Here is a 72,089-nt window from a genome sequence, read left to right on the forward strand (position 1 = left end):
AGAAGGAAAGAAAAGGAAGGAAGGGAGGGAGGGGGAAGGCAGGAAGGAAGGAAGGAAAGAAGGAAGGAAGGAAGGAAGAAAGAAAGGAAGAAAGGAAGAAAAAGGCTGGCAGAGCTACAGAAGGGAGACCAGAAGTAGCTTCCATTTACTGAGAGACTGATTTGTGCAAGGGACTTCCTTCTCACTATTTCAGACACTTTGGGTTCCCACTAAGCACCACGTTCTCCTTCATTTTACTGACAAAAGTCCTGCAACTCAGTCTTCAGGATTTGATTAAGGTCTCCAGGCTCATGAACGACACTTAGAAAAACATGATGACTCCCACCCATTTCCCAGCTCCAAATGGAATTGATTTATTCTCTACTCAACAAGGAATCCAGTATGCAGAAGCCACCTCAGCTTTTGCTTATCTCAGTGTGGCATCTGAAGGTTCCAGCAGATCTGGCCAGGTGTGATACACAACTGGGCTGACTGTGCGTGGCAGCTTCAAAGAGTCTGGGATCCGATCCACACAGGGTTCAGAAGATGTCAGTTGGTCTGGGGTTGTTGAAAATCGTACCTTTCCACTCTCTAATTTGCATGCTGGGTATCTACTGAAAGTTGCTATGGTGATCCATTTCACCAGAAGTTTCCGCTGAATCATCCCAACAGTGATACCAAAGCCCAAGTGTGGTTGGAGGATTCAAAGCCTCAGAGCTGGAGGAGGCAGCTCCATCGTTCACTTGTGACTCACTCATGGCTATGTGTGGGCCCAGCTGGGAGGAAGAGGAAATCACTGTGGCAGGTGCACTCTCAGCTGGAGAAGTTTACCCCAAAAAGCTGCACTCAACTGACCCCAGGAGAACCTAAAGACCCAAGCATACCAATGCTATGTAACCAGTGTCCTGCTGGCCAAGCCTTCCTAGCCATCAGTCTTCTAAGGGAATGTCACTGTTCTGAGAGCAAAAGAAGAGCTTGTGATAAGCACTTGTGTTTAGATACATTACTTAATATCTGAATGAGGACCCAAAGGGAAGTGAAGGCCAAGGGCAGGGCTACAGTGGCAGGGCACTGCTTTGGGGTGGGTCTCTCCTGGGAACACGTTAGTGACCTGAACCTGGAATACAGGTCAGGCAGTGCTGAAACTTTCTCATGGCAGTGCTGGCTGTAGGTTGTGTCAAATCTTAACCTTAGTGTTGACTTCCCTAGGCCTAGAATTGGAGAATCCTGTGAGTGAAAGGGGAAGGACATGATGTGGAGCCCAGTATAGAGCCTGGCACATGGCATAGACTCAATTACTCTTGGCTTCTTTCCACTCAACAGACAGCTAAATGCTGCTGGTCTTGGTTGTGAATTGTATGTTAGAGATCAAGACCAAGTTGTTCATTTGCACTACTAAAGATTTAAAATGAGTTGTCCAAAGAGTCCTTTTACTGAGTCTTTTAAAGTCAGCTTTATATCGGGCATCTTTGTATGTCTCCACTGGACATGCTATAGTGAACATGCATACAGTTGCCTCTAGAAACACAAGTACACATTATACTGAGTGGCCTAGAAGGTACCTTGTTTGCCTCTTGGAGATTTTTAGGGGATGTCAATGGATTTGGGGATGCAAATGAATAGCTTGGAACAAAAACGGGAGGTTGCAAAGGGAATAAAGCCAGGACAGACTGTTAATTTGTTGTTTAAAATTGACAGTGAACTTTAAAAACTGCATAACATTACCAAGAGTGTAGACAGATGCTATTTTTCTAGAAAATTCTTTGTTATAGTAAAGCTTTCAAATATTTGCAACTTTTTACCCAGAAAGGGTGTTTTGTTTTTTTTGTAGTGCTACGGGTTGAACCCAGACCTTTAGGCCTGTTGTACACTGCACTGTGATTCTTAGTTCCAATATATATCACTGGGAAATTACCAGGTCTTCAGCAACTATATACAAGGATATTTATAGGCATATTTATAAAAAGCCTGGAGGGGCACTTATTATTTTCAAATAAGTAAAATAATCAAATAAATTACCTCATAACAACAGTTAAATTTTATACAATCAATGAGAACATACTTTCAGAAATACTCAGTGACCTGGGGAAATATATATTAAGAAGCAAAACCAGAAAGTATTAAGGTCTTTTAAGCCTGACATCAATTATTACAGTTATTAATTATACATTTGCATTTATGTATATGTTTATAAATTCACTCCAGTAAACATCTTGAAGAAAAACACTATTAACCACCAGTGTTTACAAAGCAGCATCTTTATTCTTTCTTTTTCATATTTTCTAAATTTCATGTATTGAGATAAAATTTAAAGAATAAATATGACATACAAAATTCTAGAGAGGCCAAACTTTAGAGTCCCAGTAATCCTTCCTTAGCACCACCTTTCCTTTAAATGAACATTGATCTTCCCTGGAAAGATCTTCAAACACCGTAATTAGTTCAGAAAAATGACTTGATGCCTGCCACTTGCTCCTAAAGAGGAGCTATTGAAAGGTGGCCCAATGAATGTGTCCTGAGGGGATTTGTGACTGCTATCTGATTATCATCTGTCAGAAGACAACACAAATCATTGGTTAGTCTCCTGAGGACTTCTGCTGTTATGTCTGTTGCCACTACTTTCAACCTTGAGGGGCACATCTTTGATCATAAAGAGAAGCTGAACAGTTGAATCCCCAATGTCTGTAACTTCTGTCAACTGTCCTCCTTAAGCGGAGTGGTGTCTCCACACTCGTGGGTTCTCCTTCCCCAACCTGGGACCTTTGTCGGGGACTCTAGCCCAGTGCTCCCAACTAAGCTCCCATCTTCACTATAAGACAGCTTTACAGCAGGAGGGTTCTATCCATTTCCCAGCTGCAGTTAACTTTCTTCCCCTGGTTTCCAACAGTGGTTCTGGAGTTTTCTTGGGCTATAGATGACTTGGAGATTCCACGAGTTTCTGTATGCATGGATATGTGCATAATTCCAATTGCTTCTCAGTCTCTGCAGCACCAGAAAGGGCCTTGATATGGCAAGGAAAGCATCCTGCCTTTGATCATCATCATAAAGTCTAGATCATGCCATTGAGTATTTTCTGCTAAGTCTGGTGTGCTTATTCTCAAAAGAGAGATGACCATCACAATGGGAAGGAAATCCTGGAGTTCAGACTAGGTCCTAGCTCTGGTTATAAGCTACCTGACCTGGCTGCTGTTCAGAGGCAGCCATTGAAGGCTAGTTCTGCAGTTATGGATATGACGAAAGATTAGCCTGGATTTTTTCCAGCCCTTGAACAGGAGGGGGGCAATATTTGATTTTAGTTTTTGAAAATAAGGATAGCATTAAGTTCTTCGGAAGCTTGATAGACTTTGGATGACTCAGTATTCCAGATGTAAACATCTGCCATGGTCCTAGATAGCTCAATCATCCCCCTGAAAATCCCTAGGCTCTAGAGTCAAGTGACATCCAAAAGACAGAGGGGTTGTGAGGTAACCAGGCTTTGCAAAGCTGTCATCAGAGGGGAACAAATATTTTATAGCCTTTACATAAATAACTACTAAGGAGTGGACACACAAACCCCAGCCAAGCCCAGGATTCACAAATCAAGACACAACCATCTCTAAGTATAACTTGTCCCAACCTTAGAAGCAGAAAACGTCCTAGGAATCAAGTCTATCATCTGTTTTCTTTCCCCACTAGAAAGATAAACTGAACTCTAACTATGGAGCTGTGCTGTTCTTTAGGGGAGCTAACTGTAAACCTTAATGCAGGAGGCATCTGCAGAGGGGCACATGGCCAGAGCTGACTAGGGCTGGAGTTCCTCTTGACTCGGCTCACAGCTGCTTCCAGTCATGCCAAGGTTCTAGATGAGAGGAATGTGTGCTATTCCTTAGAAACTCTCATTCTCAGTATCAGAAGTTTCCAGAGAAAGTGAATACAAGAGCCATACCAACCCTCAGGGAGGCTACTGAGGCACATTACACTGTAGCATGTTACCTGGCTAAATACACACACACACACACACACACACACACACACACACACACACACAGTCAGACAACACAGACTGGGTGCTGGGTGGACTGCTCAGTTGATAAAGTGCTTGTCTTATAAACAGGAAGTTCTGAGTTTGAACCCTAGAACTATGACTGGGGTGGGGAAGGTGGAGACAGGAGGGAACCAGAGCTCAGTGGTCAGCCAGCCTAGCCTAGTGAACTCCAGGCCAATGAGAGACCCTGATTCCAAATAAATAAATAAATAAATAAATAAATGAAGTTTGACAGATCCTGAGGAATGACAGATGACAGCAGAGATGGTCTTCTGTAGCCTGCACACTTACACCAAACACACACACACACACACACACACACACACACACACACACACAAATATACATACACAAAGACCCAGATCAGAGTATCTACCTGTACCTCCTTACAAGCTGTGTGGGCTTGAATAGGAATCTTAGCCCTCCTAGTTTCAGTTTCCATACTTACAACTGAAAGAGAAAAACAAATATCCAATGTGGTGCTTTGCAGTGGGGATGAAATGAGTGTCTACAGCAATAACGAAAGCTGCAATAGATTTCTATTGCTGACATAGAGTTTAAAATGACACCCACCAGTTATGTCACTGTTCTAGAGATTAGAAATCCAGGTGGGCTTAATAGAGTTCTCCAGGTAGGGCCTTCCAAGGCCAAGATTAAGGTGTCTGCCAAGCTAAGCTCTTAACTGAAGGCCATGAGAGAGAATCTACCTTCAGGCTCGGACTATTGGCACACTTAATTTCACTGTATTTTTGGAAGATTGGGGTCCCATTTCCTTGCCATCTGCCAAATAGTCCCTCTTTTCCTTCTAATAAACACCTATGTCTCCCATTGGTCATTGGAAGGGTATTCTACATATATATGTATGGTATGTGAGTGTGGTATATGTGTGGCATATGTCTATGCATAAGGGTGGGATGCTTGCACTAAGACAAGCATAGGGGATATTGAGTGCCCTGATCTGCCACTCTACTCCTTATTCCCTTGAAACAGGGTCTCTCGTTGAACCTGGAGCTAGACTGGAAACTAGTAAGCCCTAGGTATCCTCCTGTCTCTGCCATCCACAATGCTGAAGTTATAGATACACATGACTACACACTGCTTTTAACATGGATCCTGAGTATTTAATCTTGGGTCCTTCTAAATACACAGCAATTGTCCTTGTCCACTGAAGCCAGCTCTCCTAACCCACCCATATCTTTATCTAAAATCTATTCATACATCTCTCTAACTCCCCTTTCTGTCACTATGTAGTGAAACCTCTGTCTTCAAATGGCTCATGGGTTCTATTAGACCCTCTTACAAATTTTTCATAAGGTAAACTGATTTGTAACCTTACAAAGTCCCTTTGACATAGAATGTAACCTCATCACAGAAATAGCATTCCTGAATAGCAGTCATGCAGAGACAAGGGTTGGAAATCCTGGTAGTCTTAGAATTCTACCTAATTTAGTAGTTTAAACAAACTTAATGTTTGCTATATGGTAGGCTATTCTCAGTATAGCAGGCACATTATGCATCAAATGTGTTTTAGATATAGTGTTCAAGGTCTTGGGAAGAAAGAAATGTCTATTCAGAATAACAGTATGTTTCCAATAGACTGAGTTTGAACTGGCATCTAACTCTGACCCACAACTTGTAATCATCTTGTTCTGGAACATACCTGAGGCAGACCCTGCTCTCCAGTGGTCCTCTACCACAGGTGTCCATAATAAAGTGCTCAAAAATGTCTACTGCCAAATTTCCAGACAATGGCTTGAAAAAAAATAATCAACTTGACCAACCAATTTCCAATCCAGAAATACAAAAGGAAACACTTCTGATTGAGCAATCTTAGATACATTCTTTGGCCAAACAGTGCTGGAATAATAGATCCAGAAATTAAAATAGAATCATAAATGAGTCAAGAGGAGCTGGTGCTTATATTACCCTGAATGGAATAAATTGGTGAGAGATTCCAGTCTCTGGTCCCTATGTCTTTGCCGAAAACTTTAAAATCTCAGTCAGTGTGGTTTCCATCCATGGTCCCCATTGTGCTTTGGAATGAGTCAGAAGAAGTCTGAGGACCTCTAGAAGCCACCTCTGTGGCTGTTACCTGAGTGTCTGCTCCTACCTCCCAAACATCATCACCTCCAGTGGAAATCAAGGGAGCTTTATTATGAAACATGCCTTCCCTGAACTGGAGCAAGGGAATGGAGAGATGGCTCTACTATTGAGGGCCGTCACTGCTCTGCCAGAGGACCCAGATTCAGGCTCTACCACCCATATCAGGCTACTCATAACCACTTGTAATCCAGTTTCAGGGGATCTATCATCCTCTTCTGGCCTTCACAGCCAACACACACACACACACACACACACACACACACACACACACACACGCACACACTCACACACACACTTTTAAAAAAATCTTCAAACTAGCAGTGGGTCATAGAGAAGGCTTCCAACAATGCCATGATATTGGGGGGACAAAAAAAAGTTTCAGGCATTTTTTTTAAAGTAAACTTATGTGACTGTTACTACTTATTGTTAGCAGGAAATGAGTTTGATCACTCTTCATTCATCCATCAAATCTGTTCTTCCACAAAAATTTATGAACCCTTGATAGAGCTTATAGGGCATCAAGGTACAAGAGTACAAGACAGATCTAGGCATTGTGTCTGACTTCAGACTCCAAAACGAGTAATTACAAGATAGGATTGTCAACATTTACATGAAAATAGTCCAAAGAGGTGGAAGGACAAGAAGAAAGAATATCCAAGGTGGCCTGGATGAGACAGGAGGGTCAGAAAAATTCCTCAAGGACATGAGAATTGATCAGTTTTGAGATCCAATGAGATTTAGCTAAAGGACAAAGAGGAAGAACACATGTGAATATCCAGATGTTTGGCAAAGTAGAGTGCATTCTAGAATCTGCAAGCATGGGTAGGTGGGCCTGGGAATCACTGACAGTAGAAATGAAGTATGCAGAGATCACAAAGTCATTGGTGTGACCTAAGTTGACCAGTGAACCTCTCCCGCTCATGCACATGAGTGAGCCTTTACACTAAGGATGACGAACAGCTGCAGGCTTTAAGAGAGATTGAAGTACATTTGTATTTCCATCTTGTAGGTTGTTATATATTGATTTACTTTATACTGTGTGTGATGTGAGGAGGACACACACGTGCAGTGTCATGCATATAGATGTCAGAGGACAACTCTGTGGAGTTGGTTCTCTCCCTCCACCTTTACTGGGATTCTGGAGGTAAAACTCCAGTTGCCAGGCATGCACAGTGAGTGCTTTACCAGCTGAGTTGAATATATATATATATATATATATATATATATATATATATATATGACCAGATATGAACAAAGGCAAGATCACTGCATCAGATTTAGTGGAGGTGGATTACATTTTAGAAAAGATCTCAAAAAAAGAGCATCAGAAGACTCCAAGGTGGGCTGATAAGGACACTTCCCCCAGCATTTCATTCTCTGCCTGAACAAGGTATGAAGTACTTGCTATGCTGCTAAATATTGTGCCAGGCACTTTGGAAGGCAAGATCTGGTGAAGAAGAAGTGTCCCTTCTGTGGAGAACCAACTCTCTGCTGCTAGCCTGCTATTTCCTTCTTTCCTTCCTTTTTGCCCATCTTTTATTTCTACTAAAACATCAAACAAACAAAGAAAAGTGACACGTAGCCTACAGTCTATAAACAAACACGGAGTTGACTGGGCAAGTAGGATATGAAATAATATGCTGGGAAAGAGCAGCAAACACACACAGCCCTGGGGTGGGGAAGAGCATGAAGAGGTACCAAAGGGGACAAAGAGAAAGTGAAGCTGTGGCTAGAGGACAGGCAGCCACAAACTATGTTAAATCAAGTCAGCGTTAGGGAGCAGGTTTGCAATGTAAGGGGAGATTCCAGAATGTTCAGTCACAATATATACATACATGGAATTGCCAAAAGACAAATATAATCAAATTTAAAAAACTAAATAATATTTATAGGGGCCAGTGAGATGGCTCAGCTAATAAAGATGCCTGTTGCAAGCCTGTGGATCTTAGCTCCATCCTCCAGACCAACAGGGTAGAGGAGAAAATAAACTCCTACAAATGGTACTCTGAACTCCATACTCACAAGGTGGTGCATGCTCACACATGCACCATTAAATAAAATGTAATGCAAACTATATCATATATAATATCCACCCTGTTAAAACAAGTTCTGATAATGATAATGGGAAGGGAAGGGAAGGGAAAGGAAGCAGAAGGAGAAATAAGCTAGGATCACAGGAGAAAAAGAAGACAGAAATCCTGCCATCCTAACTTATTTGGCAGCTGTTGTAGGAAAGCACATTGAACTGCCTTTGTCAAAGTGCAGAGGTCACTCAGTTAAGGTCAATCTGCAGCATACATTTGCAGATGAATTTAAGGAACTGTGGGACAAAGGGAGTGCTTGTAAATGCAATAAGAAAAGGAGGGAGGGAGGAAAGAAATGAAGGAAGAGAAATAGGAAGGAAGGAAAGAAAGAAAGGGAAGGAGGAAAGAAGGAAATAGGCATAGCAGGAAATCCTCCTGGTCTGGCAGACACAGGAAATCACCCAGGAGCATTTCTAACACCATGAAGACATTCTGCTATGAATCCCCTCCAGCCCCACAGTGTGAAGTTTTAATTAATACAGCTATTAAATAAGGTTTTGTCCCACAGTGTGAGAGCGCCTAGCGTGAGCCTGGCTGTTCCACTCTGGAAGACAGCCAAAGCCAAGACCCTAGGAAGTCTTATTGGAAACAAGAACCAAAGTTGTCCAAGAATCTCTGTCTCTGAACATTTTCACCTGAAAACTTCAGCTTGCTCTTGGGATCTTTATGTTTCCCTCAGGCAGGCCTCCTCTGGCAAAGCCCTTAGCTCCTAATCCCCAGTGAGAGGACTCTGGTTTATGGTGGCAGGCAGAGGGATGCTGGCCAGTGGCTCCACTTTTTAAGTGCCACTGTGTTTATAGTCTTAGGCTTTACCTGCACACCATCCAACTGTTAAAACATCAGCCTTGTAACCTGTGGTGTAACCCAGGAAGTTGGTCTGATGGATGGAGAAAGGGATAGCTGAATCACAGATGCCCTGCCTCTAAAGGGTCTTGGTACGTTTCTGAATATACTATGTCATTGGATTTTAATTAAAATTTTAATATTCATGGTGGAAATTTATTGACTATGGTGGTAGGGGTCTTGTATTTTGGATGCGTTTGCTAACTGTATTTTCATGGGAGTTCATGATGGTAGTTCCAATCTTACCTCCCAAGGGGGAATAATAGCTCTACAGGAGCCCAATAGCATCCCAGATCAGGAGGGGTGGGAGCTGCCTTGGAGCAACTGGGATTATTTCTACATCTCAGAATTGGCCCTAAGGTTGACCACTGAGGAAGATACAAAATGTTGAAATGTTCACAAAATTCTTAAAACTAGACACCATTTGTCATGTATCTCTCTGTATGAAAATTGCTTTTCTTTGTTTGTTACCATAGCTTCCTGGGGATCTAATCCTAAGGAAGGATGTGCTAAACAACTCAGAAGTTACTGTTAGGACAAATCTCCTATGTGGGCTGAGATTACATAACTGAATTGAGATACTGAAAATCCCATTAGGTTGGTACTTATGGAAGAACTTTCCAGAAAAATGAATTCCATTCAATTAAATACTTTTGTTAACTTTGTCAGTCATAAAATCTATTGGATTTCAAATTTTTGGTTAAGATTCCACCAAAAAATATATCAGTCATTTCTTGGCCTGTTAAAGGGGAATTGAAGGACAATCTTTCCCTGGTGAACAGGAGCTAGAGAATGCCTTTGGCTATTCTGAGCACTATTGTCCATTGAACAAGACAATAGCTACAGAGTTGTAGTTCTCTACTGAACAATTTTGTTCCCCTGGGGACATCTGGCCATGTCTGGACACATTTTGTTATAACCTTGGAGTGATGGAGGTTGCTACTGACATCCAATGATGGGGGAGGAGTGGCAGGGATGTTGCTCAGTGCCCTTCAGTGCACAAATGGTTATTCAACCTAAACACCAACACTGCTGCATCTGGGAACCCAGAGATGAAAGTGGTCTTCAGTAAAGGGTTGGATATTAGAGCACCAGTTGTATCAATTGCTGTCCTCAATTGGAGCAAAATGTCCTATAAAAATCAACTTAAGTAAGGGAGAGTTTGTTAGAACTGATGGCAGTTAAGGGGACACAGTCCACCATGGTGCAGAGGGAATGGGGGTGGGAGAATGAGGCAGCTGGACACATTGCATCCATGGTTGGGGATCAGAGAGTTATGAATATTTATCCAATGGGATGGTGCTACCCACATTCCCAGTGGGTAATTTTCTCCTCAATTAGGCCTCTCCAGAAACATCCTCAGACACACTGTAAGATACCCCTGTCAAGCTGAGATCACAATGAACTGTCACACTAACTGAAAGAAAGGAGTGAAACAGGAAATTCTCTCTGCTGTGGGAATCTGGTGAGGACTCTGCCATCACCAGAAGGTTGTGTGACCTTCAGACACGATTTCTTGCAGTGATGCAATGATTTTGGTTTATTTATTCATTCATGCACCCAGAGTTTTGAGAAATGGCACACTCTAGCCTTGGTAGAGTAAAAACAGAAGGCTTGTATGAAGGCTTGTATGAAGGCTTGGACCAGGAAAGAGACAGTATTTCAGGGATTAGAAGATTACCCACAAGAAGGGGGCTTCTGGATCTTCACAAAGAGCTGACCTTTTATTCCAGTGAGTTAATAGCTGCACACAGTGAAAAGTGTGGACTACTTAATGTTTCAACTCCATCTTCCTAAATAGATCTTCATTCTTCTCATGTACAACATAGGCTCTCAACTTATTTGTTGGATGAGAGACTACTTTTTTCATCAAGATTAGAAGACCTAGCCATAAGAACAAAAATGAAGAGGCGAACCATTATGTGGTTCCAGGAGAATACGGGGACCCTATTTTATCCATTCAATGGCTAAATTATGCCATATGATGTGACCCAGTGATTCTACTGTAGCTACATATTCAAGAGAAAGGAAAATACAGCCACCCAAAAGATTGTGCATGAATGTGCTCAGTAGCATTGCTCACAGCAGTCAAAATGTAGGTGTAACTTGTAAGGCTATCAAGAAACAACAGATAGGTTGGTGGTATGTCTCAGTGGTACAGTATGTGCAAGGTTTATGTGAGACCCGGAGAGCAATCTCCAGTACCCCAAAAGTGAGAGGGATAAACAAGCTGAGGTATGTGTTAGTTACTTTCCTGCTTGTATGCTAAAACACCAAGGCTGAAGCAACTTGGATAATAAGTCATTTATTTTGGCTTATGGTTTCAGAGTCTGTAATGACAAGAACATCATGGCAGAAAGCAATAGGTATGGTGGATGGCTGGAACATGTTGTGGAGAGCTCATATCTTCAACTGTAAACACAAAGCAGAGAATTAAATGGAAGTTGTTTGAGGGTTAAAACTCTTAAAGCTCACCCCCAGTGACACAATTCCTCCAGCAAGGCCATATTTCCTAAAACTCCCCAAACAGTGTCACCATCTGGGGACTAAGGGTCCAATGTCCAAGGGGGGACATTTCTCATCCAGATTGCCACAGGGTGCACATCGAGAGGAGAATACTATTAGCCATAAGAAAGAATAAAGGCCTAGCACTTACAACAGGAGTAGGTCTCAAAGATGTTACACTGCAGAGAGGCCAGTCACAGAGGGATGTGTGCTATGGGATTGAGTTCCTTGAAATATCCCAAACCTGTGCATCTACAGAGAAAAAGAAATTGATGGGTGATTGCCACAGAAGTAACCCATAATAGATAAGGAGATTTTTGTCAGAAAAATGAGAATGCTCCAGATTGGCACAAAGGTCATGGTTCTCAACCTTATGAATGTATTAATGGACCACAGAATTCTATGCTTCAAATGGGTGTGTCCTATGGTATCTGACCTACATGCCAATAAGGATGTCTTTTTTGTGTGATCTGTGTATGTATGTGGTGTGTGTGTGTGTGTGTGTGTGTGTGTGTGTGTGTGTGTGTGGGCGCGCGCACACACACGCGTGATAAGTGCCTATGCACTCCTTCATGTACTTGTACAAAATCTAGGAAACATCAGGTATTTGCTGTATCACTCTTCACCATAACCCCATAAGATGGGCTCTCTCACTGACAGCCAGCAAGCCCTAGTGAACCCTGTATCTAACCCCAAGTGGTCTGCACACTCAGTTTGTCATGCGAATGCTGGGGATTTGAACTCAGGTCCTCCTACTTGTGCAGCAAGCACTCTTAGCCACTATGCCATCTCCTAGCCTCAAAGCTATCTTTTAAAGAAAAGTAGAATAAATAAATGATAAAGGTACCTGACTTAACTTCATCTTGACAATTCTGTTCTTGTACCATTATCCTCCAAGACAGTTCGCTTGCAATTGAATGAGAAATAAAACTTGGGAGATGATGTTGCTTTGTAAAGCAAATTTAAACCTGTTTCTTTCTTGTCATCATTTCCAGTCCCCTTGGCCAGAAAACGGTTACTTTTAGCCCCAAGGACACCAACAAAACAGTTAGGCTCAGGTCCATAAAGTCTTAAAAATTCAGTTTCTTGTGGAAAGGGTGTGGTGTGTATTGTGGCAGCTGGCTTCCCCAGTCAATCTCCAATGTACAGAGAGAAGTGCCCTGTTTCCTTTACTGAGAAACTTATCTGACCTCTTCATCCACACAAGTATGACTTCTGGTAAAATCAAAAATGAAAAGAGCATTCTTTTGTGCTGATGAAAAATGAAAATAGAATAAAAAAAAGATGAAGAAAGACGCAGAGACACATAATTCATCATAAGGAGATGTCAAGTTTTCCTTGTGTCATCTTTTGGGGGAGGAGAGAGTTTAATCTGTTTTAAATTATAATGAAGAGTGAACATGTTTTGGTCCTCATAAGAGACTTCAAGGTTGGAGCAGGAATTGATCTTGAGATGAGGAAGTTTCCCTGAAACCCAAAAGCTAACCAGGGTCTATTCCTCCTTACAGCCTCTGAAGTATTTAGTTTTCCAAATTATTGACCTCATTCATTCATCCATTTTCTCATTCAGGTATTCATCCATCCACCCATTCATTTATCTACCCATTCTTCCATTCATTCATTTATTCATCAATCCATCTGCTCATTCATTAACTCATTCATGTAGTCATCCATCCATTCATTCAGTACACTCTTTGCTACTGTACCCTTTGGGGAATGTGATATTAAGACACCACTCATGTCCTAAAAGAACACCTAGTTATATGGAGAAACAGATAACAATTATTAATTAACTCTGTAAAGGAACTATGAAAAGTAGGTTAGGAGGCAACGACTGAAGGATTTTGAAGGAACCTTGTGAATTAGAATGTTCTTGGCTTCTAGTAAGATAGCATATGGAACTCACACAATGAAGTTTTTATCTCGTTCAGTGGACATCTGTAGTTGAGGATGAGCAGATGGCTCCAGATTTGATGTCCTAAGTAGGTTCTGTCTTCAGTAACCAGTTGATTCCATTACTCCAATGTTTTTATTTTTACATTTGTGTGTCGGGACAGGAATCAGAAGACAAACTTTAGATTTGGTTCACTCCTTTGGCCATATGGAGCCTAAAAATTGAACTCTGGTTTTCTGTTTGGCAACAAGCACCTTTCCCAGCTGAGCCACCTCACCAGACCCAATTCTTCATTCTTCAATCCCCTTGAATTATCTTCCCCATCTTGATTCATATATGAAGGTTGCAAGGTGGGTGTGTAATAGTGATGCATGCTGCTAACTGCATTTACCAGGCTACAGTGCCAGCATAAACCAGGCATGGGAGGTGAGTGTGTGGAAGTAAAGTAAGTGATATAGATTAGGCTTTCCTTCACCTTCCAACATCACCAGGTCTGCACAAGTCAGGTGTGGTGGTGTTCACCTTTAATCCCAGCACTTAGGAGGCAGAAAAGTTAGAGACCAGCGGGATCTATAGAATACATTCCAGGCTAAGGATACATAGGGAGACCCTGTCTCAATAACAACACCAAGTCTGCACAAGAGTTAACTGACCTGGAGTTAATCTCCTTGGATTTTGCAGAGTTGAGGTTAGCCCTCAAATCCCACCATGTAAAAACCAAGTGGTTTGGGGCAGAACTGAGCTTGCAACCAGACATAGTCACTGACCTTGGTTTCCCAGCAAGCATGTCACCACCGAGGAGGCAGGCAGGCTTTGTTTTCGAAACCTGTACTGCCGCCCTCACACAGTGCAGTCATCTTGACTCCTTGGTGTGGGTGGATGCTCACCACAAGCTGATCTGAGCCCCAGGTCCTTTGCCGCACAGCACTCCCTTGCACATATATCTCTTAGAGACACAGTGTGTGTACCCTTCCACAGAACCTTTGTGTTTTCTACCTTAGCAGGTGGCCTGTCGGGGTTCCCAGTAAAGGCTATTAGGAATTTTGTCTTCCAGTTCAGGAAAATACACAGTGGGTGCAACCAGAGAAGAACTCAGAACCTTGGTGCCCCTCATCATCCCAGACCAACACCCAACTTCCTGGCTCCTGGCTTGAGACCACAGAAGGAGCTGGCTGCCAAGCCATTCCATGTGAAAGCTGAACAAATATAATACAGAAGTCACTGAGAGCAAATAGAGGACCCTGTAAAGTCTACAGGGTAGACTGTCATATCCCCACTGAGTAACTTTCCCCTTTAAACTCCAACTTCAACCCAATTAGGGCCTGGCTAATTAGTTTTCTGTGTGTTTTAGTTAGGGGGAAAGGTCATTTGGGTATATAATTTTCTCTCCCTTTCTAAACCGCAAAACTTCCTCTGTGGAGCAGGCTTCAACTTCCGGTTCTCTGAAGCAAAACAAGCTGAGTCACGTGTTTCTATGAATCCCACCTAAAAGTTCAGGATTAATAACAACAGCAGTAGCTGTGTCTGTCCAGAGAGCATACAGGTGTTGGGCTCTGCCTGGATCTTACCTGTCAAAGAGCCTCCCAAAGATGTTGGCAGCCCATGCCATACACAAGTAAGCCAAGTCTCACAGTAGCTTAGAATGAGGCTATGCAGACAGTGGAAGAAAATATAGGAGGCCATGCAGATAGTGGGAGAGCATAGGTCCCAAATTAGGAGATGTTAGACCTTGACCTCAACCACAGCTTGGGTAAGAGATTTTATTTTCTAGAAGACATTTTAAAGAAATTAGACAGGAGTCAGTATCTGCAATAACTAACTACAGATAAATATGTGACTACACTAAATGAACAGCTTCTGCTGTAAAGATAATATTCCTACAGGTATATTGGAATTTCTCAGGATAGAAATCAGAAGAGAGCCAGTATTTCTGGCTATCCTGTGCTAGAAGTTATGGGAGACATTAGCATACTTTGTGGTAAAGAGTTTTGAAAAAAAAATATGAATGGATGGACAGATGGTAGGCTTCTAGTAGAGAAAATTTAGTGACCCTTCAACAAAATATTGACATTGTTCTGATGAGTAAGAAAAGCCTGGAGAGCTGAAAAGATTCTTTCTGAAGGACCCTTGGATTTTGTTTTTTTTTTTTTTTTTTTTTTTTTTTTTTTTTTTTGGTTTGGAATGGTTTTCTGAGTCCCTGGCTAACCTCAAACTCACTGTATAGCCAAGGCTGGCCTTGAACTGCTAATCTTCCTGCCCTCGCCTCTGAAGTGTTAGGATTGAATGCCTGTAGCATCATACCTGGCCTGTCTGAGCAATGAATCCATTACAAAGATCTGTGAAGAAATCTATAGTATCGGAGGATCGGTTAAGGCAAGATGAAAACCTTACTTCTCCCAAGCTGTGTGAAGCCTGAGTGCTGAATGTGTGTTGAAACTATTTGACTCTACAACTTACATAGGGATACGTGCCCTAAGCCCCAGCCTTCCCTGGCTAGTCCATATAAATTGTGAAACGCAATGCAGCACACAGACCCAGCTGTGTCAGTGCCTCATGTATTCATCCCAGTCTTTGTCTCAAGAGAACACCCACTTGAGCACAGGGTTAATCCCTGGCTTCACTCTTCCCTGGCTCTGTATCCCTGCTTTCCTCTTCCTAGAATCCTGTCCTGTAATTTAAGGAAGTTGTGTTCAAGATCTACAGGCAAGTACTCAGCAACGAAGGCATTTGCAGTTAGAACAGGTCACAGAATTGGAAGGAGTCAAGTGATTAGCAGGTGGGATTTCATCCCTAGAAGCTTCAGGAGATCAGAACAGTGAAAATGATAGAGGTGTCCATCAACAGCTCATATGGCAATTGTTTCAGGGGCTCACACTACTCTTTGGACTGGGCTCAAACATATCTTTACACCTTTACAAAAATGCTAGAGCCCACTTTCTCATGGAAAGACAGGAGCTCATGGAAAATGAGTCACTGACATGACCTTCCATCAGTGTTATGTGGGCATCACAGTCAAGCCTTAGGAATGCTCAGAAAGGTTCCCAGGAGAGTGTATTATTCCATAGGTGAGATGGGGTAATGATAGTACATTCAATATTTGGACAATCTGAGTAGGCATCAGGAAAATGATACACATGTGTGCTACCTACAAATATATATGTATATCATGTAAATACCTCTACATAGATACATACATACTTAAATTATTACATGAGGGTTTCATTTTTGAAAAACATCACTATAAAATACACCTGACCTTGTGCATGGGGAACATATCCACAAGAGCTTAGCTTTCTGTTCAAATTTTCAAGATACAATATTATTTAACAAAGGAAGAAATTAACACTATTTGGGGGAAGCTGTCACTAAGAACCCACCCCACATATACTCTGAAGTGTTAGTTCTTTTAATATTAAAAGGTGTGTCTGGAAGATATTTCAAAGAAATTCAAAAGCTACTCTTGTCATAATGTCATTTTCATATTCCTGTGGGACTATTTAAAATGTTGCTATATTCTGCACATAATAATTATTGGCTAGGTGGATGGACAGATAGATAAGGGGACATAAAGGCAGACAAAGGACCTGTGGGATAGGTGAGTGGATGTATGGGTGGAGGAATAATTAGATGGACAGGTAGGCAGGCTGGTGGGTAGGCAAGTGGGCAGATGGACAGGTGGATGGATAGTTGGGTGACTGTATGAGTGGATGGATATATATATATATATATATATATATATATATATATATATATATGAACAAACGCATAAACAGAAAGACAAAAGACCAATTGGGTGGGTGGATAGATGAACAGATGGAATGATACAGAGAGGAAAACCTTTTGAACCCTTTTCCTTGAGACTGCCACAAAGCCTTACATACAACAAGTTGCCAGTTAGTGGAGCTGTGACCTGTGATCTCAACAACACACCCACAGGTCACTCCTTTGCCAATCTGAGACTTGGGATGAACTCAGCATTATCTGACATACTTGACTATTGTCTGATCTTTGTAGTGTCGATATTCCAGAGTCTCCTGGGTGGCTTTGTATGTAGGGCAAGCACATGAAAATACAGAAGAGGAACAATGCAACTCTAGAAAGTCTCTGAAACACTGCAGTTGGAACCCAAGAGATGCCAGGGAACTGTGCAGGGGAATTTCTTTCAAGGTTCATCATGAAATAGTCTAGTGAAGAGAAAACCTGAGTCTTACAATGAGTGTCCACAATCCCTAGCTCATCTACATCATCATTTCTGGCTTGGTATGTAGTATGAGTCTACTATGGGTGGAATTATTACTAGTTTCAAGGGCAGGTAACTTCTGTGAGAGATGCCTGGTAGCAAGGAAGCCTGTGACGAGTCCATGATGAATGCCTTACCTCAAAGGCCCATCATTGTAGACAAACAATGCAGGAGTCAGACAGATCCAGACACCTTGGTGCTCCTTTCTGTCTTCACACAGAAATCGATGCCTTCCTTGAAGCAGGCAAACAGGCTTGGATCACTGAAGAAGTGGTTTTACAAGATAATTCGAAGGCATCATTATCCTCAGGGTCTTCACAATCCTCTGTGGTGGGGAAGGCACTACATTCTGCATCCTTGGTGCTTAGTGTTTTGGATGCTTTTCTTCCCTTTGCAGAAAAAAAAAAAAAAAAAAAAAAAAAAACTTCGTATAAAGAGTTCTGGATTTCCAATTCCCTTGCTTCAAGAGAATTCCAACCTATTCATATTCATGCTGGAACCTGGGGCCTGGGATCTGATTCAACTGGAACCAGGACTTAGATATCCTGCTCCAGTCACTCACAGAGTGAGGAGATGGAGTAAAGGGACAGCTGTGGAGAGAGTTAGCTGTAACAAAGTCTTTACTAGGATAGACACAATTTGGTAAAATCACAAGAAATGAAACACACAAATACACATATGGGCAACACACACAGAAAGAAGGAGAGGAAGGAGAGAGAGAGAGGGAGAGAGAGAGAGAGAGAGAGAGAGAGAGAGAGAGAGAGAGAGAGAGAGAGAGAGAATGAAATTCACATAAGATGGATGGGTTGAAACAATGCCACACTCCCGGCTTGTACTATTTTACAATTGCTGTGTAATATGTGAGGCCTGGGAGAGGCTGGTAAAGGATCCCCCAGATATGTCTAGGCTATTACTTACACTACATGGGAACCTTCATGCAACATTTTAAATATTGAAATGCATCTTTAGTTACACTGTATGTCAGTCACAAATGCCAAACCAGAGGGTCCACTGAACAGAGCAGAGGTGTGTCAGCCACTTGGTTTAGCAATGAACAAAAATCTTCCAAGAAGGGACTTCTCTCAGAAGTAAATATGAGTCTGTTAGTCTGACAAGGAGGAGGATGGGCTAAGATGCACCTGCCAGAGAGCATGTGGGAGCTGTAAGCATCACTGTTAGAGTAACTACACTACCTTGACCACAGATGAGAAGCAGAGTACAGCAGACTCTGATGCTCCCACATCAATATCTACAGGGAAAGACATTCCAGCCCCCCAGTGTGTACCTGAATGCAAATACTAAGATCATCCATTAGGTAACCAATGGCAACTAAGTGAATAATGGGTGGGTAGTACATACACTGCAGACACACTGAAAGCAGAGATGATTCATATTCTAGATGGGATGAAGTGTGATGTGGCGAGATTTCATTATGCTATTCAGAATGGTGTTCAGTTGCAAACTCATTGACTTTTTATTTCTAGTTTTTCCCAGCTAGCATTTCTAGATCTGGGATGCCTATGAATTACTGAAACTGAAGAAAGTAGAACCAAAGACAAGGGAAGACTGATTTCTGCCCCTCATCTCTCTCAAGGAGCCACGTTCAAACCACTGCTGCAACCCCTCTGTGTTAAAGATCCTTCTCTTGGACCTAAAAGAGTGTCTGCTTTAGTCTGTGGCTGCTCCCCTGTTACCCATCACCCCCTCTTCTTCTCTAGTGCATTTATTTGTTGTTGGAACAAGAACATACATTTTAGACTGTTTTCCAGATTCTTAGTTTGTATTATTATGGACTCACTTCTCCATTTTCTTCTTTTCTTAATAGAGGATTCACTATTGCTTAGTGGCCACATCCTCCTCACTACCAAATCATCAAGATGTTACTGGACAGACACAGAATAACTTTATCTGGAACCCCTCTTCCCTGAGACATATAAAATGGATAATAAAACACATGCTGGTGCACACGTTTGCGATGTAATTCCAAAGCAAACAAAATGCATGGACTTGTGCAATAGCCAAGAAGGACCGGCACTGTAGCTACTTGCAGCTCAGTTTTGGGGAACAGACCTCTCTGACGGTAAATACCAATAAAGTTGGTGGGTGTTGCATAATGACTCTACTCTGAGTCACTTATAGGGACCTGAAATCACACAAGGATTAAGGATTACACACCAGGATGGTGGAGGGAGAGAGATGTCGGCCATTCTGATTCCAATGGGAGCCTGATTTCAGAAGCAATTCTATAATGACTCTGATGCTTTGGGTAAGGGCCTCACAACAATGCTCAATTCCAAGATGACAGCCAGGAGGGAAGTGAAGAAATAAAGGGTTATTTATTACCTTGATATTACCTTAAGATAGTGGAAGAGACTACCAACTCCATCAATAAGAAAAAACAAAGTGTGTGTGTGTGTGTGTGTGTGTGTGTGTGTGTGTGTGTGTGTGTGTGTCTATATTCAGGTTGGTATATCATTAGGTATGTGTGCAATCTGTGTGTATCTTCTTATGGAGGCCAGAGGTCAGAACTGGGTATTGCTCTCAGGCATATTTCATCTTGTTTGATTGAGACAGGGTCTCACACTAACTTAGAGTTCACTAAGCAGGCTAGCCTAGCTGCCCATCAAGCTGCAGACATCCACCTGGCTCTGCCTTTCCAGTCCTGGGATTCCACAAAGAACCAGGCCCAGCTTTCTGCACAGGTTCTGTGGACTAAACTCAGGTCCTCACTCTTGTACAGCTAATGCATTACTGACTAAACTCCCTGCCCCCTTTGCACCTCCCCGCTCAGCCAAACCCAACAGGCAGAACAAAACATGTTTGTGTGGCACTGATATCAACTTGGGGATAGTTCTGCAAATTCCCAAAAAAGATGAACATTTTTACAAAGAGGGCAAGGAACTACAATTTCTTGTGTTTCTGCCACTCCTTTTCTTCCTGCCTATAAAGCAGATTTCTCCAGAACTTTTCCACCAAGAACATCCAGAAAGACAGTGGCAATGACACAGGGCCAGCCTGGCATCCTTACACATGCGCCACCAGTGAAAGAAACGGCAGGGCATTCTTCCATGGCTGTTCTTCCATCATACTCGAGTCCTTTGCTTTTCTTTGAAGGCAGAAGGGAACATAAAAATGTTACAATAATGTGTTGTAGTGGCAGGAACAAGGGCCACAGATCAAAGGACTCATGCTGTGCACATAAAACCAGTCATTTGGTCTGCTGGCTAACACTCACTGGGCACCTCTCTGAGCCCCATACTGAGATGGACCGCTTACCACTGCCTGTCATGGTAAGACCATGGCCTCTTACTGTGTCATCTCATAAACTATTTACATGAGTCTATACTGCAAACTGTCATGTCAGGTCATGTTTGACTCCAATTTACTATCTGTTTTCTTGACTGTCTCCTTATGATAGATTATAAAGGATTTTGAGGGTGAACTTTGAAGCCATGTCTGGAAGCATAACTGTTGCCATCCGCTCACCACATGCTGTAAGAACAGCCCTCTGAGGGAGTACCTGCAGGGAAGCCAGGGAGTGTCTCAGCTTTGTCCTTGGTTAGGTGGTTAGAGGGAGTGTTATTAACATAAACCTTACAGGGCTACTATGATGCCCCAATGAGTTCAAACTGAGGTCAGGGCCTGGTGAGTATCAGATACTTGTTGGCTGTTAGTAATGTTTTAATTTGGTGGTTGGCTCCATTGGGTCACTTAGGATAGAATTCCTCTAGCTCCCTAAGAAAAGTTCAGATTGTTCCCTAGGTCCCTGTCCCTCCCACTTTCTGGGTCCAAGTCTGATCCAATCTGACATGTTATCACTTTGCTACAGGGTTGGTCTCAGAGATGTGCATATGACCCAACCAATGAGCCAGCCTGTTGCCACCCAAACCATGGCTTTGATGACCCTCATTGAGGCCTCTACTTACTCTCTGGATCCAGCCATGGAGTACTTAGGGCTAGAGTGGCCCTTGCCACTCTGGTCACATGAAGTTCTGTTCTGGAGCGCACACAGATGGCAAGAAGGGGGCTCCAATGAGAGCACATGATGCCTGTCCCCAGTCAGGTTCCAGCCCAGCTCTGACCATGGAGCTTTGCATCCTATGAATCTTTGAGTTCCCCTTTTGTTTGAGCCCATGAAGTTTGATGTCTGCATGGCATTGCTTTATGCATAGCGAGACTTGAGACTGGGAAGACACACACACAACACCTCCAAGATCACACACCAAAAACCACAGTCCTGCCTGATTATGAGCTGCTTCCTAAAGCTGTGCTGTGTGGCTTCTGCCCTTTGGGATCTGAACTGGTGCTAGACTGTTCACCTTTATCAAATGCATGCCAGATGCTAAGAGCTTTGGGTGCAACACTGCCTGTGAGCCATGCCTGGAGGGATGGGCAGGATCTGGGTGTGTTGAAATAGGGACAGGCCTGGTATTACTAAAGAGGGATTACAAAAGTGTCTGTGCCTCGAAGCCCCAGGGAAGCAGCTATGGTGCAAAGCTGGAGCAGGGCCATAGCAGCAACACATATCTGACTTACACCCAGATGCATCTGTGCATCCCTGCTTGCATCCTGTTATGCATCCCAGCAAGATAGATTGCATTTTGTCTTGGCTCCTGGACCCGTGCATCTCCATCATACCTTTCAGCTCATTCCACCCTGGAAAGATGTAGGTTATGCCAGTAAGGTACCCTGGTATCGAGGCATGGTAGCAGAAGGTAAATGTGAAAGCCTTCTTGTAGCAGAGTGGCTAGCCACCCTGTACTTACCAAAGTTGTCTTTCTATAACTTTCTGGCTAGAATTATTTTTTATGCAAGATCAGACATGTCTTGGCAAGCATGTCTTGTATGCTTACTATATACCAAGCATTTATGGTGGGTTTATGGGAAGAAGAGACAAGAGATGTTCTGTTAGTTAGGATCCCAGGTGCTCGTGGAGGTAAGAAGCTAACAAGACACCATGAGGACTCAAGGCCAAGGTCTTCCCTATGTGCCTGGCCTGTGCTGGGAGGTATTATTTAAGAAGATCTGGTATGGTGTCTTTCTTACAGAAACCTTAAGTTCCAAGGAGAGATTTATATGAGCCAGAAATTAGGACAGCAGGCAGGAAAGGTAGAGTGCATGAAATTCCAGGTAAGTGAGATCCTCCTGAGAGGGGAGAGGAAGGGGAGGAGAGAAAGGGAGGAGTAAGACGAGAACAAGGAAGAGAGAGAGAGAGAGAGAGAGAGAGAGAGAGAGAGACTTTTTCCAAGTGCTAGTGGGAGCTGGTGTAGACAGAGAAGCATATTCAGTCCCTGGCACACACAGAGAGTGAGTTCTTCTGCACATACCCCACACGGGAGGCACAATGCCAAGTATCTGGTTCCTATGTATGCCGTTCTCATGAAGCCCCTGTCTACTTCTGGTTGAGGAAAAAAAGACTGAGGTTCAGGTAGGACACTTGCCCTAGGATTATCGGGATTCTTAGGTAGGGTTCTCAGCCCTAGAAAAAGCAGGATTCACACCAGGTCTGAGAAGTAGCTGGCTGGTGGTGACCCTTAGTAATCCATGAGGTTGTTGGTTGCCATGGTATCACCCAATGTTCAGAATATCTGCTTAAACCAGCTGCTTCTCAGCTTGGAGATGCATGAGGTGTGGCCCTGCCCTTTGGACCCCACCTAGCTGGTGATCTCAAAGAGAGTCTGTCTGACTTGGCCATTGTCACCTATGAAAGTTCCACAGTGGTTCATCCTGTCTATGGGTGACCACTCTGGTTATCTGCCTTACATTGAGCTTTGTAGGGCTGGAGTGGGGGCATGCCCATAGTATCACCTAGCCAGATTCTTAGCCAACCTAGTCCTTTTGCACCCTGAAAGAGGAGCTGGAGGAAGACAACCAGGAGCCCTGCTGTGGGGAAGCATGCAGCTTGAGCACTGTCCTTGAGACAATGCCCTCATTCCCACCCCCTTCAGCAGCCTAGCCTGCTAGAGTATTGTCTCATGACCAGAGCAACCGATGGGCATACCTTTCCCCTTTTTCCCAGCACCTGGGGTCAAAGGCACAGGTACTTCTCTGAAGAGTTCCCTCTATTCTTCTGGGCCCCAAGGATCCAGGGCCAGGTCTGCTGACCAGCTTGTGCCAGCCTCTCTTGGGCACAAATCAGACATAGGTCATAAATAACTCACAGGCTGTTTGCTGCTGCTTTCTCAGAAAGGAAGGGAGGTATGAGCCTCAGAGGGGAGGTTTTGCAAAAGCTGCACATTTAGGTTCCTTTAAGAGACCAGTAGAGAGACAAGCTGCATTCAAAGGTAGACGTGGCACCCAGAGCTCTTCTGTTTCAGAAAATGCCTTGGAGCCTCCTGACCTCAAAATTGGCATCAGGAAAAGGCAGGAAAGTTGGTGATCTAAGCAAAAGCAAAACCAGAGAGGAAAGAAAGGATCCCCGTAAGCTGTGTTACCCACACAGAGTTCTTTCAGAGATTAATTATTTGTTATTACTCTTTGGGGGGGTTCCCAATCTAGGACAAGTGCTGTGGATTTTGACTATGAAGACAGGCTGATGTGAAACATCCAGGTTACCTAGTGATCTATACTCTCATGGAGAGCTTTATCCACACTATCCAAAACAGAAGTTGTTTTAGAATCTATCAACAAGACACATGTCTGACACCCAGATGGAGCAATTGACTAAAGTCAGCACAATAGGGCTGGGGTGATAGCTCAGTTGGTAAAGTGTCTACCCTGCAAGCATGAGAACCTGAGTTTGATTTTCCCCAAACCCACACTTTAAAACAACCCATGCAGAATAGCACATGCTTGTTGGGAGACAAGTGGGTTTCTGGGCCTCACTGGCCTGTCAGTCTAGCCCACATGGCAAGTTCCAGGCCAATAAACCCTACAGGCAATTAATGGAGCCGAGAAAAGGAGAATGGGTCTTCTCCACGGATTGAGCCCCTGTTTGGTTATCAAGTCCCATGTCCCATGCAGTGAGTCCTAAATACATGTACATATGAACAGTAGTAAATTATCTCAGAAAGTGGTTTGTGTGTGCATGTGTGTTTGTGTTTAAAAGAGCAACAATTAAAGAATAACAACAGCCCATGCACTTAAGAAGAGGGGGCATGGGAAGAGTTGGAAGGGGGAAAAGAAAGGAGAAAATAATATAAAGAAAGTTTGTATATAAAATTATCCAAAAAAATTTTAATTAAAAAGAAAATCTGCCTCAAACAGTGAAGAAAAGAGGCTCATGACACCTGTGGAATAATAGAGAAGGTTGTATTATAGTCTCATATGCATATTTGTACACCCACACACAGGAATCTGGACAGAGGCATATGTATACACACACACACACATACACACACACACACACACACACACACACACACACACACACACACACACCATAATTTTTGAACAAGCTGTGTCGGTTTAAAATCTCTACTATGGAATTTGAATGACCCAGTGGATCAACTTTTGAAGTTACTGAGGGATTAGGGAGGGACAGCCTCTCCTGGGAAGCCCAGGACTTTGGCCCTTCAGTGTTGGCACTTCAGCAGAGTTAGAAAAACTCAGAGAACCAGCCATTTGTGCAGCTCTCCAGTGGCCCAGGTTGCACCAGACATTTCCTAGGTACAGTCCCCAGAGTAAACCAATCTGGTTCAGACAGGCAAAGTCATTTAAAAAACCAAGCAAACCTTGAATTTCATTTGCAGCTGAGTCAAAGCTGGGAAGCAAATTAAAACTAGTCAACAACACATTCTTATCCAAAGAGACTCAGGCAAGCAAGGAAAGGGCTGGAGTGAAGGTGAGGGAGCCTTCTGGGGGCTGCTGTTCATTTCTGTATGTAGGGTCATACATACAGAGCACACGAAGAGGCACATAGGGGACATGAGAAGTGACCATGTGATAGCAATCCCTGGAAGTTGTGTGTCTGAAAAAGAAGTTTGAGAAATGCTGGTTTGCAGTAAGCCAGCATGCTGTGACCAGGGAGGTAGAGTGCCACACTGTCTGTGCCATTGCTAGATAGCCTGGGCAATTGAGCTTAGCTCTGGGGCTTAAGCACTCAGATGGCAACAATGGTCTTGGGGTCCTACCTGGGCATCAGCAACCAGGGGGCATGTCTCTTAAAAGCAACACATAGTTGCAAATGCTAGCCATTTGTTTAGAAGAAACGAAAAGCAGGGAAAGTTATTTATTTCCCCCTGACTCTTCAGCACACAATAATCTTATCAATACACATGGGCATATTCATATACTCATATACATGAGTGTAGAATCAAGCTTAATGTGTAGGAGGGAGTTGATCCTATAAAAGAGAAAAAAAACACAAAGCATTTTTAAACTTTTTTATTTAATAATTGTGTGTGGGGTAGAGGGGCGGGCACATTCCCAACTTACCCATGGAGGCCAGAAGACAATCTTCCAGGATTTTCTTTCCATGTTGAGTTCTGTGGATTGAACTTAAGTCATCAGGCTTGCATGACAAGTTATTTTACTCACTGGCCTCATAAACTCTGAAAAAAACAAAATGGATGGGCAGGATGAAAGGCAAAATTGACAGGAAGTGAGCCCATCATCAGAGGCAAACAAAGACATGTTGGAATTGCATGTGGACTCCTGCAGGTCCTTGGCATTTGGGCTTCCATGGATCCCTCACTATTAAAAAACAAACAAACAATATATTTTATGCCTACACTGCTATGGTAGCAGTCATAACCTATGCTAAATTAATATTCCTTTCTTTTCTTCTGGTTTGAAAAGAAGCTCCCAGGTATGTTTCTGTGGGCCACGACAGCCTGTGACACCACATCTGATCCACCCGCTGGAAAAGTGTTAAACGGGGTATCTCCAAACACCTTCACCACCAGTGAGATTTTGTTAGGTAAATTCTGCTTTCAGAGAAGGACTGGGGTCTGCCCTGAGACTGGCACACATGCATTCTGAAGAGAACACCAAGAAGGACCTGTGTACGTGCTGTGATTCCATTCTGTAAAACCCAGACTCCTACCCTAAATATGACAGAGGCTGACACCCAAAGACAAGCCTGGGGTGGAAATGAACCTGGCAGTTCTTTTGTTCAGTGTCTTATTTCTACTTAAACACTTAGTGAACAGAATGTACACCAGAACCAGAAAAGTAACAAATAAAGTATGATCAGATCTATCAATCTAACCTTAGCTATTATTTGAGTGAGGATGAAGAACTCTTTTTCAAGGTAGGTGCTGTGGGGATGTCACTGGGTGACATTTACAGAACAGCATGAGGGAAAGCTCCAGGGCACCCGTGACACACCCAGAAACATCAATACAAACCGGAATTGAAAAAGCCCTGTAGCTCGGGCCCCAGCCAAACACAATTAGAAACAAGTTTAGTGCTTCTAAGCCCAGTTGATTGATGCTAGGACTGCATTTCTGTCCCAGGTTGGATGGTTTCTAAATGCCTCTGAAACATGGGGTATGCAGCACCCTATGCCCAGGTGAGCAGTGCTTCACATGGCTGACCCCCATCTCCAACCTACCAAGACAGGCACAAGCTGCCTAAAGACTCATTGGGGTTTGCACTCTATATTCTCTCTCCACCATGCCCTCCCACTTTTTTTTTTTTTTTTTTAAATCCAGTTTAAGTTGAAGACAATAAAAATTCTTTGAAGGACTGAATGCTTTGGAGCCAAATTCCTCCCTTCCCTATATAAGTGAAAATGGGATCAAAAGGGATGAAGATGCAAGGATGGAGAATAAGCAGTCTCTAATTGAAGGAATGGGGGGGATCTAAGGAAATGGCTATGCCTTGAAAAAAGAAAGGGCAAAAAGGAGTCAAGTGTGGAAATCTGTTAATTTGGAATGTCAAGAGCAGGGAGACAAGCGCGAGCATTTTACATTTCTGCCTACTGTCTGAAACCCAAAGAAACCCTTTCATTCCAGTAGTCATGTGTCCCCAAAGCAATTTATTAAATTAAAGAGCCTCCATCTGCCAGGCCACGCCTGGGGTCTTCTGGGTGTAGAAAAGGAGGAGAGATGAGCAAAATCTGGTGTGTCAACCCAGAGAATAGGAGAGTTTTTCCACAGCTGGTGCAAACCATGAAAGGCTGCGTGCTGTTATTCTAAAGAAGCCTGAAGAGCCAAAAACAAATAAAAGAGGAATAAAATAAGCTAAGTCCCCAAACTCTGTCATTACTACTAATTTGCTTTCACAGTCTTCACCCTTCCAGGCAGAAGACATAAATATATTTGCTGTGTGATGAGACTTCATGCTTCCTGCAAGCATCCTCCAATAAATAACCTTAGCATTATTTGAAGAGCAGAGAGCCTCCTGCCATTCTCCCATCCCACTCCCCACGGTCCCCCATCTGAGTGTTACCCTTGGAAGGAAGCCTGCAAGTCTCATTTGTCTATGCTTTGCTTTCTCTAACTGCACTAGGGGGAAAAAAAAAGAACGGAATTTATTGTACATATGTTTGTGTTCCGCTTAATAAAAAGAAACCTATATTTTAAGATAAACTTTGTTAGTAATTCATGAAGTGACTATTTATGCTAATCAGGCAGAAATATATTCTCAGGCATAATGCATTACATAAATTTGAATGCAAAATGTTCAATTATGAAGTAAATACAGGTAACGCAAATAATAAATTACCTCTAATAAAAATTATAAAAGATGTGTTTTCAAAGAGAATGGCTCTAACTTACAACTGTGAATTGCTTAAAGAGAGAAAAATTAATAAAGACTGAATTGCTCTGATGATTATTTAGCCCATAACTCACCTATTCATAACAACTCTTCGTAATCAGACTGTTGTTTCTCGCCCTCCGATGCCAGCCAAGACTGTTTCCTCAGCAAATTTACCCTTATCAGATTATCTCGCCTGATTCTATTAATTTTCTTCCATGAATCTGCTAACAGCAGTCTGTGATTTACTTACCCTGCTAAGTGAAGACGGCTAAAAGAATTTATCTAACACTAGACCTAGGAAGCAAGGATACCTTATCACTCCAGTTCTCTCCAGAACTTATTTTTTTTAGATCAGTGGAATCCGTTTCCTACTGAAATTTAGTGGACACTGGTTAGTTAGTTCAGCACCATAAAACCAGCTGGCACATAAACAAAGCCATCTGAAGCTTCTAGCTATACCCTGTTCACTTCAGGTTCTGTATGTCTGATTTATACATATGTTTCAGTGGTAGTAACTAGTAATCAGGAAAAATGCATTCCTTTCAGCCTCAAATATTGCAATTTAGACATGAAGGGCCTTCTGCACCTCCATCCCAGTTTGTATGAAGCTATATGTAGATTGACTCAGAGTTATGGTTGTGTCTTCTGTTGTTTCCAAGTCTTCTTGCATGACCAGCCCTCCTTCCCATCCAGACTGTTTTATAAATATTCATTGCTTGCAGAAAAATTAATGCTACCAGTTTGAATTGGTCAATAATGACAAACATGTGGTTTCTGAATCATTGTGCATAGCTGGCTGAGATTACTAAAATATATATGGGAGTGTGGGGGGTTCATGTTGTATTTGGATTAGATTGGCTTGGCTAGAAGAGAAACAAACAGTGTTAGCAAAGAAGTCGCAAACACTGTGGCCTGCTATAATTGTGGGGAATCAGAAACCTGAATGGGACTAAATTAAAATGAGAGCTTGCAATTGTTATCAAAGAAACACTGCTAACAGCAAACTGTAAATGTTTAGACACCTCCTGTGCATCACTAAACAATGAAGAGGGACAAAATAGGACCTAAGTGCTAACCCTGAAAACACTCCAGTGACATGTCTTTAAAAATATTTCTGACCTCCTCTCTCTCTCTCTCTTTCTCTCTCTCTCTCTCTTCAAAGGAGAGTAGGAAATTGTAAAAGGCTCTGCAAAAAAGAGGAAGGATAATGCTGTAGCAGACAATAGCAAGAATGAAAACATAAACCGTAAAGAAGTGGAGATAATAATACTGTTAGCTGGCCAAATTTGGTTCCCGAATGTCTAGAAATGGTATATAATTCTGACAATTGGGTATGTGGTCATGGAGCTATAGGGCATGGCGTCTATCATCAGCAATTTTTTGTTCATAAAAAATGTTTATTTTTAAACATAGCAGTCTCCAGGTTCCTGGCCCAAAACATACTTTTTTTTTTTTAAATACAAGAGGCAAGCATTATACTTTACAGCATTTAACAAAAACTTGATGCTGAAAATTCTAAAAATTAGCATAAAAAGAATTCTATGTAAAGACACATATTCATATTTTCCATAGAAACATAAACGTTAGGTGTTTGTGGTTAATGATTTTTAGAAAGACCTAAAAAAAATAACTAATCAGCACAGCATTAATGTGATTTTTAAACACTGGCTTTTCTTTCAAATGAACATGTAAATCCCTTAACTTCATCACTAGGTAAAATATTGTTTGAAAGGAGGAAAGCTAAGACAGGAGTTTCTTAGGTCACATAAATATTGACATAGCCTTCATGCTTTCTTCCCCATATTGGAACTAAGCACAGTTCATGACACCCCAACAATGCACTCCTATAAACCCCGAACCACCCTTACACACAGCCACTCTGCAGAAACAATACGAAAAGAATGGCTTGTCTAGAAAATACCCATAGAACAAGCCCTTTAGAATGAGGATGTTGCTACATATCTACCAGGGTGTCTACCAGTAGGGGTGCCAGAGTTTGCTGGTGAGAAATTAGCAGTGGTCTAATCTGGTGTCCCAAACTGGTGAGTGACACCCAAAGCCTCTTTATAAACAGCAAAAATAAATAATTAAAAATAAATGCTGTGGGCAGGTTTGAGACCACACTTAGGTGCAATGTTCACAAAATCAGCTTAATACATGACAAAGTGTCAGAAGTCAGGTTTTTCTGGGAATTACTTTTTAAATAAACGATTTCATACTGTTATGATGGTTTTGCTTATGAGAGCTGCCTCATATACCATTGAATTACTAGGAACTTTAGCTCTATTGTTATTGCCACAAAGCCGGCTGAAAATCCTTTCTGGCACTTTGAAAGAACCTGGGCCCTGTTACAGGACATCAACATACACAGGTCTCTAGGCCCAACCAACTAACCTCTTCTGAGGACTGTGTCTATGGACCTCTTCCGAAGTAACAAAGAGGGCCATTAGAGAAAAAGAAATACTTCAACACCAACTCGCAGAATGGATCCAACTAGCTTTTTGCCCCTTTTGCCTCTTCCCATCCTGGGGAAACCAGAGAGTTCTTACTTTTCTCAAAACCGGACAAATCAATTTTCAACTAACCTTTGCCGAAAGGTGGCGCTGTTGAGGTAAAAACCAACTCGATCCAACAACAGTTTTTACTCTGAATTCTTTTGCGGGCTTTTCGGATTTTTTTTTTTTTTCTTTCTTTTTCTTTTTCTTTTTTTTAGTACACCCTTATAGACACCCCCATCGAGTTAAAAACAAATGAATACTTAAATACGATTAATACCAAATGCATTCCCTTATACGAAGGAATAATCAATGGTCCCAATTTCCAAGCAGGTGTGCCCTTCTTCCAAATATAGGAAGGCTTCAGACAACCTTGCTTTCTCCCAGTCAATCTCAGCTCTTCGGTTTTGCCTATCGCTTTAAAATCTTAGAAAAGAGTTGTTAGTTTCTTTTCTTTTTTCTTTCCCTAACCACCCCCTCCCATATTTTTGCATACTTTGGGAGAATCAGCCAAGAAGATTAAACCGGTTATTAGCATTTGTAACGGGAGGGGGGCCACCCTACCCCACCCCCTCTCTCTGGGTTTCCGGACTTGTCCAGAAAAGAAGCAGTTTAAAATTTAACCCTTGGAGGGGAGGGAGGGCTCTGGAGTATTGTTCCCTCCCTCCCCGTTTCACTACCAAGTCCCAAACAACAAATAAGTAAACGAGATGGGAGAGCAAAGGGCACCCCGGACCCTGATAAACAGGGTTTGGATTTCATGATGGTGAGGATGGTGGTGATGGGGGGGGGCAATCTTAAGCACGCTTCAGGTTTCCTAAATGTAAAGGATGGTGGATATAGTAAAGGGGAGAGAGGAGAGACTTTGAGGACAGGCAGAAAGAGAAAGAAGGGAGGAGCGAGAGAGTGAGTGTGAATATGATTCTCAGAAGCCAAACTCCCAGCCAGAGTCAGGAGCCTGAGGGTTGATTCTGGCTGACCAGGCTCTGAGCGTCCGGGAATCAACTTGCTGGCAAAGCCGCCCAGTCACTCTCTCCAAGGGCCTAAGAGACCAGCCAGGCAGCTAGTCACTATATAGAACGTCCCCAAATACTTTAGCCCCCCTCGTTTTTCAAGAGAGTCATACAGGCTTTCTTCTCCGCGCGAAATCCAAACAACCAGTGCAGGCGCACGGTGCACAGTGCGCGTTCTGGGTCCCCGCATCCTTGGCGCCCCCATCTGATCACCTCACTTGGAGAGGGACAAAGAGTTGAGTCAAGTTGGATCCCAGAGCATCAGATTCAGGCAAAGAAGGTATCCCCCACCCCCCACCCCCCCACACACACCTCATCTCTCAACAGCCACGGAAGATGCTGAAGGAGGATCCAAGAGCGAAAACTGCTAGAGGAATGAATGCACCTTGTCAGGGTGCGGGACCTGCAAGGGACAGTAGCGTTTAGGATCTCTGCAGCTCCAGAGCTCCAGAGCTGCAACTCAGCAGGGCAGGCCTCTCTCCAGCTCCGAAGAAAAGCAAACCATTCTCTCGGGTACTCCCAGATTCCAGCGCCCTTTTAGTAAACTCTGTCCCCTGGTGCACTAAACTTCAACCGGGGCGGGGGTGGGGGAATGTTGCTCCCTAGCTGCTCCAGAGCAGCGGCGCCGCAGGGGTTAAGCCAGCCTGTCCCAGCTGACAGTCAGCTGATTGGGCTGTGATTGACAGCTCCGAAAAGTTTCCTTGTTTCTATACTATTATGCTAATCGCGGCCGCACTCGCCGCCTCCCATTGGAGGACAGTGCCAGTCAATTTCCCATTTGAGTCTGACGTCACGGGTGCTATAAAACTCAGCAATTGCTTTAAACTCTTCTCGCTGGATCAGAGGCTTTAAAATCTTTTTTCATCTTGGAGCTGTAGCTCAGGCTGCTAGTCCGTTCGGCCTCTACCCCCACCCTTTTGCTCTCGCCTCGCCTTGGCCCAGGACTTTGCAATTTTGCTTTTTAAAAAAAAGCCAAAAGAAAAAGAAAAAGAAACAAAACCAAAAGAAAAAAAAAAAAAAAACGGCAAGAAAGAACTAAACTCCCCCTCCCTTGCCTCCAGCGGGCCTGCACCTCCGTCTGGTCTTGCACTTTGCACGGAGGGAGAGGGTGAGAGAGAGAGAGCGCGCACACGCGAGGAATCCGGAGAAAGAAAAGAGAAAATAATAATAGTAATCATAAGAGCCAGGCAGAAGAGGAAAGAAGCGAGAAGTGTTAACTACCCAGGTACCGAGGCCGGCGCCTCCGGGACAGACACCCGCCGCGCCACCCAGCCCCGGAGCAGCCGCTGCGCGCGCCCCGCCTGCAGCCCGACCGGCTTAGGCGAGCCCTCCTTATGCAAAGCGCGCAGCGGAGCGGCGAGCTGGGGACGCCGCGCACCGGGCCGGGCTCCTTCGGCATCCTCTCTGCCGCCGTCATCGCCACCGCCGCCGCCAGCTGCGGAGGACCTTCCCGAGCCTGAAGCGCCCGGGATCGGAGCTCAGGGAAGCGAGCAGGCGAGGAGGGGGCCCGGGGCGAGCAGGAGAGAGAGAGAGAGCAAGAGAGAAAAAGAGAGAGAGCACATTGGCGTGAGCAGGGGGAGGGAGGGCGGGCGCGGGGGGCTGCGGGCAGGGCGGGGGGTGTGTGCACGCTCGAGCTTTCGGGCCACAGCCACCACCGCGCGAGCTAGAAGCGCCCTAGCCCGGCAAGCTGGCTCACCCGCTGGCCACCCAGCACAGCCCGCTGGCCCCTCTCCTGCAGCCCATCTGGCGGAGCGGCGGCGGCGGCGGAGGCAGGAGGATGGCTTCAGAACTGGCAATGAACAATTCCGACCTGCCCACCAGTCCCCTGGCCATGGAATATGTTAATGACTTCGATCTGATGAAGTTTGAAGTGAAAAAGGAACCGGTGGAGACCGACCGCATCATCAGCCAGTGCGGCCGTCTCATCGCTGGGGGCTCGCTGTCCTCCACCCCCATGAGCACGCCCTGCAGCTCGGTGCCCCCGTCCCCCAGCTTCTCGGCGCCCAGCCCGGGCTCGGGCAGCGAACAGAAGGCGCACCTGGAAGACTACTACTGGATGACCGGCTACCCGCAGCAGCTCAACCCAGAGGCGCTGGGCTTTAGCCCAGAGGACGCGGTCGAGGCGCTCATCAGCAACAGCCACCAGCTCCAGGGTGGCTTCGATGGCTACGCGCGGGGAGCACAGCAGCTGGCCGCAGCGGCGGGAGCCGGCGCCGGCGCCTCCCTGGGCGGCAGCGGCGAGGAGATGGGCCCCGCCGCCGCCGTGGTGTCCGCCGTGATCGCCGCGGCTGCCGCGCAGAGCGGCGCGGCACCACACTACCATCACCATCACCACCACGCCGCAGGGCACCACCACCACCCGACGGCCGGCGCCCCGGGAGCCGCGGGTAACGCGTCCGCCTCTGCGGGCGGCGCGGGTGGCACGGGCGGCGGTGGCCCGGCAAGCGCCGGGGGCGGCGGCGGCGGCGGCGGAGGGGGTGCGGCGGGGGCGGGGGGTGCCCTGCACCCGCACCATGCCGCGGGCGGCCTGCACTTCGACGACCGCTTCTCGGACGAGCAGTTGGTGACCATGTCGGTGCGCGAGCTGAACCGGCAGCTGCGCGGGGTCAGCAAGGAGGAGGTGATCCGACTGAAGCAGAAGAGGCGGACCCTGAAAAACCGCGGCTATGCCCAGTCCTGCCGCTTCAAGAGGGTGCAGCAGAGACACGTCCTGGAGTCGGAGAAGAACCAGCTGCTACAGCAGGTCGACCACCTCAAGCAGGAGATCTCCAGGCTGGTGCGCGAAAGGGACGCCTACAAGGAGAAATACGAGAAGTTGGTGAGCAGCGGGTTCCGAGAAAACGGCTCAAGCAGCGACAACCCGTCCTCTCCCGAATTTTTCATGTGAGTGTGACACGCGATCCCAGCTAGCCACCTGGTTAAATGCTCCGTGGGGGTCCAGCTCCTGAGTGGGCTTGCTAGTTGCAGGGCCACGCTCGCCACCACTTTGCCCCCTCCCCTGGCGAGTTTGTTCCCCTTGGCCTTGCACACACACAGACACACAGACACACACACACACACACACACACACCAAACTTGTGATGGTGGTGGTGACTGTTTTGAATTGGGGAGGGGAGGGGTGTCTGGCTCTTGGATTGCCAACCTGAATTCCCCATAACTTACTAGCTTGGTTGTTTTGTTCTTTTTATTTTTTTAAACACCCCTCTCCCCACCCACACACACACACACACACACACACACACACACACACACACACACCCCGGACTTGCACAAGGGTCAAAGATCTGAGCAGAGTACTTCATGTAGAACATAGCTCACCTTTGAATCCGGCCATCAATCGCCCGTTTTTGTTTTTGGGTTTTTTTTTTTTTTTTTTTTTTTTTTCCTTCTTTTTTCAGTTCATGAGCTGGTGTTCATTCAGTGTGTGTTTACTTTGTTTGGATTTTCTTTTGTTTTTTCTTTGTTTTTGTTTATTTTTTGGAGCTTGCCGTGTTCCCCAACCTCCACCCCCATTCCTTCTGCAACATGTTCTTGAGATAAAAGAAAAAAACAGCAGTTTTTTTTTTTTTTACTCCTCCTGAGTTCTTCTGTGAGATTGAGCTTGCAAAGGAAAACAACAAAAAATAATAATACTGTGAAATGCTGTAGACCTTGCAGCATGATGAGTTCCACCGGGTTTTTTTTTTTTTTTTAAGCATTGTTATGTTAAAAAAGAATGAACTAAAGCCCCTCCTGAACCTGCCACAATCAAGCCTGCTTCAAGCTCCTGGGTATGACTCCTAAGTTTTGGCCTTAGGATGCCAAATCTTGAAGTTTAGTCTGTCGTTAAAAAACAAACAAACAAAAACACACAAAAAAAGAAAAAAAACCCATAAATTTATTCTCATCTCATGCATTATGATGCTTGCTACTTTGTCTTAGCAACAATGAACTATAACAGTTTCAAAGACATTATGGAAAAGAGACATTATATTAATAAAAAAAGACCTGCATGCTGGACATGTATGGTATAATTATTTTTTTTCTTTTTCCCCCCCTTTTGGCTTGGAAATGGACTTTTGAAGACTTAGCGCATGGCATCCATACTTTTGTTTTACAGCCTCATGACTTTTTTGAGTTCAGAACAACTGAAAAAGTACAACCCCAGAGCCTTCTTCCCTTGAAAGTTTGCTTCTACTCCCGACTGCTTTGAGTTACTATGAACTTCAGCCTCCCAATGTAAATGCACTGAAGGCATTCCTTGTCAAAGATACCAGAATGGGCTACAAGTTTCCATGGCAAATATTACAGAATATAAATTAATTTTTTTAAAAAAGCAATGATACCTATTGATACCTATTTTGGGGCACTTTTAAATTGTGCTGTTGCCAAAAGCAGTCTAAATTTTCTTTGAAAAGAAAAGAGAAATCTGACCCAATTGTTTTTGTTTTGTTTTGTTTTATTATTATTATTATTATTTTTCTTTTTTGGCTTTTGGTCATTGTCAAATGTGGAATGCTATGAGTTTCTAGTATATAATTTAATTATAGTTTTTATAATCTGTTAGCCCAGTTAAAATGTATGCTACAGATAAAGGAATGTTATAGATAAATTTGAAAGAGTTAGGTCTGTGTAGCTGTAGATTTTTTTAAAGACCGATGCACTAAATTGTTTACTGTTGTGATGTTAAGGGGGGTAGAGTTTGCAAGGGGACTGTTTAAAAAGTAGCTTCTGAAGCATGTGCTTGCAACTTAAATATAAGTTGGGTATGTGTAGTTCTTGCTATACCATGGACTGTATTGAAAACCAAAGTATTAAAGGGGAAATGCCCCTGTTTATATCTGTAGGGGTATTTTGCATTCAAAAATGTATGTTTTTTTCCAAAATTAAAGTATTTGGGACTGAATTGCACTAAGATATAACCTGCAAGCATATAATACAAAAAAATCGCAAAACTGTTTAGAACGCTAATAAAATTTATGCAGTTATAAAAATGGCATTACTGCACAGTTTTAAAGCGATGCAGATTTTTTACAGTTGTGTTGTGGTGCAGAACTGGATTTTCTGTAACTTAAAAAAAAATCCACAGTTTTAAAGGCAATAACCAGTAAATGTTATTTTCAGGGACTGACATCCTGTCTTTAAAAAAAAAAAAAAAAGAAAAAGAAAGAAAGAAAAGAAAAGAAAAGTAAATCTTACCACAATAAATATAAAAAATCTTTTGTCAGTTACTTTTCTTTTACATATTTTGCTGTGCAAAATTGTTTTATAACTTGAGTTACTAACTAACCACGCGTGATGTTCTACATGCTTCTCTCTCATTTTCAATTCTGGTTATATCAAGAGGAAGAATAATCTACAATAATAAACTGCATTTTTTTGATTCTGTTCCGTTTCTTAGTGTACAGATTAACTGGGCCCCAAGTCTTGGATGTGTTGGTGCTTGGATGTGAAATTCAAAATGCATCCTCTTTGATTTCTGAACAGGGGAGTTGGAGGCAGTAATTCTAGGCAAAATTATAGGCTGTTCTGAGAGTTGAGGAGATTGGCACCATGTAGTCACTAATATTTAATATAGAGGCTAATTATGACATCTCATTTTTTTTTTTACTTCCCAAAGTTTTTAGTTCCCCCAATGAACTGAGCCATAGAGAGAGAGAGAAAGAGGGAGAAAAAAGACAGACAAACACACACACACACACATAAACACATACACAAACACTCTCATACACACATATATACACACACAAAGTGGATCTTTGTGGAAAGACTATAAGCTTCTGACTCAGGAGCAAATCAGTCTAGTGAGAGGGGACCAGCAAGTCCGACTTATCAGAAGTGCATGAGAACATATGCATTTAATAGTAAAGATAAACAATTCTTGCTGTTTGGCCAAAATTGATTATTTTTTCTATTTCATTTACATGGCCCGATCTTCTTGTTACCTATTTTCTTGTTGCCATCCATGGCCTTGACAAGACAAAATATACACATTGTACAAATCAGAGTTGTTTCATTTTGCTTTAATTTGTTTTTAATTTTTGAATTTTTAAAGAATCTTTAATTCTTTAACTTTGGAAGTCATTTGTCTTAAATGAGAAAATGAAGGTCTAACCTTTCCCCACAGAATTTCTAGTTCATATCGGGTTTATCTTTCCTATCTAACTGTATTTCACTGGGAGTATTCAAGGAGCTGTTTCTACACACACAAACTAGGGATTCCATGAGTTCCGAAAATATAAATATTAGAAGAAAATAGTGCCTTCCGGTGGTGAAAGCTGTGCTTTGATGTATTGCTGTCTGTCCCCTAATCAAGTTATGAATGGAGTCTAATTGAAAGATGACTTGAAAAAAACAAATCTGTTACCTTCAGTTGAATTCTTAAACCCTGACCCATTTAAAACTGACACAAATTCCTGCAACCATGTTACAAACACAGGCCGTTTTCTCTTTTGGTAGGCCTCCCTGGAAGTTAATAGAATAAAGACAAAGCCAACACTGTTTTTGAAAATATAGCTAAACACAATGACCTTTGTCTTATTCTGTTTTCAATTCTTTTAAAAAAACAAACAAACAAACAAACAAACAAAAAGATAATATTGCAACCCATAGTAAAGGCCCGAATTTAATGACACAGATAGTTTTTCAGGCTGGTGGATTCTGGCCAGTCTCTCCTAGACCTGGGAGGTTCTATTGCCCAGAACACTGTTTACACTTCCTATATTGACCTCTCTTGATGAACTTGAATGCAAGTCCCACAAACACTTAATTTTGCTTGGCAGAAAATTTTAATTGCAAAACTTCTCAGATATGCTGTAAATAAGCCATCCTCAGCTTTAGAGGTTTTTATTTTTTCTGATTACAGCCAGAAAATACACACATATTCTGGAGAGGAGGAAATGAATACGACACTTGAACCCAAAGTTCATCTACAGAAGGAAGATTTTAGGCAAATATAGTCTTAGAATAAGAGTGTGATTCATAACACAATGGCTGCAATTATTTATCAAAAAGTGGGACCTGGGTGGGGTGGGAAGCACAATTACATGATAATTAAGCATCTTGATAGAATTCTGTAAGATGGTTCAATATTAGAAGCCAGTTTGGACCCCAGACATTGAAAGATAAAGTAGCAGCAGCACAGTGAAAACTGAGGCCAAGTAACTGGCTTAAGGAAAGAGCTAACCTCCACCAAAAAGCACTTTCAGACATGATGAAACTTTGGAAGGTAACAGTAAACACAACTAAACACCAAGCACCATATCCCTCCCAAATGAGCATTATTACACATAGATTCCTAAGTTTAAGAACAAAGAGGAAGAAAGGAGAGAGTAAGAAATCAAATAAAGTCCTGTTTTCCCTTTTACACTGCATTTGGGACTTTGTCTAAATAGTGTTAAAATTCCTTTCATTCCAATAATGGAACAGCCCTACCGGCAAGTTAGAGTCATCAGTGGGTTATGCCACATTTGGGAAGCCCAGCAGCATGTGCCCAATGTGTTCATAAGATATGAAATGCACATAAGATGTATGCAAGCCGTACATTAAAATTTATTTGTAGTTTTGGAGAATGATTCCCATTTCATGCCCTTTCTAAAGAAAAATCACTGTGTTAGAGAAAAGGGGTAATGAATATGTTACCACCATTCTGAACAATTAACTATGCCTCTTGTCCAAAGGACTCATAGACAAACCAACAATAAAGGTCCCCTCTGCTTATTTGTGTACTGTGTACTAGACATACAATCAAACATCCCTATATATATGAACCTCTGAAACCTGTGTGTGTGTACTATAAAGAAAACTTTCCCCAAAGCAAACAGCTAGCATTTAAAAAGACTATTTGGGCATGTACATCATTAGCAGTATATCTTAATTTTCACTGTTTCCCTGGCAGAGAATTGTACTAAGCATAAAACAGCAAATTTCACTTTTTTCCCCAACCTCGTGCTGGAGCAGCATCTTTATGTGACTGGGCGTCTTAGTCTTTCAAAGGCCATGGTGATACTATTATTGACTAGTTTCTATGATGTCAAATGTGCCATTTGTCAGACATAGCTGTAAATGAAACCAAAGTGTGGCAAAATACAGTTAGTTAAATACACACCTGCTGTGTGTTTCTCTCCTACAATATATATTTACACTTTTATTCTTGGACTCAACAAATATCACTTCCTTTTAATTTCCTGGTTTGTGTATGTTTCTCCTTTTCAAAAAACAAAATATGACCATTTTTAACAACACATCTGACATCTGAATATATTGACATCAAATAGGTCCAACCTCTATCCAACTGATAAATCTACCTTCTAGACATTTATATCTTGGTACTGTGAGCACGGAGCCCCTTTCCACACAGAAACTCCGAGGGGAGATGCTGTCTATAGCTGAATGTGTCTGCTGCTAACATCCTGCTCTGTCCTCCCCTTTTACCTTGGTCCTTTTTATGTGGTTAACAGCAATTCAAGATTTGTAGGCTTGTAAATAGAACTTCCTCTGGCCAAACTGCCAATTTTACTCTTAAAAGCAAGAGGAGAGAAAAATGGTGTTCACCTGCATGGGCATGGCATACAGGTTGGCTTTCCAGCCAGACTCCTGGTATTCCCTGGGCCAAGTCACAGAAGTTGCTTAGGACACCTCCCAAAGCTCCAGGGCACAGACAGAGAATCCAGGGCCTTTGTTGTTTTGCTCTGTTCTGACAGAGGAAAACTTACCTCCATATTCACACATTCTCAGCTTGATAAAAATAGTCCTGCTGTATATTGAACCAATCGATATTTTAAAATCTGATTTTCACTCCGGACTCTTCTATCTTCCTTTTTCTTCTTCCCCTTGGAGTGAAAGAGAAAGGAAGATGAAAACTCGTAAGTGACAGCCTTCAGACATCTAATCACTGTGTCCAAAAAGACGCTGCTGATGTGCTTATACAAACTGTCAGTAAGAGCAATGGGCAGTGCCTTACAGCCCACTTTGGAGGGCTGATTTGCAAGGTTCCCCACTGTGATTGACTTATATTTGATTAGAAAATTAATAGTTTAGCTCTTTCTTAGAAGAAGCCGTGTCTAGTTTAGTTTTGTTGTTTGGGGGAGTTAGGAAAGTTTTCTCTGCAGGCAGAGACTTCTATCACTTCAGTCAGTTTATTCCTCAAGATACTGAATGCATACTGTGGAGTCTGTATTTTCCTTCAAAAGCTCGAAGTTTGTTTCTGCTCTTAGCTGATCCTTAACCTCAAAGACGTCCCAAGTCCATGGTAGAGCGGTAGCCATAGGTGACGGTGACAGAGTCTAGGGTCCCTTTATTGAAACTAGAATTTGTTTTTGAATTTGTCTTACATAGGAAAAGCCTTAACCCACCTCCTCAAGAGATAGGTTTTATCACTTTGAATGCAAATTTTTAAATGCCGACCTTTATAAGCCCAAGAAAAGGGGGATCTCTCCAGACTTAGCTCCATGTGGGCTCTCCCTGGCATTTTTACTCTAGCTGCAAGTTGGAGATGCTATGTGGGAATCTTAGCTTGTAGGGCTGCTGCGTGGTTGTTGGGGACATAAAGCAACACAGTCTTGAGACAAATCAGGGGCCTTGTTGCCCTCTGGAGAGGAATGAGCAGAAAGCACAAAACAAAACCAACTCAGAAAGTGCAGGTCCTTGCAGCAGCGACAGGAGGTGACAAGGGAGGGAGGTTGGGAAGGGAAGAATCCCCAGGATAAAAAATTCCAAGGACTTTCACTTGCTCAGTGACCGAAGTCAGTTCCCAGGGACACGAAAGGCAGGGCTCACATGTAGCACTCCTCTTCTCTAAAAGTGCATACACACAGGCTGGCTTTTTCTCTTTTTCTTTGTCTTTTTAAATAGAGATCCAAAAGGAAAGGGAGCTTTGAGGAAATTCTTAGTGTCTTAATTGAAGGGAGCATTTATGAATATATTAGTTGGTTCTTTGAAAGTGGTAACATTTTGGACCACACAGACACTATATTCTGATATTCGTATATATACACTGTACTGGGTTTTATGACATTGTAACAGCTTTTGATAAGTTAAATTTGAGAGCCCTTTATGTTCACCTAAGGTTGTGTGTGTGTGAGAGAGAGAGAGAGAGAGAGAGAGAGAGAGAGAGAGAGAAAGAGAGGGGGGGGTCTGCACAACGGACACAGCCAAGACAGAAAGCACACATCAACAGCACACAGAAATCAGATGTTTATATGAATGTGCATGAGTTGGACGGGTTTAAGAAACTCCCCAAACACATTTTCCACAGGGAGGCTGTGATAGGAATGTGGAGTTCCTCCCTGAAATCAGAGGGGCATCTGCTCAGTGCCTCCTCCTGCACAACTCAATGTTCTGGATTTTTTTTTTCCTTTTTCCTTTTTGTTAAATCACAAATGCCCCCCTAGTAGACTTTAGATTACAACATCACATTCTTTCCCTCTGCACAAATCCTTCCTGAGTTTTTAGCTGCCTTTAGAAAGGGGCATAAATTCAAGAAGGGGAACTCTGGGGTGTCTCCCTGCTTTGGGACACAAAGCAGAGGGTGGAAGGAAATGGTCCATGGCATTCAGTTCTCACCCACCCTTGCTTCAAGCCTGGCTTGGCTGTTTTCTTTCCTAGATTTCTCAGTTTAGTCCTTTCTCATTCCCAATCTTGCCTGCTTCCAAACTGAGCTCTCAGAAGAAGATATTCCTCGGTTGGTTTAGAAAAGCTAATCTACCACACCTTGCAGAACTAGGCAGGGAGGAGGGAGAAAAATGTCATATCAAGAACAGTTAATGGCCTGCAAATCAGGACAAAGTTACACATGCCCGTTTTGCAGACAATATTTTCCCAGGTTCTATGTGGCAGCGTCTACTTCTGGAAGCCTCTAGAAGTGGGTTTTGGACTTCCCGTGGGAACTTTAGCAGAAGAAACCTGATGTCCGTGAGACAATAGGCCATTTTAACCAAGGCTAGGGAAGGGATTACTGACTAAAGCCAACCTTGACCTATGGCCTCCAATTGCTTAGGGTCATCTCGGGTCACACTTAGGGACTCTCCCCCAAGAAATATCTGTTTGCAGGAAACACTGATAAGAGTCTGGCAGGCCCCTAGGTCCCCCACAGTTTGCTAAAAGCAGTGAGGCCCTTAACACCATTCAGTGCTCATCTCTTAATTGTCAGTACCCTTGCTTGTCATGTCAATCACGAAAGACCATGAGAGAGCCCCCTGGAGGGGCATGGTCTTCAAACCAGGAAGCAGTTACGGCCACCATAAGTCACCCCGTGTGCAGTATATGGGCAGACAAAGGCAGAGAGGACAGGAGTCTGGCTATGTGAAGGGTGTTGGTTGCCTCTTGTCTAAAGAGAAAGGCAGCCAGGCAGAAGGCTCCCTTCCCAGCATCCACACACTTCTCACCACACCACAAAGAACACACATCTGCCTCTGCCTACATATGTGGCCCCGATTCCCAGCCAGAGCTGAGGGGTCAGTGTGCTTGCTAGACACCTTGTGGGACTCCTGACTGGTGAACAGCAGATGGGAACCTCCTGGAACCAAGAGGCTGTCGGGGGAGCCAGGATGGCTGCCTGTGACCAGTGTCTTCCTTAGGCCATCAGCAAGTCCCTCAGTGCCTTGCCTATAGCTATAGGTCTACTCGAAGCTGGTGCATGTTTGGGGACCAGACACCAGTATCACCTCTGAGATGCCCAAAAGGCAACTTGGTGCTAGGAGCAATGGTGGCAGCCCCAGCCAGCTTGTCCCTGGGTCCTGTACTAGGCCTAGTGACAGCACCCCTGCAGGGAACTCTGCTGTGCATTGGGATCTGGCTGAAGTTGTTCAGAAGATGACTCTGGGTGGAGCAGACCTTCTGGGCTGTCAGAACCACCAGAGAAGCTGTGCTGCTGGACCTGGGTGGGAGAAAGCATCCTACTCTACTTCTCAGTGCCATATACATTCTGTAAACAACATGAACATTTCCAGAGCTCTACAGCATCTGTGTGTTTTACTTTATTAATTTTCCAGATTTTGTTTTCCTTCCCCCACTTTGATTAGACAGAGGAAAAGTGGGGGGACAGAGGACTCCAGGTAGCATGTTTAAAGTCTCTCTTTCTGCTTTGGGCTTTCTGTGGTCTCTAGCTGGGCACCCCTTTACAGAGTAAAGCCATCTGAACAAGCTTTCCGAGAGCTTTTCCAACAGTTATGCTGCTTTAAAGGATTGCACACAATTCCAAGACAAACTTCTAGCACCTAGAAGCTGTCTCCATAGGACAGACTTTATAAGGAAACACTATGGAATGGTCTCAGCCCAGGTAGCCTTTTTCTCATGTTGTCCTTCGGGTGGAGTGAAGCTAGGCAGCCCCTATGTCTTAATGAACAAATATTCTATATTTTAACTCTTGGTCTCTCAGTGATGGTCTTAGCTGTGAAGGTGAATATTTGGAAACCCGAACAATGATTACGCATCACGGGCAGTTTTAATGCTGTTACATTATTTTCAAGATCCTTTTTGACAGAGAAAAAGAAGAAGAAAAAGGGTCCAGTGATAACTATACCATACCAAATCTGTTTTTTAAACCCCTATTTGTGTAATTCTGGTTTTAGACAACAAATTCAAAATATTCTGCTTTCTGCCATTTATTTATATATTTGGCTCATTTGATGTAACTCAGTGAAGTACAAAACTGTTTAAAGATAAATCTGCACAGTTTCTACTTTATGAAATTCAAATGGCCACAGGGTAGAGTTCTTCTGTCCATTTGGCTCTGCACGAACACAAGAACTAGGCTTGCTTCAGCTTGTCTTAAAAAAAAAAAAAAAAACTCCCCCTGTCTGACTAGGGCCATTGTGAGGCACAGGAGACCACCTGTGACATAGTTTCAGGGTGTGCTCCCCATTTTCTGATGTACTCATTATGGTGTGAGGGTATTGAGCCCATTTGGAATATTAACTTGAATATTTGTGTTCACTTTCAAGCTGTTAGAACAACAACCTCTTTAGTAGTTAGGGTAAGAGACTCTATGCTGTCAGTGATGGTCTCAATTACATGGTCATGGTCGAGCTCTAAACTCTCTTCTCTCACTTGTATCAGAGAGATCCCCTGACCCTCATCCCTTCCCAGTGACTGGTCTAGGTAAAAGTGGGCAGAACAGCAACAATGAACAACACCAAAATAATGCACTGGCTTTTAGACTTGGTTCAGGTGTACAACACCAGGGCCCTCCTGCCACAGGCTTTGAAAAGTAAGTGCCTAGATAATCAGATAGGTTCACCAGGTAGCCACAGCGTAGAGGTCATCTTGAGGAAAATGACACCAACCATCTTAAAAGGACAGCTACTTTATGAGATTTCAGGCAAGATGCCAAATATTGCATTTAATGAAGCTGATGCTTTTCCTCCAAAAATAACAGATACTATCAATGACAGGGCCAGGAAGGACAGAGCATGCGGGGGGGGGGGGCGATTTTGCAAAGCCCACATCCAATTATTGCTTTGTAATATTTTTCTAAAATTGTATAATGCCCTGCTAGTATCTGAGCTCATGTAAATCCTCCTTGTCAAATCTTAACATGTTTGGTATATTCTCCAAAATGTTGACTCCAATATTCCTTCCACTATCTCCCAGGCTTCAATACCCTTCCATTCACTTGCATTTCTATGAGAATCTATTGTTCCTAAAGACTTTTTTTTTTTTCTTTTTTAAGAAGAGAAAGTTATCCTAAGTGGGAAATTTTGATTTTTATTATTTTCTTTTGTTTTGAGATTAATTATCTAAATGTCCAGTAAGGAACGGTTTATCTTAAAGGCACACTTTAGGGTTTTGAAACAATTTCAGTGCATTTCTTCTGTCTTTTTTACTCCCTCTTTCTTGCCAATTATATATTTAGGAGAAGAGGAGTATGTGAATACTAGGCAAGTGGATCTTACAGTTTTTAAAGCATTTCAATGGAAACACGTGGTTAATATCCGATGATCGTGGCTGGTCCAAGGGCCAGGATTTGTTTATCTGAGCAGTCTTACACTTTAGATAAAGAACATTCAGAAGAATGGGAGTTGAGAAGCTGAGTGACAATTTAAGTGACGATTATGTGTTCAGCAACACAGCCTGTGGGATCGAGCATGTGAATGAGCATTTTGTTTATTTGTTCGAACCAATTGTAAAGCCCTTCAAACCTAAGTGTGGCAGATTAGAGGGAAATAATGAAATTATCCTTGTGTGTGTGGAGGGGGGTTGGGAAATAAAGTGACTTACTAGTCTATTGCAGTTACTGTACACAGATTTCCCCAAACCATGCTGAATCTTTTAAATTAGATTTTAAATATATTTTGACAGCATAGACTGGTACAGTGTGACTATCTGTGGGAGGAAATGACAAGTCTGTTTTTTTATTAAGTTGCTGTCTAGAAAATATTAGGCTTTGTACAGCAAATAAATGCTATTTTGCCACCTACATTAGTATAGCTAATAGAAATAAGTGGTTTTGTTTTTGTCTGTTTGTTTGTGGGGTTTTTTGGAAAGGTAAGCATTTTGAATTATTGTGCCATTATTCACATTATTCTGTAATACACAAAGCACACTGTAAAACACAAAGCAAAAAGTTCTTTTTTAAAAAAAGCAACTTCATTTTCATTTCATGATTCTGTGTACTCTTGGCTACTAATTTAAACAGAAAATATTGATAAACAAAGAGATGATATCTAAATGCTACTATTTGTTAAGAGAACACTTGTAGTGGTTGTCTGGAGTGTTAGTAAAACAGAGCACAGAGATGGAGGAGAGGGTGGCGGCTAGAGAAAAGGGTACCTAGTAGGTGCCTAAAGAACTAGACCAATGGTTTCTCTGAGGACCTTGAAATGGAAGACACAGAAGAGCCCCCAGAAATTGTTCAGATCTCCTTTCTGTGATCCCAGGATTGTTTGGTTCTCTGTGAATTGAGGACAATTTCAAATTTGAAAAAGGATGCTAAGCCAGTGGCTGATACAGGATGCTAAGCCAGTGGCATCCCACTTTTGAGGACCATAACTAAGAGGAGGCTTCCATCACTGTGAACTGTTTCCTTCCATTCAGACCCCTGTTCTAGTTTTGTAGGACTGAGACCACCATGCAAGATGAACTAGAGCAAATTGTTCTCCCCTTAGCCATTTCTGCCTTGTCATAGATAGTTAAACTACCTTGAAATACTGTCCTTCAAAAGCTTTTCCTGGATATTAATCACCCTTTGTTTATTTTAATATATTTACTGAATCAGGTACCCAAGGGACTCTTCTACATCTGTGATGTGAGCAAAGCAGTTTTCGGGAGTCAAACAGGTACGCGTGGATCTTCCATATGCATGCGCTTATTTGAATGGATTTGCTATGTGAGGGAGGGAATGTTAGTGAGTGATGCTGCAGCAAGCAACCTGCCCTCCTCGAACATGAGGAGTTCCTGTTTTCTATCATTTTAGTATTAGTGTCGCACAGGTAACATAAATGGTGATACTTGGCCCTGCAAGAATGACACATCTGTCTGGGTGAGAATCAGCCTGTGTTGCTGTCCTGTATTGGTTTCTTCACATTACTATCTGTCTCATACAGAATAACTAATCCGATCTGAATAGATCTCAACTCTTCATCATGGTACCACAAACCTTTACCCACACTAGAGAAGGCAGCCCTTCTCCTTGAGAGTCAGACCATTGGATGAACTTGAGCAAAATTGACACCCATCATCTTGATTTGTGAACATTCCAAATTTGCAATAGCTTATCATATCTGTACTCACATTTGCAGACTGTAGCATAATTTCAATGCAGAGTGTTGTCCTTCTGAATCCACATGTGTCGATGGAGACACCTTCCACAGCAATCAGAGGCAAAAGGAGGAAGAAAGGAGACATGTGGAAGGCCACAATCTGATTTTCATCTATTAGAGAAAATAAAATGAAGCTGTTTGAATGTGTTTTCAACTCCAAGTATCCCAGCACAAATTTAATTATGAGCCCTCTCCATTTGGGGAGCCAGAGCGACACGCTCTCGCCAATCCTTGCACAGTGTCATGGTTTCATGTGTTCTTTCTACCTCTCATAAGCTAGTGAAACTAAGTATGATGATTTCTTTTTTATTTTTAAAAAGTTTGCTTGCTGAATATTTGCATGAACTACTTGCACTTTTTTTTTTCTCCCTTCTGGTTTTTAGCAAAACTGAAGGGGGTAAAATCACACTGTCAAATTGTGCTTCTTTGAAAAGAAGGCTCTCGAGGGAGCTGGTGAATGAGACTACTGGGAAAACAAACAAACAAACAAACAAACAAACAAACAAACAAACAGAGCTTGGCTCACTTTCCCCCATCTATTTAAAAATAGTGTCTGGTTATTTACATATATTTTTTTGCTGTGGTGAAGAAAGTCTCATTTTTAATAACTGCACCGTGAATATGCAATACAGTTTCTGTGCTAACCTTATACAAATTAACAGGTTCTTTCTTTCTTTTTTAAGAAATGTCTCTATCTAGAGTAGAACTTAGTGTATTCCTTTGGTGTGACTTCTATGTCCGTACATGCAGGCATTTGCAGTACTTACTCCTTTCTTGTGCAGGTCTTTCTAATTGTAATTTGAAAACTACCTGTTAAATACACTGATCTAGGCCTACTGGCAGGTTTTGTGACATTGAAATCATCCATTTTGAGCAAAAAGTTAATGAACATTAAAAGTGAGTTTCACACTGGTCCTAACTCCACTGGTAATATTTCATATAAGGCTACCGGTGGGAGAGAAATCAAATTTCAGCTGTGAACATGATTGGCAGGCAAGAGCAAGGGAGAATTAGAGGAGGAGGACAATGCCTCCAAGTTCCTTATGGCATTAGGCATTATACACTGTTATATGGAAAGCTCAGTGCCTGGTGCTCTGGGGAGAGTTGCTTAGCTTATTTTTGGAAAGTCACTTTGGCTAAGGGATTTCACTCAGGGAAGTGCGAATGTGGTGAATCAATAGGCTTGCTGCCTCTTGTTAATTTCAGCCTGGCACAGCTTAGTAGCTCATGTGTGGCTCTTTAATGTTAAGGTAGGTTTTGAAAATGGAACCGTAAGTTTGAAGGAAGCTGTCTAGTTGCTTTTTTATTTATTGCCAGAAATACAGTCTGGATTATATGATGGTTCATGATCATATTACAAAATGTTTATCCAAGGACTAGCGATATGGCTCTACTCTTAAGGGCTTACACTGCTCTTGGAAGTACCCTCTCTGTTCAGATCCTAACATCTGTATTGGGTGTTACCCAGCCACCCTTAACTTCAACTCCAAGATGTCTGACACTTCCTCTGGCCTCCAGGGGCACCTAACAGATGCAGACAGACAAATGGGCAGACTGACACACACTATTTTAAAATATTCATCTAGCTGATATTACAAAAAGATTAAATTCTCTGCTTCAGTCAAATTCCTTGATTTTGACTAACATTTTCTATTATGTGTCACAGACCCAAATCTGCTAATCAGTCAAAATGCATATAGATCTTCCTTCTCAAGAAAGTTCTCCTAACATGGAAGTCTAAACACCTATGCATGGCTTGTCTGCCTTCTACCCAGTCTTGCTTCTTGACTGACTTGTCCCATAGCCTCACTGGCTAAGGTGTGACTGTTGCCATGGAAACAAGTGATGCTATTGCCTGACCCTATGGCTCAAGGTGGCTTTTGAACTAACCTTTGAAGTGGTCTCCTGGGTTGAAGTGTACTGAGGTGTGATCTAACTATCTGTAATTCACATCAAATTAGAAAGCAACCCTTCCTGTTCCTGTTTCTTAAGGTACTGACACAGGACTCGGATGATGGCAATGGGTCACAGCCAGATCATGTGTCCATTCTGACCATCTCAGATGTCCCTGGTATTGGTTTAGACTTATCCGGACACAATCAAGTATTATAGAGCTGCCTTGGGCATGCCGGACAAGACACACCCATAAAGGAGAAGCCAGTGGTGACTGTCCTGTCACCTACAGGAGATGAAATTTGCAGAAACATGCCTTTTTTTCATATTCCATCCCCTGGCCCCCAGTCTTCACAGCATGGGCAGGATTTTCTCTGGCCCATGGAATGATTTCAGAAAATAATCAAATGTAAGGAAGGACACCCCTTGGTTTAAGAACAGGCTAACAAAAAGCCACATGGCCAAGACAAAGTTTTGCCCCTGGCTACCTGTCTCTCAGTGTTGCCTATAATCCTCAGGAAAGAAAATATAAACAAATTCATATTCCCCCTGTGAACATGGGTGCTCAGCACAATATGTGCACTGTTTAGTTATGACATAAAGACACCACACCCAATGTGTCCCTCACAGTACCTATGAGAAATTTGGTCAGAAATATGACACAAGGAACCCCCCCCAAAAAAAAAACTGCAAGCTCTGATAGGCCCCTCTGGAAAGAGTAAATGTTAGGTCTTGACCCTGTCCCCCAATAAAGATGGATTGAGGACATCTAGAAAATAAGTCTTTAGAAGAAATCCTCTAAGAAAGAAGATACTCTGTCTTACTTGAGCATTTGTGGTGGGGACCATTCTGGTAAAACCCCCATGAGTATATTTCAAGCTTATTGAATTTTTATATCCTTTGGCACTCAGACAATTATGGAAAAGATTTTGTTTAAAGTGTTTTGTAATCCTGACTTACCCTAATTGTTTTCTGTTAGCACTGTTTGCTGTTTGTTTATTTAGATTAAGCTCCTCCCCAACCAGCAAACCAATTTAATCAATTTCTGACAGTGGGCTACTAGTCTAATCACATCATCTAAATGTCTAGCATTTCCCCTAACCTTGAGATACTATTGAAGTGGTGCACTTAAAAAAAGAAATATTTTGCATTTAGTTGGCAGACATGAGATGAAGAAGTCTTACAAGGCCTGTAGCCCTTGTGACTTACAACAACAACAAAAGGATTCTTTTATAAGGGAGTTTCATTATAAAGGCAAGTGTTCAATCACCTGTCAAAAGCTCAGGCTTACAGTTGGGCTTCCACACTAACATTTAACCTCCCCCTCTTCTCCCCCTCCTCTCCTCTCCTCTCCTCTCCTCTCCTCTCCTCTCCTCTCCTCTCCTCTTCTCTCCTCTTCCCTCGCTAGAAGACTCTGTCGTTTCCTAACCCCAAAAAGGACTATCAAGATTTGTGTAGGCACTTCTTTTTCTTTTCATGGCACATAACGAAATTATCAGCAATAGATGAGCTAAGCACAGGGGTCAGGGAGTATTGCTTATTTGTTTTTAGTTTCCATTTAAAATATTTGGAAAACACCAGGACAAGGAGAAGCCAACAGAGTTAGTGTGCCACTCTTTCTAGGCATCTACTGGGAATAAAGGAAAGCTATTAATTAGCACCATGTCTTTTTGGATAGAAGTAATATGGGGAGAGAGGAGCATGGTTTCAGGGCTCTGTGGAAAAATCAAACCTGTGGTGGGATTTACAGATATTGTCAATTGAGTCTTACAGTGGCAGCAGGTGTAAGCCCTGGCAGATATTAAGACCTCATTAATGGTGCAAGGATGCATTCTATGACGGAATCATCAGGGATCAAGAGAGAGAAGAAAGATAAAGGAAGGGAGATCTTGCTGGTAGGATTTTGTTTTCCTCTTTCTGCCCCGCAAGCATCATCTAATGTGGTTATTCACATGCAGCCACTGAAGATTTCTGCTTTGTCTTTCCTGTCTATTGAAAAGCACAGTAAGTTCATTTGCTGGCAGGTAGGCAGTAGAGGTGAGAATTGAATTGATCGCAAATGCTCCGAGAAATTGACCCTGAGGTCATCTTCCCTTAAATTGGGTTCCACACACAAAGTTTCTTTTCTTCCTTGGCTCCTGCCTACTCCCAGCAGCAGAATTGAGTTGGGGGGCTGTAATTATTCAAAGGAATTCTTAGGCACTGGGGTTGACTCTCCCTCTGTACCCTTAATCAAAATAGAGACCTTTTGTTACTATGGTAGTTAATTAAAGGGCTGGTGTCTATAGTGCTGTGGTGTGCCTCTGGCTTGTTTATATTTTAAAATGAAGTTCCTGCCTGATGCACACGAAAAGATGGGACCAAAACTGCTGTGAGATCACCAACTGTCCTGAACATTAGAATAGGATAGAATAGAATAGAATAGAACAGAATAGAATAATAGAATTTTCTGTTTACCTTTGTTATTTCTGTGCCTCCTGTTTCTCTTGTGTCTCCTACTCCCTCCCCTCTCATTTCCCCTTCCACTCTTCTCCTCTTCCTCTCCCTCTCCCTCCCTCACTCCTTCCCACACCCTACAATGGAAAACATAGGCTGCTTTAAAAATAAAAGTCTCAAGGCATAAACTATAGGTTTCACAATGTTGAACTCTCATGCTGCATTAAAGGAGAGAAAGTGGCTGCTGGCAACAAGCTCAGACCTCTTTTCTACTCATGGAAGGTATCAGAGACACCAGAAATTTCTGTACCAGTGCTGGCCTTTGTGAGCTAAGAGCTGCTTTCTTGTTCTGTGTTCCTGTAAGTAGCTCAGGTTCCGTCCCATGCTCAAAGGCTGTTTAGTTATTTCTAATTTGTTAATGTCTCATTCTCCTCCTCCTGCCTGCTCCTCTGCCTCGTCCTCCTGAATTTTCTCCCTTTCAATCTCTAACAGTTTCTTGCCGTTACCTAGTAGAATATAAACTCGAATCGCATGGGCTGCCACCAGTGTTCTCTTGTGCATTTTGAGACTGAAGCTGAGTTTGCACTCTGGGAGTGACAGTGACAGGGGAGAGGAGGGAAATTGGGTTGCTGTGTGTGGAGGAGGATCTGAGTGCACTCCACTGCCTGAGTCTGAGGACTCCCAGCTGCCCTTCTCTCCAGATGTCACCAGGAAGCTTCTCCATGGAGATCCCTTGCTTTGCAGTGTCTTGTTCTTTTACCCAGACTCCCGCCTCTCTGCCTGCTCACTGCCCTACTGGTGCAGTCAAAAGACACCAGAATGCTCTCCTGATGCTTTCAAAGCCAGACCCAGCTGAGCTGTGTGTTACAAAGGTATTGATAAAGGGGTCATGTTTTCCAAATATTTTGGTCTTCAAGGACAGCTATTTGAAGCACCGACATATTTTTTCCTTTAGTCCTCATCTTTGCTTGCTCACATCTTATAAGACCCTAGTTAGATAGCAGAAAAGACAGCACTCAGGAATGGAGCATGGCCTAGTCCCAGACTGTCCCTTCAGATCTGTGGGAAAAGAATACATGCAGCTTCCAAGGCAGGTTTGTAGGATTTGAGCTGGGGAGTTTCAGCCTTAGCCCTAGAAGAAGAGCACACATCGCCTCTTGCCCAAGAGGAGGAGGTTTCATAGAGGTATCCTGCAATGCCATTTGCAGAGAGGGGGCAAATAACGAAAAGCCTGTTTGAGTTATTCCTTCCTATTTCCCGTGAGTCATAGATTTATTTAAGACAACTGCCACCATCCTGCTGAAGCATTGGTGAGGAGGCAGGGCCGTGGTGTCACTCCTGCAAGGTGGTTATGCCTATCACTGCTTAACCCTTTATTTAGTTTGTCAAGCTTTACCTCACATTTTTAGTTCTATGTATGTGTATGTGCGTGGATTTGTACATGGGAGTGCAGGTGCCTGAGGAGGGCAGAATGTGCAGTCAGTCAGATCCACTGGAACTAGAGTTACAGGTGGTCAGGAGCTGCCTGACTTGGACGGGAACCCAACTCAGGTCCCCTGGAAGAGCAGTGTATGCCCATAAACACTGAGCCATCTCTCCAGCCCCTCTGCTCAGCATTTTATAGTCTCAGACCTATCTTCACCAGGACCATTTTCTTCCGCAATAAAACAAAAAAGGGCATCTTGCCACCATTCCCACAGATAATGGGTGACGATCTCACTTTTGGAAAGAGAAGAGGCAGTGAGAGGTCCCTGTCAATTCATCAGGCGTTCCCTGAGGAGTGGTTGACTATACAATGATTCTGGGAAGGCAACTTTTACTATTTCTTTAAGATATAACTGGGATCAGGTCACAGTGTACTTCCGGGGGCTCCTCTCCTCACCTCTTCTTTCTTTTTATTCCCACCCATACTTTTCTGCTGCAAGCTACAACAGAGATTCTTGTAGTTGATAATCAAAGTTTGGTATCGTTAAGTTAAACTGTGCAAAAGACTTTGGGGTTTTGCTCATGAAATAAACATTTGAAAACTAATGTATAGCAAGGAGGCTTGTACAGTGGACCCAATGTCAGATTCGTGCATGCAGATACATAAATATGCGTGCATGAATATACGTGTGTATGGTCTGTTTCAGAGCCTGTTAAAGGTGGTTCTCAAAAAGTCCCTTATGGACCCATGCTGCTTCTATACATTCACCCATGAGGCTATCATGACGAGGGCATAAAAATATTGAAATTAGTGATAATATAATTGGTGATCCAAATGCCACTTGCCATTTGTATTACTTTATTGTATTTCTTTTCAATTATGGTACTTGTGTATCAAAGAGTCAGAGTATGTAGCTAGAATTTTCTGTCCAGAAGCTATAGCATGCCTTAGCTTGGAAGCCGTGTTTTCCCCTTTCTCCCTAACAAGGAAGCTCATTTAGAAAGAGATGTTTATGTGAAGTGCTTGTCAGCTGGCATTTTTACTGGTCTACTAACCCAAAGGTAAAATATAAAGCCGTGTCTTTTCCTCACTGGCTTGTTGTGAGTAGAAGGGTCCCTCCCTTGTTAGCTTGATAAATAATTTCACTAGGGGGACTCGGCTGTGTTTTTATGCTTGCTGTCTATTTTCTGCTTCCTGCAAATAAATTTCTGTACTCAGAGAGCACTAAAACTCCAAACACATGGGATTTCCCCCATTTTACTGCTGGTCTCCTGAAATATTTATTCGATCTAGTGTTTTTAATTAATTTTTTAAAGGGGAAAAAAGCTGTGATTAACTTCAAACCAAAATTAGATATTTAACTGTTTTGGGGGACCACTGTGTTTATACCTGTAGAGGCAGCTGTTTTGAAAGGTTTTGTGTATTCAACTCTCTGTCTGATTTGTCAAGTTGAAGACAAGTGTTATTTACTTGAGTTTTCTCATTACATACTGCCTTGCCTGTGTTTCTGGATTTAATTATGAAGCTGCTAATAGGAGAGATAAATAGGGGCATAGGATTCTATCTAGAAATGAGGCAATGTACAATAACATCTGTACATTTGAAAAATGAAGCCAGTGTGAGAGTGGAAAATGAATTGATGTAAATGGTGTTCCACTCATGTCCTGGGTATTTAATCTTAGGGCTTATTAATACCAAGAAAATCTCAGTGCAGCGCAAACCTCACCAAATATACCCCAAAACATTGCAATAAAATAAAGTACAGATCAATAATTCTATAAATGACCAGAACACTGAACACAACACATTAGAGGCTAACAGTACAATGCTGAATGACGGGATGCGACTTCTGTTTGTTAGGGGAAACAATCATTTGACATTAACGCCGGATGATTTTATTCACTCATCTTTTCTTGTTTTCAGAGAAGACATTCTGCTTACTCGCTCCTTGTTGCGTGCACACAAGCAAGGTTTTATTTTCTGAAATTGGAAACTATTTTTTACAAAGGTACCTTGGACAGACTTGCACCCAGGATGTCAGTGCATGGGACAAGCATCTCGGATCCTGAAGCACCTGAGCAGGGGTTGCCTGGAGCTCGGCCTTTCACAGAAGAGGAAAATGTACAGCAGGGGTCCTCAATGAGTACCCTGGCATGCATGGAGATGGACCATCCTGATCTAGAACATGATCTTCTTAAGCAGACACTGTATGATTTAACTAAGACATTTCACTTTGAATTGCTTTAGCTACAGAGATCATGGCAATTTTTAAAATGCATACTTCAAGAACAATTGATATTTAACGTTTGCTATGGCCACATGGAGGCCATACCTGTATGTTGGAGTTAGAATAAATATCTGTGCACTCAGACATCATGCCCAACCATTTACAGACTTGAAGGATGTGATGAGAAAGCTCCTGGGGAACAAGCACCTCCCAGGAGCCAGAACCTATGCCATCTTCAATCCGTGAACCAAGTACACAGGCATATACTTAAATCCACTAGAAAAAAGTGGGGATACTGAGCACAGATCAATTTAGATGCCATGTGACCATTTAGTACAGTCCTGCTTAAGTACCTACCATGCCACTTCCTCCCGTCAGTCTGCCCCACCCTTCCTAGGTCACACTCTTCAGCTTTTTTAGCCTCAGCTTGTACTGGAAGAGCCCAAGTGCCCTCTCCTTGGCCTCTTTTCCTGAGCAGGGTTGTGTGTGGCTTGGATGAAAAGGCACATCATGTGGTTAGTATCTGTCGTGTAGGTCCAGAGCCATGGCTTCTCAAGGTCTTGACTCCTGAGGACCCTTGTTGATCTCCAAACAAATGATTTTGGTGGGCAACAGTAAAGGCTTTCCCACTCAAAAGATAATGTTTGTCATTCCAGCATAGTTTAAAAAGTAATTGATGACACATCTCCTTAAAACTCTACAATGTGTGAACTCACTCAGGAAGTTGCTGAGCACTGAAGATACATCAGTTGGTGGAGGAGAATCACTCCAACAAAAGCCCTGTTGAATGACAGTTGTCAACAAAATCAGCACTGGTACTAAAAAGAATACAATTTCAACATCTTGAGGATGGGAACTGTCCCTCAAAGGGGAGCATAAAGGATTAAATATGGTAATATATGTAAAGCACTTGGATTAAATATGTTAATGTATGTAAAACACCTGCACTGGGTAAACACCCCCACCATGTTCAGCCATGGACAATGTTACATGGGATGAAATTCTGACCTTGACACTTAACAAGCCTCAGTTTACATTAGAATAACTTCGTGATTACAGTATTGAACTTCCCCAACCCCCAGCCCTCTGCTTTAAAAATAAATGTTTTCAAAGCCAGAAAACTCGAGGTTGGTATAGAATAATAGCTTATGGCTATTCCTTTATTAAAAATCCCATCACCCCCAAAAATTTAAAATAAAATAAAATCACAGTGCTTTGGGGAGCTCTCTGCTGAAATAACTTAGGAAAATGGTGTGTTAAACATTTAATATTGCTGTCATCAATCTCAGAGCTTTTATATGCTAATATGTATGCCCTGTATACATATTATACTAACACAGATGGTATGCAGTATTTTCCAAACTTGTGTGAACATGGACCCTGGTATTTAAACAACCATTTCCTGTAACTAGCATTGTGCCAGGCGCCAGGCAATTTTGAAAAAAAAAAAAAAAATGATGATTGCCTAAAGTATTGAAGTCCTGACATTTCTTTCATTTAGCACCAAAAAGCCTTTTTATTAATTTTCCCTGGTGAAAACCTTGTCCTCAGTGGCTCATTTGCATACTGCATGTTCATTTTACTCATCAGCCCAGAACAATTGTATATGATTCTGTCTGCAATGTATACTTTAGGAGAGAAAACTAGAAGGTGGGGGTAAATCCTATAGGGCTATACAATAATGAGTTCCAGGAGTTGCCCCTGCCTTTCTGGGCTCCCAGGAGACTTCAGGAGTTCAGCTTGGGATCTTCTGCTTGTTTAGCACACCCAGAGGCCTTGTTTAACTTGGCTTAGCCTTTTGTGACTGGAGGAGCTATCCAAGGGACTCCAAGCTTCTGCGTGGAATACATAATTTCCTATGGTTCTGGCCAGAGAGTCTGTGGCTGTGAAAGCTGCCTTCAGTTTGGGATTCCTTTATTAAAAGTATGGAAGTATCTCTTGCAATATGAATATAAGATAGCTTCAGTGAGAACTGGGGGTGAAGGTTCATTCTCTCTGGCACTCTTTTTAATGCACATGCCTTAGGGGTACACATGGATTCCACTTTCACCCCCAAGCCCCACCCCAATTATGTCCTTTGCTCTTAAGGCTCTGTCAGAGCTTAACTGGACATTCTAGGTACCCCAACTCAAAAGAGAACTGATTGGCTCTTCTAACATTGGATGAGCAGCAGCTAGGAGAGAGTCCATAGGACCAGCTTCTTGCTTAGTCAGATATTTTAAGACAAGGACTAAATGAGATTAGCAGAGTAGTCTTGTCCCAATATGAGAGTTTAAAATTAGTACCCAGTACTCATGTGCACCTGCTTTGAAGACAGGGCGAGAGGGGCTGGGCACAAGCAGGTCAGTCTTGCATATTTCTAGAAGGGAATGGGGCTTTGGAAACTTTGATGTCCTACCTCACACATCAATTAAACCAGAACCTCCAAGGGTGGGTGAGCTCAGGCACCACTGTTTTTATTTTAAACAATTCCAAGACATTCCAGTATGGAAGGAGGAATGAGGAGTCCCAGAGAAGAATGCAGGGGGCACTGGCATCTATAGAAAACACAGAGAGCCAAGAAGCCCCTGGCAATTCTCCTGCATTCTTGTCCTTCTGACAAGTCAGCATCTCTCAGGTCCAGTTTCAGATGAGAAGGGCAGAACAATTGCTTTGTGTTTCCCACTCCATCTGGCCTCCTCGGTCCTTTACAAATATCAACTCTATTCATGATGAGCAAGGCCAATGCAGTCAGATAAGGTCCCACAGGGAAAGCCTGGGAGCCTCCAATTTAAACAGCATAGCTCCAGGATGTAAGTGGGTCCCATTCCCCTAACTGGCTTTTAGGATCACATGTCACAACTTTTCTTTTAAAAAAAATAAGAAAGGAAAAATAAAAAAGGGTGAGGGGGTGTAATTGACCTAGAAGCCAAGGAGGGCTATGCAATCAACTATGTGCCTAGCATCCCTAGCATCTCACAAATTTGGCAGTGAATTGGAGATAGAGGATTTGAACTGGTAGAATGGTGAGTGTTTTACACTGGGATGTCTTTAAATAATAATCTGTTCAAAAAAGAAAACGCTTCTTCAGTGATAAAATTACAAACATAGATGTATTCTCCAATTTTTTGCACAGACTTTTGCAGACATAAATGGTGTGTGTGTGTGTGTGTGTGTGTGTGTGTGTGTATGTGTATTGTTTGTCATCATTCCATTAGGCACTTAGTATGTGGTGTGTGTTGCTATACAAGCAAATCCAAGGAGAATGGTGCTCTCTTGAATTAACCAAAATGTTTGACCACATGCTGTCAGGCTCATTGATTCTCTACCAAGAGCCAGAGACACATGGGTAACTGCTTGTATGAACACACACATACACAGACACACATGAACACATGCACATTCACATATGCACACTCACACACATGCACACTTACACATACACACACATACACACATGCAAAGACACAGACACACACACAGACCTATGTTAAAGATACTCATTTATTGCTCTATCTGGTAAGAAGATGGCACTATGAATTTCTCCTCTCCTCTTGGATGCTGAGACCGTGTGAGAGTGAAGTACACATGTTATACGTTCTTGTATTTGACATAGCCCCTACTGATGGTGAGTCAATCACCCACAGTGGCCATGCACAGAACTTTTCAAGCAAAGCACAGGTCTACCTGAATAAGTAATTGGCTATCCAAAAAAAGCATGCCAATGTGTGATAATAGCCCTCAGAAGTTTGTGAAATGTTGGAGATGACATATTTGCAATCTGCTAAAACCTAGAGATTGTTCTAAATCTCTTTTCCTTTTACAAAAGCCCCCCCACCCTGTTAATTGCTTATGTGCTTTGTGGATAAAATTTCCTTACCTGGACAGAACATTAAATGTCACCTGAAGGGTGCTTTATTTTTATTTATTTACTTAATTTATCTAGTTAGCTTGGTCTCTTCTCTTCCTCTTTAGCACTGAGATTACAAGTGTGTGCCACTACATCTGTTTTTGTTGTTACTGTTTTGTATTTGCACTGCATTTTAGGGATTGAACTCAGGTACTCATGTAAGCAAACATATTGCCACCCTGGCCCCAGCCCTCACAGGTGATTTCTTTCTGAGACCTATTGGCAATGAACGTTTTATTCCGGCAATTTTGCCATTAAAACTTTACATTTCAAGTAGTTTTTAGTATTTAATTAGACAAACAGAGGGTGCTATTTCCATACTGGAAAATGGACTTATTGTTGGGGATTCATCTAGAACAAGCAGACAGCTTGTGTGTGTGTGGACTTGTAGAAGACTTGTGAGAAGGAAGCATTGTCTCAAATGCAGTCCAAGAGAAGTAGGCAGTGCTGGGCTTGGGAAGGAATTGGAAGGTCAGCCAGGGAATAAATGTGACAAATGACTACAAAGCAGGAGAGAGGAAAGAAGGAAGGGGGCTGGAGACCTAGAGTATTGCAAGCTCCCCTGCTCTCCGTTTTCACCTAGAATTCATTGCCAAATGGCAGTCCATCCAGGCAACCCACCCTCTTGTCTGCAGACTTTGCTGAACACTTTTCACCAGGTAAAGGGGACTCATGTGCATTCAAGGCCAGTGCTACTTGTGGGGCTGAAGCAGGGGTTCATCCATTGCTCTTTTCTGAATCATCTATGCTGTCACAGTTCACAGTATTGGGGAGAAGAAAAGAAGGGGCGTTTCTTCAAAGAACTACATGGGGATTTGGTCACGTGTCAGCCATTAACATCAATTGCGGGTGCCTGGGCAAAAATGCCTAGCACGTTCTTACACGTTTCTCTTTGAATAATGTCCCCTCTGGGGTTGCTACCAGACTCCCCTTCACTGATACAGGATTTGGGGGCTTTGAAGTCAGTTGTGGGAATTTCACTGCTTTCTTTGACTCTAGCAAATTGCTCCAAAATGCTACAAATGTAAAAAAGACTAAGAAAGCTTTAACTGCAGCTTAGAGATGGAATCCCCTTAAGCCATTGACAGAAAAATGTGTTTCTTCTTTCAGTTTTTAATTTGTGAGCTATAGCTTAAAATACAGCGATGTAGCCATAGTCTTTTCCTAGGTGGAGAAAGGAGAGAATCAAGTGGAAGGTGGTAAGCAAAAGGGGAGGTTTTGCAGCTACAGTTCTTTGACCTTGTTGCCTTTAGGGGAATCTCTGAATGGAGAGGAGACTGCCTACAGGGAAATCATATACAAGAACAACGTGAGATAGGAGCATTCCCAGCATCAATTCGGTTGTGAGTGAATGCTGAGACAAATGCACAGTGTCCAGTTCACATGAACCCAGTGGAGCACACAGAGGGAAGATGTACGCCCTCCTTTGAGCCAGAGGATTGTGTTCCTAGCACGCTTCAAATTTGTTTTAGCCATTTCCCTCATGGGACAGAGGCAACCTGGCTATCCCGCATTTTCTGAGAAATGCCTCCATGTTATTTTAGTCTTGTAGTATCCAAACACTCCAGCAGGTTAGAAGAGAGATATGGAGTGGATGGAATGACCGCTAGCAGCTCCCCAGGCTTCAGTTACTGAAACCATAAATTTAAGGACTTGGCATGGCCCAGAGGTTTGCAAACTCATTTTATTTTGTTTGGTTTCAGCAGAGGAACCATTTGTAAAGTGAGAGTTTATGTGAGATCACCATATAAAAGAGAGATGGGAGCTGCTGAGTGGAGCTGGCCCTCCAGGATACTGGCCCTCCTCCCTCCCAGGCATCCCTGGTCCCCGTGCAGGTTCAGGCTCCCTATAGACCAGTGCAGTCATCTTTGGGGAATTATTTGCTCCAGGGCACTGTTAACTCAGCCAATCTCTGATGTGAAAAATAAGCACTTCATTTTCCTGCTGGAAGCACTTGAGCATTCCTAAATAGAGAGCCAGTGACACAGGCACAAAGGCCAGACCTTCCTAGTCTTGTGGCTTTGGCAAAGTCGTTTCCCTTCTACACATGCCTCATTTTCAAATCTTTTAAATGGAGAGTGGGGTCTTATGTAAGTTAAACGATCAAGATGAAATGGCTTCTAAGAAGTGCCCATGCCACCTGGCTGCTCTGTCACTCAGGGGGCAGTAGAAGTGTCCAGTGGCAACCTTGTCTCCTTTGGCTCAAAAGCACAGACTGACTTCCTCAGGATTCATGGGAACCTCAAAGTCTATTTGGCAGCCTGACGCCTGTGCCTTCCTTCCTTTCTTACCTTCCCACACCTGGTCATTCACCTTTCACCCATCACCACGAAAGAAAGTTTGCCTGTTATAGCACAGTAGAGTGGTTCCAAATCCCACCTGCCCAATGCTTAACCTTACACAGAACAACTTCCCAGTAAACATTAACTGGTTTGACTCCCATGTTTGTGTCTGCATCCATAACCTATAAGAGCAAATTGTGAGCATGTTTATCTCAACTCCATATTCCATAGGTGGCATGAAAGTAGCCATGGAACTATATCTAAGAGCCAGTTTTTAAACCATTAAAGGCATACCACTGCATAAGAAGGCCATGGGGGAAAACAGCTCAACAAAGAGCAAAGGCATGGCTGATACTGTCACTCTGATGAGACACAGAAGAGACGCCCAAAAGGTCTTCGTGGGCTGTGATGTCAAGGCAAAATCTCAGGAGAAGGAGCAGATGTTCAGGCCGGGGAGCACTTTAAGGCTCTCCAAGGACCAAGGAGGAACAGGAAAAGGAAAGGGTCAAGGAGAGAAGGCCAGGACTGGGGAGAGGGAATGGACATATGCTCTGACATATGCTATTATCATGATAAAGTTAATTTCTGTTTTCCCCAAAGCTGGACACCCTTTTACTGGGCAGATGTGTTTGACACAGTGCATAGCCTCAATACCTATTTCTGTGGTCATCTTAACCTGAACCAGTGCAAAAACTAACTAGAGTATGCTAGATTGCTTTCTTTTGTTGCATAGACACAATGACCTAAAGCAGCTTAGGGAAGAAAGGGTTTATTTGAACTCACAACTTACAGCCCATTACTGGGAAGGTCAGGAACTCAAGGCAGGAACCTAGAGGCAGACATCATGGAGGAACAATGCTCATGGATTTCCTCTTAGGCTTGGCATTCAGCTACCTTCTTATTTTGCACAGGCCAATCTGCCTAAGAATGGCACTGCTCGCCATCAAGAAAATGTTTCCCACTGACATGTCCCCAGGCCGTCTGATGGTGGCAATTATTTAATTGAGATTCTCTCTTCCCAAGTGTGTCAAGTTGACAACCAAAACTTTCTGTAACAATAGAAATGTAGACATATCGTTGGAGAGAACCCTGAAATGAAGTGGTGAGAAGGTCTGAGTGTCCTGTGAGGATCTGAGGGTCAGGTACACTGTGATGTCCCGTGAGGGTCTGACTATCAGGTGTACTCTCCGGCCACAGTGAGGTGCTTCTCAGCCTCCAGTTCCTGAATCACCTGGGTGCTTGGCTCCACCCAGCTTGTGTGAATCGAGTAGCTGGGGAATAAGACTTGAGAATGTTATAGGCAGTCTGTGCTAACCAGGATTTTTTTTTTTACATGGTTCTGGGAACTGAACTCAGGTTCTCATCCTTAAGCCATCTCCCTAGACTTTTCCTTTTCCTGGGGTTTTGTGATACAAAATGTCAAGAAGACAAAGCAGCAACATAGAGGTGAGAGCAGAGACAATAAGTGAGTCAGAATTGCTACCCCAGCCCTCTCCTTTTTACCTGATGGGACAGAGTTTGAACCTGGGCTTATCTCTCTCATAACCTGCCTGTGAGTCACAATATGAGTTCCAACAGGCACCCAGCAAAGGATACCAGGGACACCCAGGCAGCACCCACAGACACCTGCCTGTCCCACTTCCTCTGCAAAGTGCCCACATCCCTGTAGAAGTTCAGTGTCAGAGTCAACTCATCCTGCCTCTCATCTGCACGCACAATGGATTTTAGCAACAGATTTCATTGAGTAACCGACTCCCTCTTCCCCCACCCCCACCATCGGAAAACATATTGTCTTCTTTACTGTAGTTCATTCTGCTTTCTGAGGTGATTAATGAATTAAAGATGCAGTGTATTTATTCTTTTGCCTGATTACCATTCTGTAATAAATCTCAGCTCCGGAGTCTGTCGATAGGAGAAGGCCAGCCTGCTGCTTTGTAAAATATAGCTTTGTACATTAAGCTTAACTTCCAGCCCTCATAGGTAGGAGAAAAGTCACCTTAGAGCCTTATAAAAAGAAGTGGGAAGCTCAAGAGGACATTGGCTGGTGGGTGAAGTGGTCTGTTTGCATGGACGATGTTGCCTGTTGCCCAACCCGTAGGTCTTCCTCATTGGGAATTGTAACACACTGAGTCTTCTCCTTACCTTGGGAGTGGTAGGGGGAAGCAGAGTCTCATGCAACCCAGGCTGGCCTCAAACTGGCTTTATAGCCACATTTGATCATTTAATCCACCTGCTTTAACCTCTCTAATGCTGTGATTATAGGCTAATCTACCCTTGGTTATACAGTTTTGGGGATCAAATCCAAGGCTTCTTGCATGAGAGGCAAGCAAGCTACCTACCTGCCCAGTACCATCTTATCCCTTTAGAATTGTCTTCTCTATAGAGTGGTCCCATTATATAATTAACCATGCTGGGGGCCTAATTTGACAGGGTACTCTGGAGTGAGGCCAGTGGTTTCACACAGGCACACAGACACATGTGTCTGAAGATGGTCATGAACATGTGTATTCATGTATAGTAAGACAGCAGGACAACTTCTGGTGTTGTCCTCTTTGTTCTTTGCGGCAAGGTCTCTCACTGGCCTGGTACTTTTCAAGTAGGCTAGACTGGCAAAGAAGCCCTAGTGATCTTTCTAACAATACCTTCCTAGTGCTGGGACTACAGACCCTATCACTCCTAGTTTTTATTACATGGGGTTTGGGGAATCAATCTCCTTCATGTTTGCAAGACAAACACTATATTAATCCAGCTATCATTTCATTCAACTTCTTTTATTTTCTCTGTCTGCCACCCCCAAACAGATAGCAAGCTAGATTTGGCTCCCATGGGTCACATCTTAAAGAACCTATGGACTGGATTTTGGGGCTCATCCATGATAGGAACTTGAACCCTGCATGTTGTGGTTATCTTACATGGTTTGCAATCTCTGATCAGAAGTTCTGGTCTGGGATTGGTACAAAGGTGTTGATTACTATGGCTGGGCATTGTCAGTTCTCAGTTCTTTTCTCTCTCCCATCTACAATTCTCGAACATTGGGTCTTAGTTGCACATAGGGCAAGGATCCAGCTTTCCAAAGAGGCCCATCAAAAACCAGCAGGGATAGTCCTGTGTGTTATCTCTCAATAAGCACAAGGAAGGCACCACAGAAGTTAATCTGTACACATGTAGCATCTGCTGCTATCAACACTACTTGTGTCTGTCAGTGGTTGCTATTCATTACGGCATTCACCATAACAGGCTTTGATGGACCAAGATCCACCATTTCTTATGGCTGTGGATCCACCAGATTTCCCCTGGCCACCTTGATTCAGAACACTTGCCCACAATCTTGTTTTTCATTAGCTGTGAAAAGGTCACTGGTGGGTGCTAGGTGCTCCCTTTCTCAAGAGTTGCCATGAGGTAAAAGGAGTAAACATGGGACTCCTTCAATGTCTCCCTCCTCCATAACTGTCATTAGGCCAGCAGATGTGTGATTTATAAATGAGCCATCACAATAAGCTCCCATGGCCTACCTTCTACCATCTGAGCTCTACCTTCACTCCATTGATTTTATTCTATGGAGTTTTTCCTCATTGTTCTTCTCCTTCTTTTTGTGCAACTAGAAGGAAGAAAGACCCTTCTGGGCAAGAGCTGGAAGGCATATTCCTATATGGTGGTTATCCTGGTTACATTTTTTTTTATCAACTTGATATAAGCTAAAGTTATCTGGGAAGATAACCTCCGTTGAGAAATAAAAGCCTCCATCAGATTTGGCTGTAGGGAATTTTCCTGATTATTGATGATTGTGAAAGGGTCCATTGCTGTTGTGGGTGGTGCCACCTTGGACAAATGGTCCTATATGGTACACATACATAAGCTGAGCAGGCCATGGAGAATGAGAACCAATGAGAAGCACTCCTCACAGGGCCTCTGCCTCAGTTTCTGCCTCCAGGTTCCTGCCCTGCTTGAGTTCTGTCTTGAGTTTCCTCAGTGATCAACTGTGGTCAGGATGTGTAAACTAGTTGAAACATCTTCCCCAAGTTACTTTTGGTCATGATGTTTTAACAATAGTAATAGAAACCTAACCAAGACAGAAGTTAGTACGAGAGAGTAAAGTATTGCTGTGACAGACCTAATCTCATTTTGAAGGAAAGACTTTGGAACTCTGGGCTGGAAAAGCCATTGAGTTCTCGGAGCTTAATGAGCTGTCCTGGGAACTTGGGAGCTAATGCTGAGAGCAGTGTAGGTGATGGAGGCCTGGCTTGTGAAGTTTCAGAGGGAAGTTTGAGAATCTTTCAAGACTCTATCTGGGCTGTACGGGTGATATTTTGAATTAAGAGTTCATGGCTGTGGTCATCTGGAACAGAAGAATCAGTTGTGATTCAGAAGAGACTAGCACTACTGAAACAAAACCTTTGCTTTCCTGGGACAATCAATGCTTTTTAGCTGGAACTGAGAAATTAATCGTGACTAAGAGGAGAGCATCATCACTGCAGTAAAATCTTATGGGAGTGTTTTCTTATGGTCAGCACACAGAAGCTGTGGTCCAGAGAGGAGTAAGGATGTATCTCTTGCTGGTAGCCAAATTTGGCCAATACGTCAGCGTCTTCCAGGTGATACTGGTCTTAAAGGCATGAAAGGGTCATTGAGAGCAGCTGAGGCTAGGTACTAGATGAAAGTGAAGCCCAGGATTGAAGGGGTCACAAAGAGAGTCTGAGGCTTGGTACCATGTGGCAGATTCAGACTCTCCAAAGAGACATTGGGAGTTTATTGGTGAAGGTGTAGGCTCTGGAGACCCCAGGATATTGGAGATTGCAGGACTATGGGACAGCCACCAAGGACAGCAGCTATGTGGTGTGGAGCTGGCCTGAACCTACCAGGTATATGTGTTATAAATGGGAGAGCTAGAGAAGTGGAGCTGCACAAGTCCTTTTGGTGCCTAGCAGATTCTGAGTAAATCCTAGATACAGTACATTGAGCTTTAATATTTAATTTATGCCTTTGAAGTTCGCTTTGGTTTTGTTCAGATTGTGACTGTTCCCTGATTCTTCTTTCTTGGAATTTAACTTGTATTTTTGTTTTATAGGAGCCCATAACTGAGAGACTTTGAGTATTTTAGACAGACTTTGAATGTGTTAAAGAGGCTAAACTTTTAAAGTGTTTGAATTTTTAAGACTAGGAAATTCAAACTGAAATGTGTGTTATATTGTGATATTGATATTAGTGTGAGTTCTTGGCAGGGGGTAAAGGAAGAAGGAAAGGTTATGGTTTAATAGCTGTATTAGTGCATCAAGTTGACATGGGGTCAATTGTCCTTGTTAATTCCTTAACCCTTCTACCCACAAGTTACTTTTGGTCATAGTGTTTTATCACAGCAGTAGAAACCTAACTAAGACACACTTACTAATAACACCTTCCATCTATTCAGCAATAACAACCAAAACAATTTACAGAGTGAAGGAGAGTGGTTATCCTATAGGATTTCTCAATTAATTATTCATGGATCTCAGAAAGTCCTTGAGGGACTATCGGTGGCCTTGGAAATGAAGAATATTGGAAGAAATCTTTGTTCCACTTGAAATACACCCCACCTACCTTATTTGACCATGATATCACAAATTTTCAGCAACCCTAAATGATACCCTCTAATCTGCTCTGAGTAGTCTGCTGATACTTTGTCAACATGAAAGCTTCCAAAGGGTAAAAGCATTCCCTCTTACTAGCATTGCTCTGGATGTATAAGGAACATCACAGAACACCTACCTACCAGAGCTTATTAAATAGTTAAACTCATGCATGAGTATTTTTGTTTCTACTATTTACTACTAAATGTATTAATTATCTAAGAGGATACATAGATGAAGCCCATCTTCAGTCTTAAGATGTTTACCAGCTCCATTTGTGAAAGTGAAATGAAACAGGTGCAAAGATATTTAATATTATTTTAAACTCTATGCATCAAAATTATCATATCAATGTATGCTCAAAAATTTCATTCATGACTTATTTTATAATCATTATTTTGTTCCAAGTCTTTGAAACTTGATATGCCTCTCAATTTGGATGTTATCTGTTCTACAGTGTTAATGTAAAATTAATTCTGACTCTGACCAAAGCAGGGAAGGAAAAAATGAGATGGCCTCAGATTTTAGTGGTATAATAGTTAGGCTTAGGTAAGATTAGCAATTTAGTTCTGCAGATGCTGGCCACATTTTAAGTGCTTTGTATTTACCTGTGACCCATGGCTACCACACTGGTCAAGGCACTAGGCCACAGATTTGAAGGTTACCTGACTAATCGGGTTCAAATTCTCTAAGGCTAGAAATCTTGCCTTCCCTAGTTTCTGGATGGACCAGGGTTTTGTGAACACTCTACGCCAGATGTCAAACATATATAATATGTAGCTCATAGTTTGCCTGCATAGTAGAAGACCCTACAGCATGTCCCCTACACATCTTGGGGACCTCATATTTGCCAAGTGGGTGAACAGACAAAAGGGATGGATGATTAAAAAAATAATAGTGTCTGACAGACACTTCTGAGAGCAGAAGTCTTGACATGAGGCAAGGGCTGGGTCATTCATGGGTAACATAGGAGTCAATGAATAGGGCCTTCTCAAACACATTCAGGCTTAAGATGAGGATTAGAGGTCTGGGGAGGTGGCTCAGCTGGTCTTTGCTGTAAATGCACTAACCACAACGTTCTGAAGACTCTGAACACTCTGCTGGTATGAGATGTGAGATTTTGCTTCTTCAAGTATGAACAGGATGGCATTTTAAGAATCTAGGGACATAAGGATAAAGATGGGAAGAGTATGTGTTGGACATTTTCTCATCACTGTGGCAAATACTTAAGAGACACAGCATGATGAGAGCAATTATCTTGGCTCAGACTTTTAGTTACTGGTCAGCTGACTCCATTGCTATGGTCTTGTGGTAGAGCAAAGAACTATGCTTCAATAAGTGCAGTAGAAGATGCTGCTCACTATGTAGAACTGACAAGAAGAGATTGACTTTGAGAAGCAGACATACCCCTTAAAGTCACTTCCCTGATGACTTACTTCTAACCAGGTCTCTCCTCCTAACTTACATTAGCTCCCAAATACACTATTAGGCAGTGTCTTCATGATCCAATCACCTCTGTGTGATTATATCTACCAGCTGGGGATCAAGCCTTCAGCACATGGGCTTTTGAGGAGGGACACATCATATTTAAGCCATAACAAAACTGGCCAGTGGCCACTGTTTGAAAAACAAAAACTGAGTTTGGAAAAAAAAAAAAAAGGCTCATGTTGAGAGTTGAGGTGCTATTATGTCCATGCCTGGATGCCTCAGAACCTAGCTTAGTTGTCAGGCCCACTGAAGGCATGCAACAAATATTTTATAAATAGATGAAGCTCAATGGTTACTATAGGGAGACTCCGAGTTGGAAGCTACTCTTACCAAGTTCCAAAGCACACTGACTCCAGTTTTCCCAACTCAGGAGCTTTCATTCCAGTTTATGGGGATTATTGTTCCAGCCTTCTTTGTCTTTGGAGATGCTTCCCTATCCTTTTATGCCAAGCACAGTTCATGGTTATACATTTGCTGAGGACAGTTATTGCTTATTCTTCTCTCTCTGTGTGTATGTATGTGTGTTTGTGTGTGTGTGTGCATGTGTGTGCACATGTCATGTATATGTCTGTGTATTTGTGTGTGCATATTTGGGTGTATGTGTATGTATGCCTGTGTGTGTGATGTGTGTGTAGTTTTGTGTGTTTCAATGCCCTGTTGATTGCACTTGCTTTTCAAAGCCCAGATGGAGGCTTTTGTAGACATTTTCTCCTCTTCCTCTTGCCTCAAATCCTACTGGTCTCTCTGATTTAATCAGCAGATTCTCCAACAGTATATGTGGCTATGGAATTTCCCTATAGAATTGTGTTAGTGACAAACCCAACAAACCCCAAACAGCAATCTGGTGAGAGAGCCCTCCAGCGAGTGTTTGCGCTCAGCCAGCCACATCTGTCCATCTGATCACCAAATGCTAACCTGATGTGATCCAGAGAAAGGAAGCAATGCCGAGTGAAATGCAGCACTGTCAGCAGCTTTCGTTTCTGACTGGTCCTCTGATTTCTAAAAGAGTTCATGTTTAACATCTTAATTAGGGACCCACAATGCACAGTACTTTCTTTTTCTTCCTTTCTTTCCCTTTATTCCCCCAATGAACATCTTGTAATTTATTTTTGAAGTAAATTATAGTCAATTCATCTGCAGTGATAAGTCAATAAAACAGGGGAGTTCTCCAGCTTTCGGCCTCCAGGTTTCCAGTCGTTTGGTGCTGTTTTCCCACTTTTGCTGCAGAATGAGATATAGGGCTGCAGGTAAACCAATGGGGAGGTGCTATGAGGCTGCTTTGACGTCTGCTATCTGTTCCTCAGAAACTTCTCTGGAACATTTATCCCAAGTTCAGAATTTGAACAGAGCTGCACATTGTTGAGAAGAACAAAGCAGAGCCTTCTGGGTCTTGAGATATGGATGGCCAGTATAATTTAAGTGGTAAACCGTATAGCTGTCTGCTTTCAACAGTGGCTCATCTAATGAGGGTATCTGTTGTGTGTGTGTGTGGACAAACCATTCAAAGCCCAAATCCAGGGACCTCTTAGAGTTGGTTATATGGTGGTGCACGCTCACTCAAACCAGTCAAGGTCTTTGGGCTTGACACTTGTGTCAGAGTTACATTGTGGTTTCAGAGGTGGCAATTAAAGCCAACTTCTCCCAAAACAAACATACAGGGAGTATGGAGATAGACTAGACAGCCGGAGAGGGGTTTTTGTGGGATTTTGTTGCTTCAGGAGAGAAGTGTGTGGCTCCAGCCAAAGTTTGTAAGCAAACCCTGGGTTTCAGCTGCCTCGTTTCCAAAAGGGAAGCAGGGAGGTTAGTGGGTGGCCATCTCTAGAATTTCTGAAGCCTGCTAGAATCAGGAGCCCTGGAGCATAGATAAAAATTATACAGTAGACTTTTGTTTTGTTTTGGTGTTCTAATAAAGCCTCTAGATCAGTGGTTCTCAACCCTCCTAATGCTGTGACCCTTTAATATAGTTCCTCATGTTGTGGTGACCCCCAACCACAAAATTATTTAATTGCTACTTTATAACTGTAATTTTGCTATTATTATAAATCATAATGTAAATATATAATATAAAAGATATCTGATATGTGACCCACCAAAGGGTTGTGATCCACAGGTTGAGAACTGATTATCTAGACTCTTGAATTCAGCCTTTGATATTAAGGTGGAGTCAAGTCTCTATGTTACCTATGCTGTAGCCTTACCTTTTTAATAAAAACTCCCACCTGTGTTTCTCTAAGAGGCTGATAGCTATCTCTTTGACTCACTCCTTTCTTTCTGTTTATTTAATTTTGTTGGTTTTTTGAGACAGGATCTCACTATGTGGCTCAAGCTGGCCTTAGTCTCTGAACCACTGGGATTGCATGGGTGTATCCTCTCAGACTGCTCTCTTTATGTAATGATCCTGCCCAAAGTTTGGTCCAAAGTTTCTATTTCATTTTAAATTTAACCCATGTCATATGAAATGGCATGTTAAATTAGTGTAAAACTAAAGGCAAGGGTACTCACCATTATATCAGGACACATGACAGTAGGTCCACCAATCAATTTCCCTATTTCCCTCTTTCCATCCTCCTCCCCTTTCCTGGTTTAACTTCTTTCTTGGTTTAACTCAAGTATAAATGAACACAATTCCTTTTCTGGATCTTTCTGACAATCATTGTGAAAATTAAAATGGCCATAAAAGATCAGGAAAACCCAGGACTAAGGCACTGGGCTGTACAGACTATTGATCTCCTTCTGTCTTGCCCAATGAGATGCTCAGATGCACATTGGTCCCTCATTCTGACACACAGAGGTGGGAGAGAGTGCCCAATATATTCCTCTGAGTCACTCTCCACCCATCATCAGATAACACTGCTCTTCTAAAGACTCCATTGGGCCTCAATTTAAAACTTACTTTCACATACTGCCTAAACTAGCTTTTGGCATTCAAAGGTTTGGCCTCACAGTATCTGTACATCTCCTCACTAATACTCATCCCCCTGGGCTAAATCTGTTTTTCTCATACTTCACCCTCAATTTCCCATAACACTGGGAGTATAGGAGGTCTTTAATGCCAGCTAGTTGAACAAATGAGAAATTACACATGACCCTTGTGCTTGCATTAATAATTTACATTATGAAGGGATGGCTATGTTCTGCTGTAATATAGAGTACCTTCTTTAATCTACACATCCCCCAAGAATTGGCCACTGGTGTAATCTATTAGAAGCTTGAACATGCCCAAAGCCATATAAATAGCAAATGGCAGAACTTGCAAACAAACTGTGGACTGACTACAGCAA

General features: G+C 42.8%; 1 protein-coding gene across 2 annotated transcripts; it reads left to right on the forward strand.

Moving 5' to 3' along the window:
* The first annotated feature begins 33,419 nt into the window (after positions 1-33,419).
* Positions 33,420-55,690, forward strand: Maf (MAF bZIP transcription factor). Of its 2 annotated transcripts, none has more exons than XM_051201723.1 (3): positions 33,420-34,710; positions 47,021-47,081; positions 55,243-55,690. In XM_051201723.1, the coding sequence occupies exons 1-2, from the start codon at positions 33,605-33,607 to the stop codon at positions 47,052-47,054; spliced, it is 1,140 nt and encodes a 379-aa protein (XP_051057680.1). In that variant the 5' UTR covers positions 33,420-33,604; the 3' UTR covers positions 47,055-47,081; positions 55,243-55,690. The 2 variants fall into 2 exon arrangements, with proteins under 2 accessions (XP_051057680.1, XP_051057681.1); XM_051201724.1 differs by having other exon boundaries at positions 55,328-55,690.
* The last annotated feature ends 16,399 nt before the right edge of the window (positions 55,691-72,089 follow it).

Source organism: Phodopus roborovskii, unplaced genomic scaffold, assembly GCF_943737965.1.
Source record: "Phodopus roborovskii unplaced genomic scaffold, PHOROB, whole genome shotgun sequence".
In the NCBI taxonomy this organism is placed as follows: Eukaryota; Metazoa; Chordata; class Mammalia; order Rodentia; family Cricetidae; genus Phodopus; species Phodopus roborovskii.

Excerpts from the sequence above, each read along its gene's own strand:
- Maf (XM_051201723.1), top strand. The coding sequence starts at position 33,605 with ATGGCTTCAGAACTGGCAATGAACAATTCCGACCTGCCCACCAGTCCC. Across the intron at positions 34,711-47,020 it reads TCCTCTCCCGAATTTTTCAT|GTACCCAAGGGACTCTTCTA; the intron begins GTGAGTGTGACA and ends TTACTGAATCAG.